This window comes from Rutidosis leptorrhynchoides, chromosome 9 (assembly GCF_046630445.1).
Source record: "Rutidosis leptorrhynchoides isolate AG116_Rl617_1_P2 chromosome 9, CSIRO_AGI_Rlap_v1, whole genome shotgun sequence".
Classification (NCBI taxonomy): domain Eukaryota; kingdom Viridiplantae; phylum Streptophyta; class Magnoliopsida; order Asterales; family Asteraceae; genus Rutidosis; species Rutidosis leptorrhynchoides.
The window spans coordinates 205,327,975-205,400,063 of record NC_092341.1 but is presented as its reverse complement, the minus strand read 5'-3'; the positions used below and the strand labels follow the sequence as shown (position 1 = coordinate 205,400,063).

The following is a 72,089-nucleotide window of genomic DNA, read 5'->3' as shown; positions in this document are numbered from 1 at the left end:
CCTATTTGCTGCGATTTATACTCCAATTTCTATTTCGGAGCTTTGTCCATTCGTTTCTTCTTCTTGCGATTGGGCATCTCTTGTAATGGTCCAGAACTTGCAGATATAAGTTTTAGAATGAAGATTGTTAATATCCTAAGAAAGAAACAGTAATAGCATAATTTGACTTGTCAAATTACCAGAATTCAAGGAAAGATAGGACTATCAAGAAAAATATGTTCTTGATATGTTTATAGATTTAGACAGAACGTAAGAGTCGTGTAACATAGCACATGATGACGTTATGATCTGTGAATCATCACATTCCATTTAGAAACTCAGCATGACTTACTGTAATATAATCACGTTGATCAAGTGTCATTATATTATACTAAATCATGCATCAGTTCCTAACATTACTTCAATAACATTCATATTTTAAGCTCAAAAATTTACAGAATATAGAAACTAACAGTTTATATATGATGTAACACTGATAGCACGAAGAGATTAATGATTTCAGATAAGAATAGTTATGAAAAAATCTTCAGAAATATGGAGGATATTTATAATGAAAGATATTATGATATCTTAGAATTTCTAATATCGAAGGATGGTGAAGAAATTTGTCCGCAAGAGTTGGAGTCAGAAGTAAGGTATTCGCTAAAGATTTCATCAGAAACAGAATCATCAGGATTCTTAATGTAGAAGTTTAGTCCTTGTGATTTGTTCATAGACTCCTTCGTGGTTAGCTCAATCCGTTTTCCAGTTCCAACATTTCTGAGCTTGCCAACATACTATTCTTTATCGTCAAACTTTTGACTGTTAAGGTCGTTTACGTTTTTGTTGTTTCATTCAACTTTTTCAGCATTTCGAGTATTGATTCATAGACTGGGTGCTTTTCAAAATGGAAAATTATAATTCTAAGAGGTAAATGTTATATATATCGGTAGATTAGAACCCCTGCGAGATTCAAAATACGGATTGCTGATTTCTAGCAATTAGTATGGCAATTCTCGTTACGAGGTGCGGATGGGTATATGATAAGACTTCAATAGATAAATATAGTGATTTATCGGAGAGATTTAAGCTAAGGAGCAACGAGGTTGCTGGTACGTCTACTGATAATATGATGGGATATAAAAGGTTCCCCGGTAACAACAAAAGAGCACGCATATATATCAAGATTATAATAAGGTTAATCCGAATGAAAATCGAAGTCGACTTGTTGGAGCTGTGACAAAATTGGCTAATCTGGAGAGGGATTGCAAAGTTATTTTCGGTAATAACAACGCCAAAAGAGCTAGCACAAATACGTGTTAAACGTTTACTCTGAAGGTATTTCGTATGCCCGAGAGACATATTAAATTAATGTGGCTAATGTGTTATGATCCAAGTCGGGTTATACCCAATAACAAGCTTACCGACACCTTAATCGTATTTTGATCTTAGCGAATGGATCGTCGATTAAATACGCAACACTTGAACTTTAAGAAAAATGGTTTTCTTAAATATTACTTGATGTATGTGTATATATATAAATTATGGAATAATTTATATAATATGAATTTAATTATTTATAGGTTAAATAATTAATAAAGTTATGTCACATTTTATAAAATTGGTTTTATAAAATAAACATAATATGGAATTCATAAAATGAGTTTTATGAGTAAGTATGCATAATTTATAAAATACAAGTTTATAAATATGTTTTATAAAATCCTATTTTATAAAAAAAAACATGTTTATAAAATGAGAATGTTTATAAAATATGCCTAGCTTTATAAAACCATTTATTATTATGTGAGTGGCATGGGGAGTGAAGTGGGCATGCTTTGACTAGCCTTTTGAATGGTTGATTCCATATTCAAGGTGGTTAAGTACCAATGCACTCTTGGAGACCATGAAACACATGCATAACACATCAAAACAATACCAAAAAAAATTGCATTTTGCTCTCCCTTTTTTCTGCATTCTGGCCGTGGGGTTTAGGCAAGCAAAAGGGGTTCAAATTTTCTTTGCAAGTTGATTCAAGTGTTACAATAAAATCCTAACCAAAGTACAAGGTGTTGGTTACAAGTTTGGGGTATAATCTCTTGAAGTTTCATCCATTTGAAGCTCCATTCAACATCATCATCATCTTCATCACTTTCAACTAGCTTGGAATAGGTATAACATCTTATTCTTGCTTGTAGTTTGTAAGCTTATTTCACAACTTGATCCTAATTGGGATTTAACTTTAATTGGTTAAAGATTAACATGTTCTAAAATGGTAATTACATGCTTCCGCTTTTAATTGATTCTTAAATGGTTTTAAGTATAATGGAACTTGTTAAATCCCAACAATGGTATCTAGAGCCGAAGTTGTTGAAATATGCTTCGAGATGGTTATTAAACTCACTATATATTTTGCATTTTATGTACATGCATGAAAGTAAAATGCAAAAATTATAAATTTTGGGTGGGTTTATGGTTAGGCCGAATTCTCGGACACCCAAAATGGGTTTTGGGTTGTTCCATTTTGGTCATATTTGTTGTATGTTAAAGTTCACAATCAAGCCTTGACCTTGTGTTTGAATGGTTGCATGTTTGGTTGAATTAATCTATTCATTTGGTATGTAATATTAATTCATTCATGTGGTTGTAATATTCATGTAATTTGGTTTGTAATAATTGTTCTTTTGGTTATGTAATTTATCTTATATTTGGTATGTAAAATAGATTAGGTTGTATTTTCATTTTCTAGACAAAATGTATTAGGATATAATTTTGTAAAATGATGAAGATTATGAAGACTTGAAGAACACAAGAAGAAGCATTTGGATGCAAGATTAAGTGGGAGGTTAAAACCTCCTACTTTGTGTTATTACCCTTTACCGGTGGCATTTGTTTTTGGCTAAACAAATGTCTACCAAAAATGGCTTGATTGTGAACATATGATTTTGCATGCATGGTTGTTTTGTATGATTATGTGGATTGTATGTTTGTATGCTACAAGTTAATCACACAAGTTAACAACACACTAAAATGGCAATTTAAATTGGTTAAAATTGACATTATTAACGACATGCAAAACGTCAATTTAAATGGTTAAATTAAAAACGGCTAAAAGGACATTAATAATCGGTTATTAAGAACATGATAAGGATCATACATATAAAATGGTTTATATCAAAGTAATAAAATTGGCTTTATTACATAACATGAAAATGGATTTCAAATAAACCATACACTAAATGCATGTTGGTGTATGGTGCAAAGTTTTCTCAAACTAGAATTAACGAAAACTCAAAATCCCTTATTAACAAGGCAAACAAGTTAAACGCCATCCTTTTGTGGAAACACTTAGACGTATTAGGAAACTCTTGATGGGATAAAGGTCACCTAACCGTCATGAGCGAACTAATATGAATAAGGTACACTTCGCATACATGTGGGATAAAGGTCACCTAACCACTTGTATGTTAAGTCTACATGTTTACACAAGTAGGACGACTTGATTTGGGAATCATGAACTTAGGGTCACCGAAGCATGATGAACAAATAGGCGTTTATGGGATAAATATGCCATGCAAAAGGATTGCATGATCCCATAACTTAGAAGTTGCAAAAGGATTGCAATTGTCATATAATGACTACCTAGCTAAATCAAATAACGGGATAAAGGTCACCTAACCGAAATTTAATTTACCGTTGGATTCTAATATTTAATAAGTCAATTAAAATTTAAAAGGGTATTGAATGTTAAATTAAAATCGATACTTAAACGAACTTTGTTAATTTTGTAGATGGCCGCCAATAACAACAACAACATTCCAAACGCACCACTTAACCTGAACCACCTATCATTAAGGTCTCTCTTAGAGAAAGACAAACTCAACCATACAAACTTTATGGATTGGTTCCGCAATCTTCGGATTGTCCTCAAACAAGAGGATAAAATGTATGTGCTTGAGGACCCCATTCCCGATCAACCGGATGAGAATGATGTGGAGGCAATGGCCTCTTACGATAAGTATTGCCACGACTCCCTTCAAGTCTCATGCTTAATGCTTGGGACTATGATACCCGAACTCCAAAAGGATTTCGAGCACCATAGTGCATACGACATGATAACACAATTGAAGGAGATGTTCCTCCAACAAGCGCGTGTCGAGCGCTTCGAAACGGTTCGGGCGCTACATGCTTGTCGTATGGATGATACCCAATCGGTTTCATCTTATGTACTCAAGATGAAAAGCCTTATCGATCGTGCTAACCGACTTAACCTAAACATATCCAATGAGTTAGCCACCGATCTTATCCTTAACTCCCTATCAAAAAGGTTTGATCAATTTGTAATTAATTACAATATGAATGGGATGGATAAGAGCATAGGTGAGCTTCACGGTATGCTTAGAACGGCGGAAACTAGCATGGGTAAAAGGGCTTTACCCGTGTTAGCAATCGATCAAGGTGGGTCCAAAAGTAAGACCTCTAAGCCAAAGGTGGCTAAGAGAAAAGGACCCGCCTATCAGGGCAAAGGGAAAGGGAAGATGGTTACCCCAACCATCAACAAGGCTAAGAAGCAAAAGGTAGCCGAGAAGGCAAACCCCAAGGAAGACCCATGTTTCGGTTGCGGTGAGATGGGTCATTGGAAACGAAACTGTCCGGTTTATCTTAAGGAGTTGAAGGACAAGAGGGATGCAGGGCAAACCTCAGGTAATATATATATGGTATATATAGAGCTTAGTATTACTTCTTCTAATACATGGGTATTAGACACTGGATGTGGAACTCACATTTGCAATTCATTGCAGGGGTTCAAAAGAAGAAGCAAGCAAACGGGAACATCAAGTCTCTACATGGGTAATGGAGCCAAAGTGCAAGTGAAGGCTCAAGGAGACTTTGTGTTAAAGCTTCCAAGTGGTTTGGAACTTATTTTGAAAGATGTTTTGTATGCACCCGATTTATGTCGAAACATTATTTCCATTTCCCGTTTGAAACAATGTGGTTTTAATCTTAATTTTGTTAATGATGATATCCATATTTATTTAGATAATGTATTCTATTTCAAGGCTTCACCTTCAAATGGAATTTATGAATTGGTTCATGATGACACATCATCTAGTAGCTCAATGTACCATACAAGCACCAAGAAACTCAAAAGGGATTTGAGTGATTCCTACTTATGGCATTGTCGCCTTGGTCACATAAACAAGAACCGAATACATACACTTCAAAAGAATGGACTTTTGAAATCAAATGAAATGGATTCGTTTGAAGTATGTGAATCTTGTTTACAAGGCAAGATGACTAAAGCACCTTTCAAAGGGACCTATGAAAGAGCTAAAGATTTATTGGGATTAATACATTCGGATGTATGTGGACCCTTTAAACCCATGACTAGGAATGGTGAAAGATACTTTGTTACTTTCATTGATGACTTTAGTCGTTTCAGATATGTCTACTTATTAAGACACAAGGACGAAACGTTTGAAGCATTCAAAGAATATCAAAACGAAGTACAAAATCAACTCAATAGGACAATTAAGGTACTTCGTACCGATAGAGGAGGTGAATACCTAAGCGATGCCTTCCAAGATCATCTTAGGAGTTGTGGGATTATCTCACAACTTACTCCACCCGGAACACCCCAACTTAATGGAGTTTCCGAAAGGAGGAACCGAACCCTAATAGATATGGTTCGATCTATGATGGCAAGAAGCTCGTTGCCTCTATCATTTTGGGGTTATTGTCTAAGCTCCGCGGCTCGTATTTTAAATATGGCCCCAACCAAGAAAGTGGAACGAACTCCTCACGAGATGTGGTTTGGTAAACCTCCATCTCTATCATACTTAAAGGTATGGGGATGTGAAGCTTATCCTAAGCGTTACGTCCCTAATAAGTTGAATGCTCGATCCACGAAGTGTATCTTCATAGGATATCCCAAGGATGATATGGGATACTATTTCTATGATCCATCCGAGCAGAATGTATTTGTTGCTCGGAAGGCGGAATTCCTTGAAACTAAGTTCCTAATGGAAGGAAATAGTGAAAGGAAGATAGATCTTGAAGAGGTTCAAGATCAAGTAGATGATACACAATTGGTTGACACTAGCACTCAACATGAAAATGTTGATAGTGATCAAATAGATGATCAAAATACACAAGACATTCGTAGATCTGGTAGGATTAGCAATCCTCCTGAGAGATATGGGTTTCTCATAGATGGTTGCTATACGGTTGCTTTGGATGAACCAACAAACTACCAAGATGCTTTATCAAGGATTGATAAAGATAAATGGCAGGAAGCCATGAACGCCGAGATGCAATCCATGTATGAAAACCAAGTGTGGGAACTTGTTGAGCAACCTCCTAGCTCTAAGCTAGTTGATTGCAAATGGCTTTTCAAAATGAAAACCGACATACATGGAAACTTGGATACATACAAAGCTAGACTTGTAGCAAAAGGTTTCACTCAAACTCAAGGGATTGATTATGATGAAACTTTTTCGCCAGTGGCAATGCTAAAGTCTATTAGGATATTATTTGCCATTGCTGCTCACTATGACTATGAAATATGGCAAATGGATGTCAAAACCGCTTTCCTAAATGGATATCTTGAGGAAGATGTTTATATGGTACAGCCCGAAGGTTTTGTTGATCCGAAAAATCCTAAAAAGGTATGCAAGTTAAAGAAATCAATCTACGGATTGAAACAAGCATCTAGAATGTGGAATCATCGTTTTAATGAAGAGGCAAAGAAATTTGGCTTCATTAAAAATGGTGATGAAGCTTGTGTATACAAGAAGGCTAGTGGGAGCTCTAGAATGTTCCTTGTGCTATATGTGGATGATATATTATTATTTGGGAATGATATAACCACAATGCAAGAGGTCAAAACTTGGCTAAAGAGTTGCTTCTCCATTAAGGATCTTGGAGAAGCACAATACATTTTGGGGATAGGGATCTATAGGAATAGATCCAAGAGATTGATAGGTTTAAGTCAAAGTACATACATTGATAAAATCTTGAAAAGGTTCAAGATGGAAAACTCCAAGAGAGGTTTGGTACCTATTCAAAAAGGAACCGTTCTCAGTTCATCTCAGTGTCCTACCACGAAAGATGAACAAGAAAGAATGAAGAAAGTCCCATACGCATCTGCTATTGGGTCTATCATGTATGCAATGATATGTACTAGACCGGATGTGTCATGTACTCTAAGCTTGACAAGTAGATACCAGAACAACCCAGGAAACAGTCATTGGATTGCTGTTAAAAGTATATTGAAATACCTTAGGAGAACTAAGGATATGTTTCTAATATATGGGTCTGGTGAGGAGGAACTCGCTGTAAAAGGTTACGTGGATGCGAGTTTCCAAACTGATCGAGATGATTCTCGATCACAATCCGGTTATGTCTTCACGTTAAATGGAGGTGCGGTCTCTTGGAAGAGTTCGAAACAGGAGGTTGTTGCGTTATCCACTACAGAGTCGGAGTACATTGCCGCCTCACTAGCAGCTCAGGAAGCTGCATGGATGAAGAAATTCATCGATGACTTAGGAGTGGTCCCTTCCATTCAGGATCCTCTTGAGATCTTTTGTGACAACGAGGGTGCGATTGCTCAAATCAAGGAACCTCGTGCCCATCAAAAGACTCGTCACATTGAGCGGAGATTCAACTACATAAGGGATGAAGTTGAAAAAGGAAAGATATGTATTCGCAAAGTTCATACAGATCATAATGTTGCGGATCCACTCACAAAGCTTTTACATGGGCCAAAACATGAGGGACATGTTTGTGCATTAGGGCTTCGATATTCTAGTGATTGGATATGATCTATTTTATGTATTGTACCGGAACGAAATTATTCAAACTCATTAATATAACTATGGTGTTAATTTATTTGAGTTATGTTCCTATTTTGCATATTTCATCCATGAATAAGCAATTATTCTAAATTTCCGTAGTCGATCACATTTGTGGGAACAAGTGTGAGGTTTAGACTATTATGAACTCGGATTGGTATACATTCGTAGGTTGAATGTGGGGCAAGGTTGCAACCAAGGTTCATAGATATTTGTGGGAAACAAATATTGGAAGACCCGCTCTCAAGAATTACTGTATAGAGCCTTTGTGGTTGATCACATGTAATCTTGAGTAAAGGCGAATATCATTGTATCCTCTGACCTGAGATACATATTGGGTTCGGATATTCACCAAGTATTATGCCTTGATTCTTCCCTTCGCTATTCTGAAACATGGTAGTACATAAGGAAGAACTCAGGTATATTACAAAGTGTATATCTAGGGCGTATGTAGTCAAGATGGAATTTGTCCCTCTTATTCGTTGAGAGTCAGATGTCTAAGGCCTGAAAAGTTAAATCTATAAGAGAGTGATCACTCTGTATCTCCTGGATTTGACATGACATCTAGGATGAAAGGATATAATGAAAGATTCACCTACATATATCAGTTCGAGTAGGGAGCTCGAAAGGGATGATGTTATTGAATGGCACAAAGTCATAACATATTAGGGGTGATGGACGGTGTGTTAGGCTGTATCCATTATTTGCATTAATTTCTTATGTTTCTCGTGCAACTGGGAGATTGAAGGTATTTCGTATGCCCGAGAGACATATTAAATTAATGTGGCTAATGTGTTATGATCCAAGTCGGGTCATACCCAATAACAAGCTTACCGACACCTTAATCGTATTTTGATCTTAGCGAATGGATCGTTGATTAAATACGCAACACTTGAACTTTAAGAAAAATGGTTTTCTTAAATATTACTTGATGTGTGTATATATATATAAATTATGGAATAATTTATATAATATGAATTTAATTATTTATAGGTTAAATAATTAATAAAGTTATGTCACATTTTATAAAATTGGTTTTATAAAATAAACATAATATGGAATTCATAAAATGAGTTTTATGAGTAAGTATGCATAATTTATAAAATACAAGTTTATAAATATGTTTTATAAAATCCTATTTTATAAAAAAAACATGTTTATAAAATGAGAATGTTTATAAAATATGCCTAGCTTTATAAAACCATTTATTATTATGTGAGTGGCATGGGGAGTGAAGTGGGCATGCTTTGACTAGCCTTTTGAATGGTTGATTCCATATTCAAGGTGGTTAAGTACCAATGCACTCTTGGAGACCATGAAACACATGCATAACACATCAAAACAATACCAAAAAAAACTGCATTTTGCTCTCCCTTTTTTCTGCATTCTGGCCGTGGGGTTTAGGCAAGCAAAAGGGGTTCAAATTTTCTTTGCAAGTTGATTCAAGTGTTACAATAAAATCCTAACCAAAGTACAAGGTGTTGGTTACAAGTTTGGGGTATAATCTCTTGAGGTTTCATCCATTTGAAGCTCCATTCAACATCATCATCTTCATCACTTTCAACTAGCTTGGAATAGGTATAACATCTTATTCTTGCTTGTAGTTTGTAAGCTTATTTCACAACTTGATCTTAATTGGGATTTAACTTTAATTGGTTAAAGATTAACATGTTCTAAAATGGTAATTACATGCTTCCGCTTTTAATTGATTCTTAAATGGTTTTAAGTATAATGGAACTTGTTAAATCCCAACATACTCAGGTTCCGAGTGTTTTCAGGTGTATAAATATATGTATCAAATTTTTTTTTTTCGTAGATGAAGTGCTATTGGTTCATCCTATCGATCGAGGTGTTTTCAAGAATCATGAAATGTTTGAACGCAGATTGTAATTGTCAAGATAAAAACGAGGTTTAAGATGAAATCAAGTGGCAAACTTAAAGAATTGTTTAGTTTCATATGTTATAATCAATATTTTAATTCATTTTAATTTGTCCAATGTTGGCAGTCCACAGTTGATAGTCCACAGTTAACAGTCCAATAATTCATATATAATTTAATTTATAATATTCGAATTAATTAATACGTATCGTGACCCGTGTACATGTCTCAGACTCGATCACAACTCAAAGTATATATATTATTATAGTATCAACCTCAACCCTGTATAGCGAACTCGATCATTACAGCATATAGAGTGTCTATGGTTATTCCAAATAATATATATATATATATATGCGTCGATATGATATGTTAAAACCTTGTATACGTGTCCCGATATTTAAAGTGCGTAAAAATAAATAACAGAAATTAAATGACGATAAATAAAGTGCGTAAAGTAAATAATAGAATTTAAATGACGATAAATAAAATTGGAAGAATATAAATTGCGATAAATAAACTGCGATAAATAAATTTGTAATAAGGAATTAACAGTTAGCTATGAACAGTTAGCTAGGATTTTATTAGCGTGGATTCTTAACAGAATTTCTCATAGTTAATTTATTTGTTTCTAACAAATATTATTTTGCCAAATGTTTTCTTCATTATGCCACTTGTTGGATTCTGATAAATCAAAATCCCAATATGAAATTGGATGAATATGGTTATTCTGTGGTGAATGGATTTGTATATCGGTGGATGTAAGTAGGATAGTAAACGACTGTTGAATCAGCTTCGAAGAATGTACAGTGTGACTTATTAATGTGAAATCTGAATATTCCTCGGGTGTTACCTACCCGTTAAAATATTTTCACAATTAACACTTTTTACGAAAGAATTTTTAATTACAATCTTTATGAAAACATATATACATATATATTTTCTTCAGATGAAATCATGGATTCATTGAGTTAATATGATATTAAACTCATTTGGTTTACCGTTAGAACTAGAATACATAATCTCTAAAACATTTAGAGATTACTTAATCACCATGAGGAACGAAGATAATTGATGTAGAACAATACGTAGAACGATGATTATACTCGAGGTACAGTATGAGATTTTGAGGCATGTATTATTGATGGTACTGGTATTGATGTTGGTGGTACTGTTGGTGCTGGTGATGTTGCTGAAGCTGGTACATTTTGCACCATATTTTCCGAATTGATTACTCGAGCGCGAAGTTCGTTGACTTCTTGTATTACTCCGGAATGATTGTCGGTCGGAACGAGCGGATGAATAAGGTTTAGAATTGTGGATAGAATATAATCGTGTCGAGCTATTCTGGAAATGAGGCTGAAAATGGCGTTTCGGATAGGTTCGCCGGTAAATGCTTCAAGTTCTTCGCCAAGAGGGCAATGTGGTGAATGAAAAGGATCACTTTATTCTTATCTCTGATGATTGAGTAGACTATGAACCCATCAGATGAATTGGGGATGGCTGATTAATTGATTCATTCTGGTGACACCGCTTTCGGAGCTTAGGTGAATATCCATGTCGAAATAACTGTCGGAATAACTATCGGAATAGCTATCAAAATCTGAGGGACTCGAACTAGTTGAGGGATTCATCTCGTACGATTAGATGAAGGATTTTCGATAAGAAATAGATTATAGGATGTAGATTAGTACCCTGCAATACATAATTTACATATGCATATATAATACTAAAATCCCATAAGTTACGGAGGAATTCTATGGAAGTTGTCAGGCAAAGTCTACAGTAACAGATACGCTAAGATATGAATTTTTTTTGTCTATACACTATCGATGCACTATATGCAATAAAACGTGTCTAGACTAAGAATAAGGAGCAGGTATTTCCTAAGGATGATAAGCATATGATTTTCGACAAAAATGATAAGCAAAACTTTTGACATGCAGACACGGTCGAAGTCCAGACTCACTAATGCATCCTAACGACTATCAGTTAGACACACTAATGCAAGACCTGGTTCGCTAAGACCACCGCTCTGATACCAACTGTAGTAACCCGTCCAAAATCCATCCAGACGAAGTCCATATCGATTATAAATGATTCACATCAGTTGATTACATCGCGAAGTACTTGACCTCTATATGATACATTTTACAAACATTGCATTCGTTTTTGAAAGGACAATCTTTCAATACATTGAAAGTTGACGGCATGCATATCATTTTATAATATATCTAACTATAATTGACTTAATAATAATCTTGATGAATTCAATGACTCGAATGCAACGTCTTTTAAAATATGTCATGAATGACTCCAAGTAATATCTTTAAAATGAGCAATTTCACAGCGGAAGACTTCTTTCATACCTGAGAATAAACATGCTTTAAAGTGTCAACCAAAAGGTTGGTGAGTTCATTAGTTTATCATAAATAATCATTTCCATCATTTTAATAGTCCACAAGGTTTTCATTTCCAGTTCTCATAAATAAGCATCCCATGCATGGAGACAAATATCATTCATATGGATTGAACAAATGGTAACCGACGTTAACTTAATGCATAGAATATCCCCAAACAGAACCGCTTGTCTGTATAATAATAATCTCAAAGTACTAAAGCATTCGTACCCCAAATGAGACTTGTCAAGGTCCATAGATCTATCTTTAGGATTCGCGTCAATCAGGGGCCATTTCCCTAAATCATTAAGCCCAACGAAATAGCTTTGTGGTTTCCAAACGTCAGTAGGAAATAAAAAAAAATGTGGCTGTCACTATCAACCTTCCATCTTCATCATCTACAATCTTAAACCTTATCATCGATTTATATCCTAATCAATTATCCTAATCCTTAATTAACCATTATCATCATCTTTTTAATCATCAACACATGTTTGTTCTTATAGCATCATCATTGAAATAGCAATAACATAGCAGCGGTAGTTTTTAAAAGAGGTTCGAGGATTTTGGTTTTTGGGTTTTAAAATCGAACAGAGATAAGTGGAATAGCAGCTGCAACTACAACAGAAACCTGTATTATCTGTATAGTTATCTTCGTCTACAATCACCATCAACTTCATTCATCGTTATTTTATGTATCATTGTTCATCATCTGGGTTTTAAACTGAAAGCAGTAGCAATGACAAATAATTGTGAGCAGGTGGTTAAATGGTGATAACGGAATAATAATATAGATCACGTAGCAGCAGGAGCTGCTGTAAGGGCTGCGGAAAAAAAATGGTAGTTCACGATGGTTTTGAAGGTTTACGAAGATGAGAGAGAGAGGAGAGAGAGAGTGGTGATTCAAGGCGGTTGGTGACGGTTGTGCAGGGTAGTCGGAGAAGGTGAAGGGTGTTCGGTGGCGGTTGATTGAAACAGAAAAATGAACGCAATAGCAGTGAATAAGCTTCGAGTGGTGGTTTGCTCGATTAACATGGGTGACGGGTTTTAAAGTGGTGGAGAGTGGTGTTTCTATGGTGGTGATACGGCTCGTGGTTAATCATGGATGGTAACCAGTGTGATTGAGCATGACAAAGGTGATGTTTTGAGTGAAGAAGAAAGTGTGATGAAGGTAGCTCCCGATAATAGCATATATATTCATACATATATGCATATACTAACAAGATAAATAATATATAATACTAATTACAAATAATAAATAATAATATAATATATAAAAATCTTCTAATTCACATGAGGTGCAATGAATGAAAACAGGAAAACAGTCTCTGCTTTGGAATATATACAGACACTTTGTCCCAGATGATTATATCGTGTCCATTGCTAAACAGTTAGCGTATAAAAGTGTTCCTAAAAATTCCAAATTTTTAGATTAAATATAATTAATTATTTCACTCATTAACTGTTTGAAACCTGATCAAAAAGGTTCGATAATTATTTATTTTCTGTTCCAATTAATGTGTACGGAGTACTAATATTTAAACTTAAAAATGTAAAAATATTTTTAACAAATCTAAAATCTTCGTAATCAATCTATAGTCCAACTTTTATTTCAACCCTTCATGAATATGTACAATATTTATATTAAAATTAACAAAACATCAACCGATTGTTACAGACGTTTACTAATTAAGCTCGAAATTATTCATTTTCCATTTACTCTCTCTCTATAGATAATCAGTTTTAAATAACCAGCCATATCACATAAATATATATTATATATTTTTAAACAAATATATTTAATATTATTTTATATATTTACAAGTAGTATATATATATATATATATATATATATATATATATATATATATATATATATATATATTTGCAAATATTTGTTCGTGAATCGTCGGGAATGGTCGAAGGTCAAATAAATATAGTTCAAAATTTTAAGACTCGACATTACAGACTTTGCTTATCGTGTCGAAAGTAATTAAAGATCAAGTTTAAATTTGGTCAGAAATTCCTGGGTCGTCACATAAACTACCCAAATTCTTGGCCGAACTTCCAAAAGCTAAACCCCAGCGAGCCACTACTAATCAAAACAAATACCTTTGCCCTTGTCCACGCCGGAGCCTAAAAGGTAAACAACGAGAGGGTAAGCTAAAGCTTAGTGAATGCAATAATTATACATATACACATATAATATACCTACTTGCAATCACCTACACAAATACCTCATACACGCTAGCAATTTAAATAGCATACCATCGCAAGTATAACGCTAAAATCTTCGAGGCCACAAGCTAGCACAACAATAGCATATATAACTCGGATAATATAACATGCTACACTACAGCACGTAACCATGGTTAACCAATAGTACAACAGAATGGTACTCGAATTTCCCATCGGTGTTCATAACAACAGTTAGTGTACAACGAAATATATCACTAACCCCCGAGTGGTTTGGACAACACATATCCATTCATAGTAATCGTTAGTGTACAACGACATATATCACTAACTCTTGGGTGGTGTGGAAAACACATATCCGTTCATAACAATCGTTAGTGTACAACGCATATAACACTAACTCTTGGGTGGTTTAGACAACGTATATCCGGCCCTACCCCCGCCCCCACAAATAAATACATTATATACATACATGTATAATTATTCCACTCACCTTTTCGTCTTGGTGAGATTTCCAACAATCCTTGTAACCTTCAATGCGAGTCACCTAATACAATTTAATGCCCAATTAATTCATATAATAAGTTGGATCGAACACCAACTAACCTCACTAGTGCATTTATGACCCAAAAGGGTATTTATGACCCATTTGCACTAGAATCACTCAATCAAGGTCCAAACCTTCAACTAACCACTAAAAACTAGTGATTAAGGTTCTAAGACTCCCATCAATACATATCTAGGGTGTTTTCATACCCAATTTATCCCGCTAGGTCAAACTTACCCATTTGACCCATTTCAAGTCAACCATGAACTCTAAAAACACTTTTCACTAACAACACAAGTGAGCTAATGATTAACTAACCATTCAAGACTCAATAACACCAGTTATTACTTTGAAACCCTAGGTTAGTCATTCTTGAGTCCTCATGGCTCAATCTTACCCAAAAACCCCAAAATCACCAACAATGGGTTTTATGTTCATCTTTAACCCAAAACCCTAACCCTTAAACGAATTAAACTAAAGAAATCAACATTAGAACTTACCACCATAATCAAAACGTAGCTAGTGATGAGATGAACAACTTTATAACTCGAGCTAAGACCCGAAACTAGCTTCTTCTTCCTTTGCTTGAGCTTTCTCACACTAGGAATCTCTCTCTCTATAAAATTGAAGTGGAGGGGATGAGGTTGTTGGAAGTGGAGTAAATAATACCCCAAGATCTGATCTAGTGGCCTTAAACTTGTCCCACATGTAAAAATACCAAAATGCCCCTTTAAAATATTAAAACCCAACAGCTGGCCCGTCAGATCATTTGGACGGCGTCCAATAACCTGGACGGCGTCCAGTCCTTCATGTTGGACGGCGTCTCATGAGGTTGGACGGTGTCCCAACTAACTGGAAAACAGGATCTTACAACTCTCCCCCACTTGAACCGGATTACGTCCTCGCAATCCACGCTGCATGACACGCAGGAAGATATACCAAGACAAATTTTTCGGGTTCCCATGTGAACTCGGAACCTTTACTACGACGCCAATGGACCTTAAAAGTCCTCATCTCTTTTTTACGCAACACTTTGACTTTTTCATCAAGTATAGCAATCGGCTCTTCGACGTATTCTAACTTGTTGTTTAGCTCGATCTCATCTAACGGCACCCAAGATGAATCATCCGCAAGACACTTACGTAGATGGGAAAAATGAAATGTATTATGGATCCCCGCAAGCTCTTCGGGTAATTCCAAACAATACGCGACTTCACCAACACGAGCTAAAATCTTAAATGGCCCAATAAACCGAGGAGCTAACTTCCCCCCTTTTCGAAATCAAATAATATCCTTCCATGGTGAAACCTTAAGTATCACCATGTCACCTTCATGGAACATAATCAGTCACCTACGTTTATCGGCTTATGACTTTTGCCTATCTTGAGCCACTTTCAAATGAGTCTGAATCATCTCGATCTTATAATTTGTCTCTAAAACCAAATCGGTACTCCCGATTTCCCTTTGTCCCACTTCACCCCAACAAATAAGAGTACGACACCTACACCCATAAAGCATCTCATAAGGTGGCATTCCAATACTAGCATGATAACTATTGTTGTACGAGAATTCCACCAAAGGCAAGTGTTCATCCCAACTTCCAATGAAATCGATAATACACGTCCGTAACATATCCTCCAATATTTGATTCGTTCGTTTGGTTTGACCGTTCGTTTGAGGATGGTACGCCGTACTCATATTCACCCTCGTACCCATATCTTCGTGAAACTTTTTCCAAAATCGAGAAGTAAAACGCGTATCCCAATCCGAAACGATAGACGCGGGAATGCCATGTCTCGATATCACCTCTTTAATGAACATTTTCGTAAGTGCCTCCGATGTAATTGCTTCTTTAATAGGAAGAAACAAAGCACTTTTCGTCAATCTATCCACGATCACCCAAATAGTATCACATTGGGTTCTTGCCATTTTTGACAACTTGGTAATAAAATCCATGGTAATATGCTCCCAGTTCCACTTCGGGATTTCTAAAGGTTGCAATTTACCATAAGGTTTTTGATGTTCGGCTTTTACTTGCAAACATGTAACACATTGTTCAACATATTTAACCATATCACGTTTCATTCCCGGCCACCAATACTCTTTCTTCAAATCAAGGTACATTTTCGTTGCACCCGGATGAATGGAATACTTTGACTTGTGCGCTTCATCAAGAAGCACCTTTCGGTAATCCCCCTTCTTTGGTACCCACACCCTATTTTGAAAGGATAACAACCCGTGAGGGCCTAATTGAATAGACTCCGTTTTCCCCATAATTCATTCTTCATGTTTGTTATTAACAAAAGCTTCAATTTGAATCTCACCGAGCTTAACAAGAAAATCGTTAGTAATTAGTAACAATCCTAATCGTATCGCCGGATGTTGACTCTTTCGACTTAACGCATCCGCGACCACATTCGCCTTGCTCGGATGATAAAGTATCTCGCAATCATAGTCTTTTACCACATCCATCCATCTACGTTGACGATAATTCAAATCTCGTTGATCAAAAAGGTGTTTCAAACTCTTGTGATCCGAATAAATCATACACTTAATGGCGCCAAATTTTCAACACATGTACCACCGCCGCTAACTCAAGATCATGTGTCGGGTAATTCTTTTCATGTTCCTTCAATTGCCTAGAGGCGTAAGCGATAACTTTACCCCGTTGCATTAGAACGCACCCGATTCCATTTAATGAGCCATCACAATAAACCGTCATATCTTCTACACCTTCCGGCAACACTAAGACTGGAGCTTGATACAGTTTCTCTTTTAACAATTGAAAAGCAATTTCTTGCTCGTTCTCCCAATTGAATCTCGTATTCTTCCTTGTCAACTTTGTCAATGGAGAGGCAATTTTAGAAAGGTCTTGGATAAACCGACGATAATAACCGGCCAATCCGAGAAAACTTCGGATTTTCGTAGGTGTAGTCGGTTGTTCCCAACTCTTTACCATTTCTATCTTCCCCGGATCTACTTGAATCCCTTCCTTGTTCACAATATGGCCAAGAAATTGCACTTCCCTTAGCCAAAATTCACATTTTAAGAATTTAGCATACAACTTCTCCTTCCGTAACATCTTCAACACTTCGCGCAAATGGTGTTCATGTTCCTTCATGCTCTTAGAATAGACAAGAATATCGTCAATGAACACAATCACCGACTTGTCCAACACAGGTTGGCACACTCGGTTCATAAGATCCATGAATGCCGCCGATGCATTCGTAAGACCGAAAGGCATCACTACAAATTCAAAATGCCCGTAACGAGTTCAAAAAGCCGTCTTCTCAATATCTTCCTCACGGACCCGCATTTGGTGATAGCCGGACCGTAAGTCAATTTTAGAGAAATACATCGCACCTTGAGTTGGTCAAATAAATCGTCAATCCGAGGCAATGGATAACGATTCTTGATCGTCACTTTGTTCAACTCCCGATAATCGATGCACATCCGCATACTACCATCCTTCTTCTTCACGAATAAAACCGGAGCGCCCCAAGGCGAAGCACTCGGTCGGATAAAACCCTTTTCAAGCAACTCTTGGGTTTGATTCAACAACTCTTGCATTTCCGTTGGTGCTAAACGATAAGGAGTTTTAGCAATGGGAGTAGCCCCTGGAACCAACTCAATGCGAAATTCAACTTGTCTTTCCGCCGGAACACCCGACAACTCATCCGGAAAAATATCTTCAAATTCATTAACCACCGGAATTTTACGAATGGATGGTAGCTCTTCATGAGTATCAACCACATGGGCAAGAAAAGCCATGCCACTACTACTAAGGAAACGACGTGCCCGTGCATAAGTGCATAATAGCACAAGTCTTCTCCGTTTCTCGCCATGAATGATTAACTCTCCCCCACTTAGGGTTTTCACACGAATAAACTTTTTATGGCATGCAATATCGTCTCTATAACGATCGAGCCAATCCATACCCACAACAATATCGAACTCACCCAAAGTCGTCGGAATAAGATCGATTTTAAACGTTTAAGTACCAAACACAACATTACAATCTTTACAAACATCAACCCCTAGCACCATCTTACCATCCGCTATTTCGACTTCTACAGGATGACTTAACTTAGCTAGCGGTTTATTAAGCTTAGACACAAATCGTGGAGACAAAAACGATAAATTATTATCACTATCAAATAGTATCCTTGCCGGATTAGAAAGAACCATGAAAGTACCTGAGACAACTTCGTTGGATTGTTTGTGAAATGTCCCGTTCATATTGATTATAAACGTTCCACATTAATTGGTTTCGTTGTGAGATTTTGACCTATATATGAGACGTTTTTCAAAGACTGCATTCATTTTTAAAACAACCATAACCTTTATTTTATCAATAAAGGTTTCAAAAGCATTACGTAGATTATCAAATAATGATAATCTGAAATATACTGTTTACACACGATCATTACATAATGGTTTACAATAGAAATATTTTACATCGACATATGTTTCTTGAATGTAGTTTTTACACAATATCATACAAACATGGACTCCAAATCTTGTCCTTATTTTAGTATGCAACAGCGGAAGCTCTTAGTATTCATCTGAGAATAAACATGCTTTAAACATCAACAAAAATGTTGGTGAGTTATAGGTTTAACCTATATATATCAAATCGTAACAATAGACCACAAGATTTCATATTTCAATACACATCCCATACATAGAGATAAAAATCATTCATATGGTGAACACCTGGTAACCGACATTAACAAGATGCATATAAAAGAATATCCCCATCATTCCGGGACACCCTTCGGATATGATATAAATTTCGAAGTACTAAAGCATCCGGTACTTTACATGGGGTTTGTTAGGCCCAATAGATCTATCTTTAGGATTCGCGTCAATTAGGGTGTCTGTTCCCTAATTCTTAGATTACCAGACTTAATAAAAAGGGGCATATTCGATTTCGATAATTCAACCATAGAATGAAGTTTCACGTACTTGTGTCTATTTTGTAAATCATTTATAAAACCTACATGTATTCTCATCCCAAAAATATTAGATTTTAAAAGTGGGACTATAACTCACTTTCACAGATATTTCCTTCCTCGGAAATAAGACTTTGCCACGGATCGATTCACGAACCTATAGAAATATGTACATATATATCAAAGTATGATCAAAATATAATTACAACCATTTTTATTATGTTTTAAAGATTTAAGTGTATTAAGTCAGCTATCCTCGTTAGTAACCTACAACTAGTTGTCCACTGTTAGATGTACAGAAATAAATCGATATATATTATCTTGAATCAATCTACGACCCAGTGTATACACGTCTCAGGCTAGATCACAACTCAAGGTATATATATTTTTGGAATCAACCTCAACCCTGTATAGCTAACTCCAACATTACTGCATATAGAGTGTCTATGGTTGTTCCAAATAATATATATACATGGGTCGATATGATATGTCAAAACATTTGCATACGTTTCTATGGTATCCCAAGATTACATAATATATTAGAATACATGTATAATACAATATAAGTTAGTTAGGATATGATTTGTATAGATTTGTTAAACATTTCCCGTAGCTAAAAAGATCAAAAATATCCAATCTTGTTTTACCCATAACTTCTTCATTTTAAATCCGTTTTGAGTGAATCAAATTGCTATGGTTTCATATTGAACTCTAATTTAAGAATCCAAACAGATAAAGTATAGGTTTATAGTCGGAAATTTAAGTTACATGTCAATTACTAAAGAGGTAGTCATTTCCGTCGAAAGAACGACATCTTGATGACCATTTTGAAAAACATACTTTCACTTTGAGTTTAACTAAGATTTTTGGATATAGTTTCATGTTCATATGAAAAATCATTTTTCCAGAAGAACAACTTTTAAATCAAAGTTTATCATAGTTTTTAATTATCCAAACCAAAACAGCCCCCGGTTTCACTACAACGGCGTATATCCGATTTTATGGTGTTCATCGTGTTTTCAGGTTTTAAATCATTAAGTTAGCATACCATATAGATATAGAACATGTGTTTAGTTGATTTTAATAGTCAAGTTAGAAGGATTAACTTTTGTTTGCGAACAAGTTTAGAATTAACTAAACTATGTTCTAGTGATTACAAGTTTAAACCTTCGAATAAGATAGCTTTATATGTATGAATCGAATGATGTTATGAACATCATTACTACCTCAATTTTTCTGGATAAAACTACTGGAAATGAGAAAAATGGATCTAGCTTTAAAGGATCCTTGGATGACTTGAAAGTTCTTGAAGCAGAATCATGACACGAAAACAGTTCAAGTAAGATTTTCACTCGAAATAAGATTGTTATAGTTGTAGAAATTGAATCAAAGTTTGAATATGAATATTACCCTGAATTTGAAAGATAACCTGATATAAATAACAAAGGTTCCTTGATCTTAGATGATTACTTGAAATGGATTAGAAAGCTTGGAAGTAGACTTGCAAACTTGGAAGTATTCTTGATTTTTATGAAACTATACTTATGGAATTTATGAAGAACACTTAGAACTTGAAGATGGAACTTGAGAGAGATCAATTAGATGAAGAAAATTGAAGAATTAAAGTGTTTGTAGGTGTTTTTGGTCGTTGGTATATGGATTAGATATAAAGGATATGTAATTTTATTTTCATGTAAATAAGTCATGAATGATTACTAATATTATTGTAATTTTATGAGATATTTCATGCTAGTTGCCAAATGATGGTTCCCACATGTGATAAGTGACTCATATGGGCTGCTAAGAGCTGATCATTGGAGTGTATATACCAATATTACATACATCTAAAAGCTGTGTATTGTACGAGTACGAATACGGGTGCATACGAGTAGAATTGTTCTGAACGAGGATGTAATTGTAAGCATTTTTGTTAAGTAGAAGTACTTTGATATGTGTCTTCAAGTCTTTCAAAAGTGTAAGAATACATATCAAAACACAACATGTATATCCATTCTAATGGAGTCGTTAAGTCTTCGTTAGTCGTTACATGTAAGTGTTGTTTTGAAACCTTTAAGTTAACGATCTCAATTAATGTTGTTAACCCAATGTTTATTATATCAAATGAGATGTTAAATTATTATATTATCATGATATTATGATGTATGAATATCTCTTAATATGATATATACATATAAATATCGTTACAATGATAATCGTTACATATAAGTCTCGTTTCGTAATTCTTGAGTTAGTAGTCTTGTTTTTACATATGTAGTTCATTGTTAACACACTTAATGATATATTCAAAATATCATTTTATCATGTTAAATTTAGTGTATCAATATCTTAATATGATACATATGTATTTAGTAGATGTTATCATAACGATAATCGTTATATATATCATTTCGAGTTTCTTAACTTAGTAATCTCATTTCTTATATATATCATACATTGTTAATATACTTAGTGAGATACTTACTCATCATAATCTCATGTCAACTATATATATATGTCTATATATACCAGAACTTGTAGTTTTTACAAATTTGTAACGTTCGTGAATCGCCGGTCAACTTGGGTGATCAAATGTCTATATGAAACTTATTTCATTTAATAAAATCTTAACAAGTTTCATTGCTTAACACATTGGAAACATTTAGTCATGTAAATATCAATCTCAATTAATATATATAAACATGGAAAAGTTCGGGTCACTACAGTACCTACCCGTTAAATAAATTTCGTCCCGAAATTTTAAACTGTTGAAGGTGTTGACGAATCTTCTGGAAATAGATGCGGGTATTTCTTCTTCATCTGATCTTCACGCTCCCAGGTGAGCTCGGGTCCTCTATGAGCATTCCATCGAACCTTAACAATCAGAATCTTGTTTTGCTTAAGTCTCTTAACCTCACGATCCATTATTTCGACGGGTTCTTCAATGAATTGAAGTTTTTCATTGATTTGGATTTCGTCCAATGGAATTGTGAGATCTTCTTTAGCAAAACATTTCTTCAAATTCGAGACGTGGAAAGTGTTATGTACAGCCGCGAGTTGTTGAGGTAGCTCCAGTTGGTAAGCTACTGGTCCGACACGATCTATAATCTTGAATGGTCCAATGTACCTTGGATTTAGTTTCCCCCGTTTACCAAATCGAACAACGCCTTTCCAAGGTGAAACCTTAAGCATGACAATTTCTCCAATTTCAAACTCTATATCTTTTCTTTTACTGTCCGCGTAGCTTTTTTGTCGACTCTGGGCGGTTTTCAATCGTTATTGAATTTGGATGATTTTCTCGGTAGTTTCTTGTATTATCTCCGAACCCGTAATTTGTTTATCCCCCACTTCATTCCAACAAATCGGAGACCTGCACTTTCTACCATAAAGTGCCTCAAACGGCGCCATCTCAATACTAGAATGATAACTGTTGTTGTAGGAAAATTCTGCTAACGGTAGGTGTCGATCCCAACTATTTTTGAAATCAATAACACATGCTCGTAGCATGTCTTCAAGCATTTGTATTGTCCTTTCGCTCTGCCCATCAGTTTGTGGATGATAGGCAGTACTCATGTCTAGACGAGTCCCCAATGCTTGTTGCAACGTCTGCCAGAACCTTGAAACAAATCTACCATCCCTATCAGAGATAATATAGACGGGTATTCTATGTCTGGAGACAACCTCCTTCAAATACAATCGCGCCAACTTCTCCATTTTGTCATCTCCTCTCATTGGCAGGAAATGTGCTGACTTGGTGAGACGATCAACTATTACCCAAATAGTATCATAACCACTTGCAGTCCTTGGCAATTTAGTAATGAAATCCATGGTAATGTTTTCCCATTTCCATTCCGGGATTTCAGGTTGTTGTAGTAGACCTGATGGTTTCTGATGTTCAGCTTTGACCTTAGAACACGTCAAATATTCTCCTACATATTTAGCAATATCGGCTTTCATACCCGGCCACCAAAAGTGTTTCTTGAGATCTTTATACATCTTCCCCGTTCCGGGATGTATTGAATATCTGGTTTTATGTGCTTCTTTAAGTACCATTTCTCTCACATCTCCAAACCTTGGTACCCAAATTCTATCAGCCCTATATCGGGTTCCGTCTTCCCGAATATTAAGATGTTTCTCTGATCCTTTGGGTATCTCATTCTTCAACTTTCCTTCTTTTACAACCCCCTGTTGCACCTCCTTTATTTGAGTAGTAAGGTTAGTACGAATAATTATATTCATAGCTTTTACCCGTATAGGTTCTCTGTCCTTTCTACTCAAAGCGTCGGCTACCACATTCGCTTTCCCCGGGTGGTATCGAATCTCAAAATCATAGTCATTCAACAGTTCAATCCATCTGCGTTGTCTCATATTCAGTTGCTTCTGATTAAATATATGTTGGAGACTTTTGTGGTCGGTATATATAATACTTTTGACCCCATATAAATAATGCCTCCAAGTCTTTAATGCAAAAACAACAGCACCCAATTCCAAATCGTGAGTCGTATAATTTTGCTCGTGAATCTTCAATTGTCTAGACGCATAAGCAATCACCTTTGTTCGTTGCATTAATACACAACCGAGAGCTTGTTTTGATGCGTCACAATAAATCACAAAATCATCATTCCCTTCAGGCCATGACAATATAGGTGCCGTAGTTAGGTTTTTCTTCAATAACTGAAACGCCTTCTCTTGTTCATCCTTCCATTCAAATTTCTTCCTTTTATGTGTTAATGCAGTCAATGGTTTTGCTATTTTGGAAAAATCTTGGATGAATCTTCTGTAGTAACCAGCCAATCCTAAACATTGACGTATATGCTTCGGAGTTTTTGGGGTTTCCCACTTTTCAACGGTTTCGATCTTTGCCGGGTCTACCTGGATACCTTCTTTGTTCACTATGTGACCGAGGAATTGAACTTCTTCCAACCAAAATGCACACTTTCAAAACTTAGCGTACAGTTTTTCTTTCCTCAATACTTCTAGCACTTTTCTCAAATGTTCTTCGTGCTCTTGATCATTCTTTGAGTAAATAAGTATGTCATCAATGAAAACAATGAAAAACTTGTCAAGATATGGCCCATACACTCGGTTCATAAGGTCCATGAACACAGCTGGTGTGTTAGTCAATCCAAACGGCATAACCATAAACTCGTAATGACCATAACGCATCCTAAAAGCAGTTTTTGGAATATCATCCTCCTTTACTCGCATTTGATGATATCCAGAACGTAAATCGATTTTCAAATAAACCGACGAGCCTTGTAGTTGATCAAATAAGTCGTCAATTCTTGGCAGTGGATAACGGTTTTTGATGGTAAGTTTATTCAACTCTCTGTAGTCAATACACAACCTAAATGTACCATCCTTCTTCTTGACAAACAAAACAGGAGCTCCCCATGGTGATGTGCTTGGTCGAATGAAACCACGTTCTAATAATTCTTGCAGTTGGCTTTGCAGTTCTTTCATCTCGCTGGGTGCGAGTCTGTAAGGAGCACGAGCTATTGGTGCAGCTCCTGGTACAAGATCTATTTGAAATTCAACAGATCGATGTGGGGGTAGTACCGGTAATTCTTTCGGAAATACATCGGGAAATTCTTTTGCAACGGGAACATCATTGATGCTCTTTTCTTCAGTTTGTACTTTCTCGACATGTGCTAGAATAGCATAGCAACCTTTTCTTATTAGTTTTTGTGCCTTCAAATTACTAATAAGATGTAGCTTCGTGTTGCCCTTTTCTCCGTACACCATTAAGGGTTCTCCTTCTTCTCGTACAATGCGAATTGCATTTTTGTAACATACGATCTCTGCTTTCATCTCCTTCAGCCAGTCCATGCCAACTATTACATCAAAACTCCCTAACTCTACTGGTATCAAATCAATCTTAAATATTTCGCTACCCAGTTTAATTTCTCGATTCCGGCATATATAATCTGCTGAAATTAATTTACCGTTTGCTAATTCGAGTAAAAATTTACTATCCAATGGCGTCAATGAACAGCTTAATTTAGCACAAAAATCTCTACTCATATAGCTTCTATCCGCACCCGAATCAAATAAAACGTAAGCAGATTTATTGTCAATAAGAAACGTAACCGTAACAAGCTCCGGGTCTTCCTGTGCCTCTGCCGCATTAATATTGAAAACTCTTCCGCGGCCTTGTCCGTTCGTGTTCTCCTGGTTCGGGCAATTTCTAATAATGTGGCCCGGTTTTCCACATTTATAACAAACTACATTGGCATAACTTGCTCCGACACTACCTGCTCCGCCATTACTCGTTCCGACACCATTTGTTCTTTTCGTTCTATTAACCCCTGGTCCGTAGACCTCACACTTTGCCGCGCTATGACCATTTCTTTTACACTTATTGCAAAATTTGGTGCAGAACCCCGAGTGATACTTTTCACACCTTTGGCATAGCTGCTTCTGATTGTTTTTGTTGTTGCGGTTGTTATTGTTGTTGGGATGATTGTTGTAGTTGTTGTTGTTGTTGTGCCGTTTGTTGTAGTTGCAATTGATGTTGCGATTGTTGGGATAGTTGTTGTTGTTTTGGTGACTCTTATCACCGTTTTCCTCCCACTTTCTTTTAACTAACTTCACGTTGGCCTCTTCGGCCGCCTGTTCTTTAATTCTTCCCTCAATCTGGTTTACTAGTTTGTGAGCCATTCTACATGCCTTTTATATGGAGGCAGGCTCGAGTGAACTTATATCTTCTTGGATTCTCTCCGGTAACCCTTTCACAAACGCGTCGATCTTCTCTTCCTCATCTTCGAACGCTCTCGGACACAATAGGCACAATTCTGTGAATCGTCTTTCGTACGAAGTAATATCGAATCCCTGTGTTCGTAACCCTCTAAGTTCTGACTTGAGCTTATTGACCTCGGTTCTGGGACGGTACTTCTCGTTCATCAAGTGCTTAAATGCTGACCACGGTAGCGCGTAAGGAGCATCTTGTCCCACTTGCTCTAGATAGGTATTCCACCATGTTAACGCAATACCTGTGAAGGTATGCGTAGCGTACTTCACTTTGTCTCCTTCAGCACACTTACTTATGGCAAACACCGATTCAACTTTCTCGGTCCACCGTTTTAATCTGATTGGTCCTTCGGTCCCATCAAATTCTGAAGGTTTGCAGGCAGTGAATTCCTTGTAGGAGCATCCTAAATGATTTCTTGCGCCGTTAGCTGTATTGCTAGATTCAGAGTTATTGTTGGTATGTAGCGCGGCATGTACTGCGGCTGTGTTTGAAGCAAGAAAGGCACGAAATTCCTCTTCGCTCATATTCAAGGTGTGTCGAGTAGTCGGTGCCATTTCCTTCAAAATAGTCAAATGAAACAATTTAATCATACAGAATATTAAGAGTAGTCAATAGTATCTCGTAGCATAATATGAACTCATTTATAAAAGCTTTTTCTTCATATTAGCATTTTATAATTTTAAATTCGGGTACTACCTACCCGTTAAGTTCATACTTAGTAGCTAATATACAATTCAACTACTACAATTCTATATGAAAAACTGATTATAATAATATATCACATACAAATATTCTTCAAACTTACAACTTCGCTATATTACATATAACATGAAATATAGTACACTATGATACATGACAGTTTTGAAGATAAATCTAGTTAATACGCAAGTTGTTCAGCAAAGGAAATAAAGACACGTAATTCATAAGTCCAGAAACAAGTCATGCATTCTGGTTTTACTAAGACGACTTCCCATCCTTGGTCTTGTGGAAAATAACCGTTATGACCATTAGCTAGGCAGCATGTTGTAATGTTGTCAAAAGGACGAGGGTTTCGTAATGTCCAACAGCCCCGTAATAATCTAAAAACATTGTTTCTCACCCCAACTACTGAATCTGTCACTTGTGGGAAAGTTTTATTTAAAAGCTGCAATCCGATGTTCTTTTTCTCACTTTGGTAAGAAGCGAACATCACTAACCCGTAAGCATAACATGCTTCTTTATGTTGCATGCTAGAAGCTCTTTCTAATTCACGAAATCCTATGTTGGGATATGTTGAGTCAAAATAGGTTCTTAACCCGTAGCGTAAAATTGCATTTGGGTTCCCCGCATTTAACGCTTTAAAGAAAACACGGCGTAACTTAAAGTCTCCCCAATGTGATATACCCCACCTATCAAAGGAAAACCTTTTATAAACTAAGGCATTTCTGGAAAGTCTTTCAAATGTTTGACAAGTTAATTTCGCCATAACTAAATGTGCTGATGAATTCTGACCGACTCTAGACAAGATTTCCTCAATCATATCCTCTAGTAGGTCTTCTAAAATATTCGGTTGTCTACCCTTAACGTCCATTTTGTTTTTATACTATAAAATAGACAAGGATTAGATTCGTAATAACAAACAATACAAGCAATTTTTACATAGAACATAAAAGTACAAGCACACTACAATACATTTATTACACAACATGCTCACACCCCTCTAATCTGAATCACTGGTTTCTTCTTCTTCGGACTTGGTTCTTTTTCCTAATTTTCTAGGGATATATGATGTTCCTCTAATACGAGCCGCCGTTTTCCACATTGTTTTAGAAAAATCTGGTGGTTTAGAGGTTCCCGGGTTATTGTCACGATATTGAAAATACGGGTGTTAACGGTACATATAAAGTTCATCGGGGTCGGAATCAGATTTCTCTATTTTAATGCCTTTTCCCTTATTATTTTCTTTTGCCTCATTAAATTGGGTCGGGATAATTTCTATAACATCATCGGAATCCTCGTCAGGATCCGATTCATCGGAAAATTGGTAATTTTCCCAATATTTTGCTTCCTTAGCGGAAACACCATTGACCATTATTAACTTTGGTCCATTGGTTGAGGATTTTCTTTTATTTGACCGGTTTTCTGTGGTTCCTACTATTCCCCCCTCCGGAACCTCTTCTTCTTCCAGTTCCTCTTCTTCTGGTTCCTCTTCTTCCGGTTCCTCTTCTTCCGGTTCCGCTTCCTCTTCTTCCGGTTCTTCGGGAACTTGTGAATCTTGCCAATATATATTTGACTCTTCGTTATTATTAGGTGAGTCAATGGGATTTGTGCTAGAGGTAGACATCTATCACACAATATCAAACATGTTAAGAGATTAATATACCACATAATATTTACATGTTAATAATATATAGTTTCCAACAAAAATGTTAAGCAATCATTTTTAAAGAAAACACGATCGAAGTCCGGACTCACTAATGCATCCTAACAAACTCGATAAGACACACTAATGCAAATTTTTCTGGTTCTCTAAGACCAACGCTCGGATACCAACTGAAATGTCCCGTTCATATTGATTATAAACGTTCCATATTAATTGGTTTCATTGCAAGGTTTTGACCTCTATATGAGACGTTTTTCAAAGACTGCATTCATTTTTAAAACAACCATAACCTTTATTTTATCAATAAAGGTTTCAAAAGCATTACGTAGATTATCAAATAATGATAATCTAAAATATTTTGTTTACACACGATCATTACATAATGGTTTACAATAGAAATATTTTGCATCGACATATGTTTCTTGAATGCAGTTTTTACACAATATCATACAAACATGGACTCTAAATCTTGTCCTTATTTTAGTATGCAACAGCGGAAGCTCTTAGTATTCACCTGAGAATAAACATGCTTTAAACGTCAACAAAAATGTTGGTGAGTTATGGTTTAACCTATATATATCAAATCGTAACAATAGACCACAAGATTTCATATTTCAATACACATCCCATACATAGAGATAAAAATCATTCATATGGTGAACACCTGGTAACCGACATTAACAAGATGCATATAAAAGAATATCCCCATCATTCTGGGACACCCTTCGGATATGATATAAATTTCGAAGTACTAAAGCATCCGGTACTTTGGATGGGGTTTGTTAGGCCCAATAGATCTATCTTTAGGATTCACGTCAATTAGGGTGTTTGTTCGCTAATTCTTAGATTACCAGATTTAATAAAAAGGGGCATATTCAATTTCGATAATTCAACCATAGAATGTAGTTTCACGTACTTGTGTCTATTTTGTAAATCATTTATAAAACCTGCATGTATTCTCATCCCAAAAATATTAGATTTTAAAAGTGGGACTATAACTCACTTTCACAGATATTTCCTTCCTCGGAAATAAGACTTGGTCACGGATCGATTCATGAACCTATACAAATATGTACATATATATCAAAGTATGATCAAAATATAATTACAACCATTTTTATTATGTTTTAAAGATTTGAGTGTATTAAGTCAGCTGTCCTCGTTAGTAACCTACAACTAGTTGTCCACAGTTAGATGTACAGAAATAAATCAATATATATTATCTTGAATCAATCCACGACCCAGTGTATACACGTCTCAGGCTAGATCACAACTCAAAGTATATATATTTTTGGAATCAACCTCAACCCTGTATAGCTAACTCCAACATTACTGCATATAGAGTGTCTATGGTTATTCCAAATAATATATATACATGGGTCGATATGATATGTCAAAACATTTGCATACGTGTCTATGGTATCCCAAGATTACATAATATATTAGAATACATGTATAATACAATATAAGTTAGTTAGGATATGATTTGTACATATTTGTTAAACATTTCCCGTAACTAAAAAGATCAAAAATATCCAATCTTGTTTTACCCATAACTTCTTCATTTTAAATCCGTTTTGAGTGAATCAAATTGCTATGGTTTCATATTGAACTCTAATTTAAGAATCCAAACAGAGAAAGTATAGGTTTATAGTCGGAAATTTAAGTTACATGTCAATTACTAAAGAGGTAGTCATTTCCGTCGAAAGAACGACATCTTGATGACCATTTTGAAAAACATACTTTCACTTTGAGTTTAACCAAGATTTTTGGATATAGTTTCATGTTCATATGAAAAGTCATTTTCCCAGAAGAACAACTTTTAAATCAAAGTTTATCATAGTTTTTAATTATCCAAACCAAAACAGCCCCCGGTTTCACTACAACGGCGTATATCCGATTTTATGGTGTTCATCGTGTTTCCAGGTTTTAAATCATTAAGTTAGCATATCATATAGATATAGAACATGTGTTTAGTTGATTTTAAAAGTCAAGTTAGAAGGATTAAATTTTGTTTGCAAACAAGTTTAGAATTAACTAAACTATGTTCTAGTGATTACAAGTTTAAACCTTCAAATAAGATAGCTTTATATGTATGAATCGAATGATGTTATGAACAACATTACTACCTCAAGTTTTCTGGATAAAACTACTAGAAATGAGAAAAATGGATCTAGCTTTATAGGATCCTTGGATGACTTGAAAGTTCTTGAAGCAGAATCATGACACGAAAACAGTTCAAGTATGATTTTCACTCGAAATAAGATTGTTATAGTTGTAGAAATTGAATCAAAGTTTGAATATGAATATTACCTTGACTTAGAAAGATAACCTACTATAAATAACAAAGGTTCCTTGATCTTAGATGATTACTTGGAATGGATTAGAAAGCTTGGAAGTAGACTTGCAAACTTGGAAGTATTCTTGATTTTTATGAAACTATACTTATGGAATTTATGAAGAACCCTTAGAACTTGAAGATGGAACTTGAGAGAGATCAATTAAATGAAGAAAATTGAAGAATGAAAGTGTTTGTAGGTGTTTTTGGTCGTTGGTATATGGATTAGATATAAAGGATATGTAATTTTATTTTCATATAAATAAGTCATGAATGATTACTAATATTTTTGTAATTTTATGAGATATTTCATGCTAGTTGCCAAATGATGGTTCCCAAATGTGTTAGGTGACTCACATGGGCTTCTAAGAGCTGATCATTGGAGTGTATATACCAATAGTACATACATCTAAAAGCTGTGTATTGTACAAGTACGAATACGGGTGCATACGAGTAGAATTGTTGATGAAACTGAACGAGGATGTAATTGTAAGCATTTTTGTTAAGTAGAAGTACTTTGATATGTGTCTTTAAGTCTTTAAAAATTGTAAAAATACATATCAAAACACAACATGTATATACATTCTAATGGAGTCGTTAAGTCTTCGTTAGTCGTTACATGTAAGTGTTGTTTTGAAACCTTTAAGTTAACGATCTCAATTAATGTTGTTAACCCAATGTTTATTATATCAAATAAGATGTTAAATTATTATATTATCATGATATTATGATGTATGAATATCTCTTAATATGATATATACATTAAAATATCGTTACAACGATAATCGTTACATATAAGTCTCGTTTCGTAATTCTTGAGTTAGTAGTCTTGTTTTTACATATGTAGTTCATTGTTAACACACTTAATGATATATTTAAATATCATTTTATCATGTTAAATATAGTGTTTCAATATCTTAATATGATACATATGTATTTAGTAGACGTTATCATAACGATAATCGTTATATATATCATTTCGAGTTTCTTAACTTAGTAATCTCATTTCTTATATATATCACACATTGTTAATATACTTAGTGAGATACTTACTCATCATAATCTCATGTCAACCATATATATATGTCTATATATACCACAACATGTAGTTTTTACAAATTTGTAACGTTCGTGAATCGCCGGTCAACTTGGGTGATCAAATGTCTATATGAAACTTATTTCATTTAATCAAGTCTTAACAAGTTTGATTGCTTAACACGTTGGAAACATTTAGTCATGTAAATATCAATCTCAATTAATATATATAAACATGGAAAAGTTCGGGTCACTACAGTTTGGTTTCATCGTAGGTCATCAAATAGTTTCTTCCCCTAGCCGTACCAGCTGCCCTTTCTAGCCTCTTAACTTGATCATTCTAGAGATCGGGGCACTTCGTCTTTCGGTGCCCTTCCTTTTGACAATTAAAACATGTGACTACATTAACACGCGGTTTTGGGCAATCACGAGAGATGTGACCTTTTTGCGCACAATTGTTGCATGTGGCCACGTGCCCACCGGAGATACCTTTCTTCGCACTACCGACACTTTCGGATGCACCTCTACTCTTCTTGTTCGAATAACTAGAAGCTTCAAATTTTCTTTTACTCGACCCATAAATAACCAGACTCGGAGCTTGCGCTTCAAACCCCTTCGCCACCGCCAAAAGCTTATCAAAAGTTTCAACATGACCATTACTAATTTTACCCTTCAAATCATCTCTAAGGGTTGCGTGAAAATCCTCCATCAACAATTGATCATTCCCCACATACTCGGGGCAAAAACACGTCTTGGCGAGAAAGTTGGTTTTGAGAGTGTTTAGGTCCAAAGACCCTTGACTCATGTTCCTTAGCTCGTTGCACAATTTAGATAGATCCGCTTTCGTACGATACTCAAGGAAAAACTCCTTCTTGAATTCCTCCCAAGGCAACCCTACAAAATCCGTGTCACCCACCATGTCAATCTTACCATCAAGCCAATCTTTAGCATGGCCCCTCAACAAACTAGTGGCAAGCCTTATCTTCGTTTTCGGTGGGCATTCGCTAGTATGAAAGCAACCCTCAACATTGGAGATCCAAGCCGTAATTTTCATGGGGTCGAAATCCCCGTGAAAGTGAGGAGGCTTAGTCGCCATAAAGTTCTTCTAGCTAAACACCATTTCTCCCCTATATTGAGGTCTAGGAAACCCCCTTTCAACTTCTTCTTTCACAGCATCGGCCATTTGTTCTCGGATCAAATCGACTATATGCTCCGAAACCGACTCTTCAAGTATTTGCTTAACCTTTAGAGAGAAAACCGAGATGTAGTTCTCTCGAGCGGCCTCTATCTTAGTGGTCATTTCTTCCTCCTCCACATGTGAGGGACCACCGGCGTTATTTGTGTCCGTCCCATTTCTCGTCTTCATTCTAAAAATTGAAACGGATTAGACACCATGTCAAAACAATAAGGATATATATATACACATGACCGCACGCACACCACACCTAGCTCAATACTTGTCGCACGTCCTTGCTTGACTTGACTTGCAACCGTAATAGTGGTCGCGACTCACTATTACGCTCGCATGCCGTGCCATGCTCAAACGTATCACAACCATTTTGCTCGATGTTCAAAATAATAACGCATGATTAGTAACATCATAACATGGCATAGTTAGTCCACCTATGCACCAAGGCACTAATCAAAACCCATATCGACCCGTAGTCCTACAAGTCCTGCATATAAAGTAACAACACAAAAGTCTAAGTCTAGGCACCTATCTCAAGTCACCTAAATCCCTTAGACCATGCTCTGATACCACTTGTAACGACCCAACCTTCGTTATATCAAAAACACGACTAATTTTTTTCCCCTGACACAGTGTATCTGGACGGCATCCAGTTGTGAAGTGCAGGACGGTGTCCAAGAACCTTGGACGGCGTCTAAATGAACTATAAGTTTCTAACCCGTGGTCCAACTTACTAGCGCGGAAAACCCGCTTCCCGACATTTTTAAACGAAACGACTTTCAAAACAAATCATAATAAGTAAAACTAAGGTATTTTCACAATAAAAATAAGTTTTACAACACTGGGCCCACAAATATAAGTTTCTACCATTCAAGTTTAAATTCCAAACGACACTAGAGCATGGTGTTTGGGGTTAAACTACCCAAATTCTTGGCCGAACTTCCAAAAGCTAAACCCCCGCGAGCCACTACTAATCCAAACGAATACCTTTGCCCTTGTCCACGCTGGAGCCTAAAAGGTAAACAGCGAGAGGGTAAGCTAAAGCTTAGTGAATGCAATAATTATACATATACACATATAATATACCTACTTGCAATCACCTACACAAATACCTCATACACGCTAGCAATTTAAATATCATACCATCGCAAGTATAGCGCTAAAATCTTCGATGCCACAAGCTAGCACAACAATAGCATATACAACTCGGATAATATAACATGCTACACTACAACACGTAACCATGGTTAACCAATAGTACAAGGGAATGGTACTCGAATTTCCCATCGGTGTTCATAATAATTGTTAGTGTACAACGAAATATATCACTAACCCCCGAGTGGTTTGGACAACACATATCCATTCATAGTAACCGTTAGTTTACAACGACATATATCACTAACTCTTGGGTGGTGTGGACAACACATATCCGTTCAAAACAATCGTTAGTGTATGACGCATATAACACTAACTCTTGGGTGGTTTAGACAACGCATATCCGGCCCTACCCCCGCCCCCACAAATAAATACATTATATACATACATGTATAATTATTCCACTCACCTTTTCGTCTTGGTGAGATTTCTAACAATACTTTTAACCTTCAATTCGAGTCACCTAATACAATTTAATGGCCAATTAATTCACATAATAAGTTGGATCGAACACCAACTAACCTCACTAGTGCATTTATGACCCAAAAGGGTATTTATGACCCATTTGCACTAGAATTACTAAATCAAGGTCCAAACCTTCAACTAACCACTAAAAACTAGTGATTAAGGTTATAAGATTCCCATCAATACATATCTAGGGTGTTTTCATACCCAATTTATCCCGCTAGTTCAAACTTACCCATTTGACCCATTTCAAGTCAACCATGAACTCCAAAAATACTTTTCACTAACAACACAAGTGAGCTAGTGATTAACTAACCATTCAAGACTCAATAACACCAATTATTACCTTGAAACCCTAGGTTAGTCATTCTTGAGTCCTCATGGCTCAATCTTACCTAAAAACCCCAAAATCACCAACAATGGGTTTTATGTTCATCTCTAACCCAAAACCCTAACCCTTAAACGAATTAAACTAAAGAAATCAACATTAGAACTTACCACCACAATCAAAATGTAGCTAGTGATGAGATGAACAACTTTATAACTCGAGCTAAGACCCGAAACTAGCTTCTTCTTCCTTTGCATGAGCTTTCTCACACTAGGAATCTCTCTCTCTAAAATTGAAGTGGAGGGGATGAGGTTGTTGGAAGTGGAGTAAATGGCACCCCAAGATCTGATCTAGTGGCCTTAAACTCATCTCACATGTAAAAATACCAAAATGCCCCTTTAAAATATTAAAACCCAACAGCTGGCCCGTCAGATCATTTGGATGGCGTCCAATAACCTGGACGGTGTCCAGTCCTTCAATGTTGAACGGTGTCCCATGAGTTTGGACGGCGTCCCAACTAACTGGAAAACCGGATCTTACATCTCACAGAATATTTTTGTCGTCTTTAATTCTGTTCATTAGTTTGTCCTTAATTTAATTCTGTTCATTAAGTTTCTTCAATCTGTATATTGATAGCAGGACTAGTGCCATCGTAACACTCGGTGCATTCAACAAACCATTTTCCATTCTGTCACTCCCAATTCATCGCCAATTTACATCACACATGTAATGTCACTAACTTTTTCCCCAATTTGGTTGGTTGGTTACATATGGTTACTCCCAATTCATCCTAGTCCATAAGGACGGATATAATAACATATGGTTACATTGCGAGGTATTTAACCTCTATATGATACATTTTACAAACATTTCATTCATTTTTTAAAAGACAACCTTTCATTGCATCGAAAGTTGACAGGTATGCATACCATTTCATAATATCCAAACTATAAATGACCTAATCTGTCATTTATTTAATAATAATCTTTATTGAACTCAACGACTTGAATGCAACGTCTTTTGAAATATGCCATGAATGACTCCAAGTAATATCTTTAAAATGAGCTAATGCACAGCGGAAGATTTCTTTAATACCTGAGAATAAGTATGCTTTCAAGTGTCAACCAAAAAGTTGGTGAGTTCATTAGTTTATCGTACTCAATCATTTCCATAATTTTAATAGACCACAAGATTTTCATTTCCATTTCTCATAAATATACATCTCATATCAGGCATTTCGCAAACTACATAGAGATAAAAATCATTCATATGGTGAACACCTGGTAACCGACCTTAACAAGATGCATATAGAATATCCCAATCATTCCGGGACTCTCATCGGATATGATAAATCGAAGTACTAAAGCATCCATAACTCGGATGGGGCTTGTTGGGCCCGATAGATCGATCTTTAGGATTCGTGTCAATTGGTGACAATTATAATAAACACCAATTCTTAGGCTACCAAGCTAAAAATGGGCATATTCGATTCGATAATCCAACAATAGAATGTAGTTTCGATTACTTGTGTCTATTTCGTAAAATATTTATAAAAGCAGTGCATGTATTCTCAGTCCCAAAAATAAATATTGCAAAAGCATTTAAAAAGGGAGCAAATGAAACTCACAATACTGTATTTCGTAGTAATTATGCATATGACGGCACTGAACAAGTGCAAAGTTGGCATCGGATTCATGAACCTATATTAAGTATATATACATTTATATGTTGGTCAATATTTGTCTAACAATTTAGGTCAAGTCGTATTGTATCACAATCCTAATGCTCGAGATTATCATGTAAAAGTCAACAAAAGTCATCTAATCCAAAAATGACTTCCAAAATCTATTTATGTTTATTATATACTTAAATATAGTCGTTTTATATATTTAATTAGATTTATCAGATTTTATTAGAGTAAATAATAAAAGTCTTTGATTAATAAAAATTTATATATATTAAAAATATACTTTTTATATATCTTAAGTAATAAAATTTATAATGTTCACTTAGTATCTTAAAAATATATTGGTATGTATTATTATATTACGTGGGGTAAAAATATCTTTGTATCACATATTTATTTGATAAAATAATATTGATAATAATAATAGTAGTAAATAAAAGTTTTATTATTTAATCGTAATAATTATTATTACTCTACAAATAATAATAACGATATTTATATTTACTAATAATGATATCAATTATGATAAAGTGATAATTCTAATCATGATAATTTTAATAATAACGATACTTTTAAATATTAACTGTAATAATAATAATATTTTTATATAAAAATAATAATTCTATTTAAAAATAATAATTTTAATAATAATATTAAAATGATAATAACAATGATATTTTATACTAACAATGATATTTCTATTAAAAATGATAATTTTAATAAAATGATGGTTTTAATATAAATGATACTTTTAATAATAATAATAATAATAATAATAATAATAATAATAATAATAATAATGATAAAAATAATGAAAACGATATTTCTCTTAAATCAATATCTTATGATATTTTAATTTCATCATGATACTCATACTCATTATTTCCTAATCGATTTGTTTAATAGCTTTTAGTCCTCTTTTATAAAGCATTCATAATAATGATTATAATAGCAATCATAATAATTAGATGATACTAATATTAGTTTTAATGATAATGATACTAATAAGTATTATAATAATATTAATGATAATACTAATACTAATAATTATAATAATAATATTAATAATGATAATATTAATAATAACCTTAATGATAATAACGATAGTAATAATAATAACAATAACAATTTTAATAATAATACTTATATCAATAATGATAATAATAATAATAATAATAATATTAATAATAATAAAAATAATAATAATAATAATAATTAGATAATAATTAGATAATAATAATAACGACGATAATAACGACGATAGCAATAATAATAATTTTAACAACAATAATACTAAAATTAATAATAATTCAGTTTATCATATCTTTTAATCCGTTCGTCGAAATCACACGATTTCTAAATGAAAAGTTATTGATTTTTCACCAGCTTTCCAACGACATGCATATCATGTACCTTATCTCAGTAGCATATGTATTAAATTCATGATTTATCATAAACTATTTAACGACGAAATTAAACATATAAGCATGCATAATCATATATACTCGAGCACTAGTCAGGGATACACTATTAATATATATAAAAGATAAGATATGAATGCTCACGTATCAATATTGAGATTCAATATTGCAGGAAAGTACGTAGATGCAACGGAAATAATAAACACTAGATTGACCTTACGAGCATACCCCTGAATAATACCCACCACCTCCATAGCTATAACCCATTATTTCCTTAGCTCTATTCCACTCGTAAAACTCATTTTGGAATAACTCACTCATGACCTCGTTGTAGTATTTTATGTATAATACTAATAATAATAATAATAATACGATTAATAATAATATTAATCTTTATTAATAATAATAACAATAATATATATATATATATACATATATATATATATATATATAATAATAATAATATTAATCTTTATTAATAATAATAACAATAATATATATATATATATATATATATATATATATATATATATATATATATATATATATATATATATGTCGAGAGTTTTGAGAAACGAATGATGAAATGAATTGCAACCCGATCATGTTCGAGCTTCCTGACCTGGACCCAGTAGCTCCGCGATTGCGGAGCATTTATATTCACAAGGACCGCGATTGCGGAACTCCCCTTTCCAGCTCACACTTGATTTAAACGTGGGCGGCCGACGGTTATTATATATTAATATATAATATATTTAATTTATATAATTAATTAAATATTATATTATATTTACGTGCATAATTAATTTGTAAATTTAGTTCCTATGATTTGTACGTTGTCACTCGACTTATGTCCCGGTTCCGATTTTTCAAACGCATTTTCGTACGCTTAGAAAATTTGTACTTTACATTTCGTGACTCATACCCTTGTCAAAATATAGACTTTAGTTATCAATGAAGTATACCACTCGAAGTGTAACTTAAACATATAAGTGTTATGGTCATTTGCTTCCTTATTTTATCGTCTCGTTATTTATTAATATATATATATATATATATATATATATATATATATATATATATATATATATATATATATATATATATATTATATATATATATTTATATATATATATATATATATATATATATATATATATATATATATATATATATATATATATATATATGATAATCAAAACATTTTTATGACTAAGTTAATATTATATTTTATTACCTTGTAAAATATATATAAATTTTCATTTAGAAATATGAATTTATATATACTAGAAATATTTATATAATATTTAGTTTTTCAAAACTGATTATATTTCAGAGTTTATATAATTTAAAATCGTTTTCATAATATAACATTATTTGATATGAATCATTTATGTACTAGCGTTTATTCTAACTTCTCAAATATTCTAATTAACTTACTTAACTATCAATCGAACAAATGAATGCTAATATTGTTTACTAACTAATTTGAACTATAATATATATAAACACGTTTTAAATACACGTTGCAAGTTATTCATATATTTAATTGAATCACGGACCGTTATCCTTTATAATTTGTCAAAAGGTTTCTAGAAAGATTCTAAATTTTAAGATAATGTTAAAACCTTTATCCATATTAAAATGGCTCAGTAATAATTTGTCAAAAGTGGTTCCAGATATTTATAAAGTTATATTCCTTTTTAAAGAAGACGTGACACTCAAATCATTTTATATAATTTCTAAAATTTATAACAATAAAAGATAATGATACTAACTTAAATAATCTACTTCATGATATGTTGTAAAATGTACAAATCTTTCAAAATATATCGTTGTACGTTTTATATCTTTGAAACAATAATTATATGTACTTGTGATAAATCTTTAATTAGGTTTTATATACATAATCAAATTACATTATAAAACATTTTAGTAATATAATTCTTTTAGACTGAAAATGTTTTCGTATGTTTGAATTTAAATCAAATAATTATCATAAAGTTTATTATTCTAAAATTAATTATATTCAGATCATAAAATCTATTACTAGAACTTATGTTTTTTTTAAACCCTTATAAATTTGTATTAACTTGTTTAATAATAATCAAGTGTTACTATATCTATTACTTGTATTCAAAACCGCTTATATATATGTTCAATATATGTTTTCTATATATATATATATATATATATATATATATATATATATATATATATATATATATATATATATATATATATATATATATATATATATATACATGTTTCACATAAAACGTTTTATTACGTAGATGTTTATCTAAAACGAATAAGTATAATGTTATACGTTTAATACTTTGTTAACGTTTCCAAGTCTTATAAAAGATTTCATAACTTATTTTCATATCAATCAAGCCGTTTAATGTTTTATTAATATTTCTCAATTTAATATTCACACATATACATACAAATCTATTTACACATAATTGTTCGTGAATCGATGAGAACAGTCGAAAGGTAAATAAATACATGAACACAGTTCAAAGTTTTTGTGATTTCAACATTACAGACTTTGCTTATCGTGTCGGAAACATATAAAGATCAAGTTTAAATTTGGTCGAAAATTTTCGGGTTGTCACAGTACCTACCCGTTAAAGAAATTTCGTCCCGAAATTTGATTAGGATGGTTATGGCTGACAATAAGTATGTTTTCATGACTCATACGAGTTGAAAATTAGAGTTTTATCATCATTGAGTAATATGGATAAAATAATTCGTTATGTGAAGAGTACGAGGGAAGCTATCGCAAAAGAGTGAAATGAGAAAATAAAGTTTCGTCATATCTTTTGACGTAGATAGGGTTAATTTTCGGAGTTCAAGGGATTTAGAGAAAATCTTCGTAATAAGATTTGGTTCTTCGGTAATTAAGGATATTAGAATCCTCTTTGGTTAAATGCGATGATCTGTCTCGATTGCTCTGTCTGATATTTCCCTATAAATCCACCCTCTTCGTTTACTTATTTCCACACTCTCATCTTCTATACTTTCTTTCCCAATTCATACTTTAAAACATTCACCAATATGCTCCATCCTATTCTGATTCTTGATATACTCCTAACTTTAATATCTGTTATTCTTCTTTTTCATCTTCCACCGGAAGAATCTATTTACTTCTACTATACTCTTGGTTTTATAGTGTTTTTAGTTCTCCCGTGTCTTTATATTGCTATATGCATCGATATACAGGGTTTGTAATTTTTGAGTTGTTGTTTATATCTTCCCTTATGTTTTGAAGTCCCTGCTTCTATCTTTCTATAATTATTGACATCTACGTTTAATGATACTATTTGCTGCGATTTATACTCCCATTTATATTTCGAAGCATTGTGCTTTTGTTTTCTCCTCTCACCTATGTGTTAAGCAGGTAATGGTCCAGAATTCGTAGGTATGAGATTCGGAATGAACATAGCTTGATCTGACTTGTCAAATTACTAGAAGTCACGAGAAAAGGTAGAACTATCAGGGAGATATATTCTTGATATGTTTGGAGATTAGGTAGAATATAAGAGTCGTGTAAAATGGCACATGATGATGTTATGGTCTGTGAATCCTCACGTCTCATTAGAAACTCAGCATGACTTACTGTAATATAATCACGTTGATCAAGTGTCATTATATTATACTAACTCATGCTTCAGTTCCCAACACTACTTCAAAAACATTCATATTTTAAACTCGAAGGTTTCAGAATTTAGAAATTAAATAGTTTCTTTTATGATGTAACACAGATAGCGTGAAGAGGTAAATGATTCGGATAACAATAGTTATTAAGATATCTTCAGAAACATCGAAGATATTTATAATGAAAGATATGATGATATCTTAGAATATCTAAGATCAGAGGATGATGAAGAATATTGTCCGCAAGAGTTTAGAGTAAGGAGCAAGGTATTCGCTAAAGACTTCATCAGACACTATATCATTTGGATTCTTTGAAGGCAAGCTTAGTCCTTGTGATTTGTCTACAGCTTCCTTCATGGATTGCTCACTCCGTTTTCCAGTTCTAAATTTTCTCATTTTCTGAGCCACTATTCTTTATCATCAAAATTTCGATTGCTAAGGTCGTTTATAGTTTTTGCTGCTTCATCAGCATTTTTTCCAAAATTCGGAGAACTAGTTCGCAGTTTAGGGTGTTTTTCAGAAACTTCACATTCGAAGTACGTAAGTTTATGAGATAGATGTTATATGTACACATATAACTGTTGGCGTAGACATGCTGCGAGATTTCAAAATACTGATTGCTGATTCCCGGTAATTGGCATGACAATTCTTGTTACAAGATGCGGACGAGTAAATGATGGGGTTTCGATAAATATAATAATTTTTCGGAAAGTCAAAGATCAATACAGTTGCTGGTAAGTTTACTGCTAATGTGGTGGGACATAAACGGTTCCCCGGTAACGACAACGAAAGGCAAACTTACATATCAAAGTTATAATAAGGCTTATTCGAATGAAAAGTTGAAGTTAAATTGCTGGAGCTGTGACAAAACTGTCTACTTTGAAAAGGGATTGAAAAGTTGTTTTTGGTAATAAATGCCAAAGGATTTGACACAGATACGAGTTAAACTTTTACATAGTTTCCGAGAGTTTTTTTTTTGCATGACTATATGCATAAGTCCTTCTTTTCGTAGATAATGTGTGGTTGGATCATCCCCTCGATTGTTTCTTAATTGAGGGGTTTTCAAGAATTATGAAGGGTTTGATTGCAGATTGTAGTTGTCAATATACATATGATGTTCTAGAATTTTGAATGATACGAAAATTATTTTCTGGGTTTAATGAATAGAAGTAATGTTCTAGCACATTTTTAAAGTCAAAGTATAGATTTGGAAGATGTAGGAATCTAAGAGTGATGTCTTCTGTTAAATCTTGACTTGGATTTAGATTTGTCAAAATCAGAATATGTAATCAAATTTGGATGAGAATGGTTGTTTTGATTTCTATGAAAGAATGTATATTGTTGTGTAAGTAGTGAGTATAGTTGATGATTGCTGAATCAGATTCGAAGAATGTAACATATTAATTGTGAATTTATATATCTCTCGAGTATTACCTGCCCGTTAAAAGTTTCACAAGTAATATTTTGTACAAGAGAATTTTATTACAGTCTTTATGAAAATATATTTATGTATATTTCCTTCAGATGTAATATAGATTTAATGAGTTAATATTAAATTAAACTCATTTGTTTTTCGACTGGAATTAGAAAAGAATAATCTCTAAAAAAATAGAGATTACATAATCTTCGCAGAATATTTCACCAATGTAATCAATACTTTATTATTTATTCTTATTGGCATTCCTTGGGGATGGACGTTGATGCTTGTGAATTCTTGCGAACTTCGTAAGATATGAATGATGTTTCTAGAAAGTTTCGAGTACATCGAAGATGAAAGTGTAAAATCAAATATGTAATTGATTAATACACTTGATTTATTATGAATTGGAATTCATTGAGTTTGGAACAGAGATTATAGTTAACAATGGTTAAGTCATTAACGAAGGATGTACATCATTTCATATTAGTAATATGAATTAACCGAGTAGTATCTACCCTTATTCAATTTATTCATAATAGCTTAATATGAAAAGATATACTATGATTTCTAAAATTTATATATATAAGATATACATATAAATTCTTCAGTGGAAATGAGTTAATACTTCATAACTCGTTGATATGACATACTTGTTGTTGATTAGTGATGTTGTTCTTAGTGATTATAGATCTGGTGGAGCTTGTGATGTTGTAGGTGCTGCTAATGCTGGCGATGCTGATGGCACTGACGGTGCTGGTGATGCTGACAGTACTGTTGATGCTGTTGGTAAAACAAGTCTAGCTTGTAAATCGTGTACCATTCCGATCAGGGTTTCATTTCATCATTTCTATTCGCCCACTTATCTGGTTTATGATTAAGGTTGGAATAGATAATCTCTAAGACTTTAGAGATTACATAATCGCCGCAGAATGTTTCTCCAATGAAGTTATGAAGCATTACTTCATCGGTTATTGTTGCTGGTACTTCTTAGTAACTACGGTATATACGACGTTGATGCTCGAGGTACAGATTGTGATGTCGAGGTGTGGGATGCGGATGTTGTTGTTGATGGTGGTAATGGTACTGTTGGTGTTGGTGATGGTGGTACTGTTGATGCCGGTGATACTGCTGGTGCTTATGGTATTGAAGCTTGCGATGTGGATGTTGTTGGTGGTACTTGTGTTGTTGATGGTGCTTGTAATCTTTGCACTATATTCTACAAAGCCAATACTCGAGCGCGAAGCTCGTTGACTTCTTCTATTACACCAGGATGATCGGTGGTTCGAACAAGCGAGTGAATAAGATCTAGAATTTGAGATAATATATAATCGTGACGAGACACTCTGGAAATGAGAGAGAAAATGGTGTCTCGAAAAGGTTCACCAGTAAGTGCTTCAGGTTCTTCGCCAAGAGGGCAATGTGGTGGATGAAAGGGATCGCCTTCTTCTTGTCTCCAATGATTAAGTAGGCTACGAACCCATCTCCAATTCATTCAGAATAGATGATGGCTAATTGGTTGATCCATTCCGGTCACACTGCTTTCGGAGTTTGAGTGAAACTCCATATCGGAATCTGAGGAACTTGAACTAGTGGCGAGTTCCATTCGTACAATTGAATAAAGGATTTTTCGATATGAAATGATTTTCGGCTATCGAATGGTATTCTAATTACATAGAATATCTATATCTATATATATATATATATATATATATATATATATATATATATATATATATATATATATATATATATATATATATATATATATATATATATATATATATATATATATATATATAGAACAAAAGATTTCGTAGATTACGGAGGAATTTACGGAATATGTCATGCAAAGTTTACATTAACAGATACGCTTAGATATGAATTAGCAGATACGCTAAGATATGAATTTTTTCTATACACTATTTATGCAATCAATGAAGTAAGATGTGTCTAGACTAAGAATGATAAGCATGTAATTTCCGACAATAAATGATAAGCAAAACTTTTGATATGCAGACACGGTCGAAGTCCAGACTCATTAATGCATCTTAATATCTATCAGTTAGACACACTAATGCAAGACCTGGTTCGCTAAGACCACCGCTCTGATAACACATGAGACGACCCGTCCTAGTCCATAAGGACGAATATAATAACATATGGTTACATTGCGATGTATTTGACCTCTATATGATACATTTTACAAACATTTCATTCGTTTTTTAAAAGACAACCTTTCATTGCATCAAAAGTTGACAGGTATGCATACCATTTCATAACATCCAAACTATAAATGACCTAATCTGTCATTTATTTAATAATAATCTTTATTGAACTCAACGACTTGAATGCAACGTCTTTTGAAATATGCCATGAATGACTCCAAGTAATATCTTTAAAATGAGCTAATGCACAGCAGAAGATTTCTTTTATACCTGAGAATAAACATGCTTTCAAGTGTCAATCAAAAAGTTGGTGAGTTCATTAGTTTATCATACTCAATCATTTTCATAATTTTAATAGACCACAAGATTTTTATTTCCATTTCTCATAAATATACATCTCATATCAGGTATTTCGCAAACTGCATAGAGATAAAAATATTCATATGGTGAACACCTGGTAACCGACCTTAATAATATGCATATAGAATATCCCAATCATTCCGGGACTCTCATCGGATATGATAAATCGAAGTACTGAAGCATCCGTAACTCGGATGGGGCTTGTTGGGCTAGATAGATCTATCTTTAGGATTCGCGTTAATTTGTGGCAATTATAATAAACACCAATTCTTAGGCTACCAAGCTAAAAAGGGTCATATTCGATTCGATAATCCAACCATAGAATGTAGTTTCAATTACTTGTGTCTATTTCGTAAAACATTTATAAAAGCAGTGCATGTATTCTCAATTCCAAAAATATATATTTCAAAAGCATTTAAAAAGGGAGCAAATGAAACTCACAATACTGTATTTCGTAGTAATTATGCATATGACGGCACTGAACAAGTGCAAGGTTGGCCTCGGATTCACGAACCTATATTAAGTATATATATTTATATGTTGGTCAATATCTGTCTAACAATTTAGGTCAAGTCGTATTGTATCACAATCCTAATGCTCGAGATTATCATGCAAAAGTCATCTAATCTAAAAATGACTTCCAAAATCTATTTATGTTTATTATATACTTAAATATAGTCATTTTATATATTTAATTATATTTATCAGATTTTATTAGAGTAAATAATAAAAGTCATTTATTAATAAAAAATTGTATTAAAATTTATATATGATAAAAATATACTTTTATATATCTTAAGTAATAAAATTTATAAAGTTCACTTAATATCTTTAAAAATATAGTGGTATGTATTATTATATTACGTGGGGTAAAAATATCTTTGTATCACATATTTATTTGATAAAATAATATTGATAATATTGATAATAATAATAATAGTAAATAAAAGTTGTATTATTTAATCCTAATAATTATTATTACTCTACTAATAATGATAACGATATTTATATTTACTAATAATGATATCAATTATGATAAAGTGGTAATTCTAATCATGATAATTTTAATAATAACGATACTTTTAAATATTAACTGTAATAATAATAATAATTTTATATAAAAATAATAATTCTATTTAAAAATGATAATTTTAATAATAATATTAAAATGATAATAACAATGATATTTTATACTAAAAATGATATTTCTATTAAAAATGATAATTTTAATAAAATGATGGTTTTAATATAAATGATACTTTTAATAATAATAATAATGATTAAAATAATGAAAACGATATTTCTCTTAAATCAGTATCTTACGATATTTTAATTTCATCATGATACTCATACTCATTATTTCCTAATTGATTTGTTTAATAGCTTTTATTCCTCTTTTATATCGCATTCATAATAATGATTATAATAGCAATCATAATAATTAGATGATACTAATATTAGTTTTAATGATAATGATACTAATAAGTATTATAATAATATTAATGATAATACTAATAATTATAATAATAATAATAATAATGATAATATTAATAATAACCTTAATGATAATAACGATAGTAATAATAATAACAATAACAATTTTTAATAATAATACTTATAATAATAATAATAATAATAATAATAATAATAATAATAATAATAATAATAATAATAATAATAATAATAATAATACTAATAATAATAATAATAATAATAATAATAATAATAATAATAATAATAATAATAATAATAATAATAATAATAATTAGATGATAATAATAATAACAACGATAATAACGACGATAGTAATAATAATCATTTTAACAATAATAATACTAAAATTAATAATAATTCAGTTGACAATATCTTTTAATCCGTTCATCGAAATCACACGATTTCTAAATGAAAAGTTATTGATTTTTCGCCAGCTTTCCAACGATATGCATATCATATACCTTATCTCAGTAGCATTTGTATTAAATTCATGATTTATCATAAACTACTTAACGACGAAATTAAATATACAAGCATGCATAATCATATATACTCGAGCACTAGATTGACCTCACGAGCATACCCCCGAATAATACTTATCACTTCCATAGCTATAACCCATAATTTCCTTAGCTCTATCCCGCTCGTAAAACTCATTTTGGAATAACTCGCTCATGACCTCGTCGTAGTATTTTATGTATAATTCTATACTAATAATAATAATAATACGATTAATAATAATATTAATCTTTATTAATAATATATATAATAACGGGTTGCAATAATAATACGATTATATATATATATATATATATATATGTCGAGATTTTTGAGAGACGAATGATGAAATGAATTGCAACCCGATCACATTCGAGCTTTATAGACCTAAGCTGGACCCACACAAGGACCGCGATTGCAGAACTCCCCTTTCCAGCTCACACTTGATTTAAACGTGGGCGGCTGACGGTTTTTATACATTAATATATAATATATTTAATTTATATAATTAATTAAAAATTATATTATATTTACGTGCATAGTTAATTTGTAAATTTAGTTCCTATAATTCGTACGTTGTCACTCGACTTATGTCCCGGTTCCGATTTTTTGAACGCATTTTCGTACGCTTAGAAAACTTGTACTTTACGTTTCCTGACTCGTACCCTTGTCAAAATATAGACTTAAGTTATCAATGAAGTATACCACTCAAAGTGTAACTTAAACATATAAGTGTTATGGTCATTTGCTTCTTTATTTTATCGTCTCGTTATTTATTAATATATGTATGTATGTATGTATCTATATATATATATATATATATATATATATATATATATATATATATATATATATATATATATATATATATATATATATATATATATATATATATATATATATATATATAATCAAAACATTTTTATGACTAAGTTAATATTATATTTTATCACCTTGTAAAATATATATACATTTTCATTTAGAAATATGAATTTATATATACTAGAAATATTTATATAATATTTAGTTTTTCAAAACTGATTATATTTCAGAGTTTATATAATTTAAAATCGTTTTCATAATATAACATTATTTGATATGAATCTTTTATGTACTAGCGTTTATTCTGACTTCTTAAATATTCTAATTAACTTACTTAACTATCAATTGAACAAATGAATGCTACTATTGTTTACTAACTAATTTGAACTATAATATATATAAACACGTTTTAAATACACGTTGTAAGTTATTCATATATTTAATTGAATCACGGACCGTTATCCTTTATAAGTCGTCAAAAGGTTTCTAGAAAGATTCTAAATTTTAAGATAATGTTAAAACCTTTATCCATATTAAAATGGCTCAGTAATAATTTGTCAAAAGTGGTTCCAGATATTTATAAAGTTATATTCCTTTTTAAAGAAGACTTGACACTCATATCATTTTATATAATTTCAAAAATTTATAACAATAAAATATAATGATACTAACTTTAATAATCTACTTCATGACATGTTGTAAAATGTACAAATCTTTCAAAATATATCGTTGTACGTTTTATATCTTTGAAACAATAATTATATGTACTTGTGATAAATCTTTAATTAGGTTTTATATACATACTCAAATTACATTATAAAACGTTTTAGTAATATAATTCTTTTAGACTGAAAATGTTTTCGTATGTTTGAATTTAAATCAAATAATTATTATAAAGTTTATTATTCTAAAATTAATTATATTCAGATCATAAAATCTATTACTAGAACTTATGTTTATTTTAAACCCTTATAAATTTTTATTAACTTGTTTAATAATAATCAAGTGTTACTATATCTATTACTTGTATTCAAAACCGCTTATATATATGTTCAATATATTTTGTCTATATATATATATATATATATATATATATATATATATATATATATATATATATATATATATACATGTTTCACATAACACGTTTTATTACGTAGATGTTTATCTAAAACGAATAAGTATAACGTTATACGTTTAATACTTTGTTAACGTTTCCAAGTCATATAAAAGATTTCATAACTTATTTTCATATCAATCAAGCCGTTTAATGTTTTATTAATATTTCTCAATTTAATATTCACACATATACATACAAATCTATTTACACATAATTGTTCGTGAATCGATGAGAATAGTCGAAAGGTAAATGAATACATGAACACAGTTCAAAGTTTTTGAGATTTCAACATTACAGACTTTGCTTATCGTGTCGGAAACATATAAAGATCAAGTTTAAATTTGGTCAAAAATTTCCCGGTTGTCACATCGTGTACAATGTTAAAAACTTGAGACCAACCATTATCGATTTAAACTTTATGTCTCATCTTGATTTTTAATACAAACTTTGAGGACCAACCGTGATATTTTTTCTATTTTATTTAAAAAATTAGGGGCATTTTTATCAGATTTGGAATTGGAATTTTGTATTCCATTTATACGTTTAAAATAATCAGGGATGTTTTTTTGTAATTTATTAAAACGTTTAAGGGTACTATAGGAATTGTGGGGGTTATTTGGGGATTTAGGGTAAGGCTTGGGTCCAGTAGATATATTTAGACGTTTCTTCTCCATGTTTATACCCTTTACCACCGCATCTTTACCCTTAAAACACCTCAGTTTTTGTAAAATTAAAGTAGGTTTCATCGTCACTTTAGATGAATAATTAGGGTTTAAACCTATATCTTTACTCTATTCCTGGGTTTTATTACCCTTTTCGATCATTTCTTGAAGACAATGGAATCGATTAGTGATTTCCCATGATTCTTCATCGCCGACCGATTTCATGTTTGAATTTCTTGCTCCGGCCGTTTTGAAGCGATCAGGGATTTCCCTTTTTGCTCCGGCCGGTTGATAGCGATTATATTCGACCTTAGGGTTTGAGAGTTTTACCATCACCTATTCGGTCGTTTTTTTAGATGAATGAGAGTTTAGATTACCTCTTGTCGCTTTTTGAGATGACTTGCAGCTTTTCTGATCAGTTCTTGAGGTGCTGGTATGCTCAATTTTGACCGCTGCTGCCTTACCTGTTGCCGCCATCATCACCTAGCTCTTTTTATGGTTGTTCTTGTCCCACCATTCGGGATAACCGATAAGTTTAGAACACTGAATATGTCTTGACATACCACAGTATATACACTTCGGTTGTTCTGGTGGTTTGCAGGGATGGTTTCTGGTTTTATAATGTAAAACGGTGGTTGACATAGAGCATCTATGTAAGTTGTTGAGCTATCGTCATTATTTGACATGGCAGCTTTGTTCAAGAAGCTGATTTTTTGCTTCGGTGTTTCCGAGCTACCGTCACTTGGTGACATGGCAGCTTGGTTTAAAGTAAATGATTGAAGTTTAAATACAAGTGTATTGATTTCATATCTACACCGTTAGCTCTGGTACCATGTTAATCAAGAAAAATAGAAGCTGAATGTGTATAACTTATTGATCAGTGATTAAATTTTTCACTTGAATTAATTTTTACAATGGCTGAGAGTTTCATTTTATACACATATATTCTAACAACTATTTCTTAATATGGGATGGCTCCAAGACAACTTTGGAACCCCCATGTACAAATGAGAAAATCTGCTGGTTGTTACTGTAGTTGAACCGTTGGATTGGCTGTTTGTGACATGCTTAAAAAGGAAGTGATGAAGTCAACAACTTCTGATCCTAAAGTCAAATTACCAAAAAAGGTAATTTGACTTTTATTGACCAAGTTGATGTTTTTTCTTTATTCCAGGTTTCTAACAATATCCAAGCCCGCGCTTGCGAGGTATGGGAAAGGTAAGATGTAGACAATCCTTCCTCTACTCTAGAATAGAATAGAAGTCGTTTCTTTAACCACGAGTCGAGAAAAGGAATTCTCCACCCACAGGAAAGGAAATTCATCCCCCTCTCTACTCCAGGGTAGAGTGATTGCTTCCGTGAGAACCACCGACCAGAAAGAAAAAAATAAAATAAAAAGAAATCAAATAAAATAAAAAGAAATCAAAAAATAAAAGAGAGACGCCATGAAAATGGTAGAATCAAATTTTCATGGGTTTTAAAGCCTACCTGAAAATCAATTTAGGCTCTAAGCGGCAGTCAAGACGCCACTAAATCGGCGCTTGTCGTTGCCTCAATAAATAGAGCCAAAAGACCTTGTGGACAGCAACTCGAGGGGCATGCCAGGTGGAAGTTGTTGCGCAAGCGAAGAGTCAACCACCCGTAGCAAACCAAAAACCACTCATGCACCTTTATGGTAGACACCCCCGAAACCACCCAGCTATTATTAATTCTTAGTATTATTTTTCATAATTAGAACATAATTGGTAATGTAGTGACTTTAATGTTGTTTGTTTGTTTTAGAAAAAATATCATGGTTGGTCCCTAACGTTTGTATAAAAAATCAAGCTGAGAACTAAACTTTAAATTAATCATGGTTGGTCCCAAGTTTTTAACAATGTACACGTTTGGTCCCAAATATAACAGCCTGTTAGTCTGCCCAGTTAAAGTCACTCACGTGCATAGCACACTATTTGAAACGACAAAAATACCCATAGTGTGCTATGCACGTGAGTGACTTTTACTGGGCAGACTAACGGGCTGTTATATTTGAGAGCAAATGTGTACATTGTTAAAAACTTGGAACCAACCATGATTAATTTGAAGTTTAGGTCTCACCTTGATTTTTGGTACAAACGTAAGGGACCAACGATGATATTTTTTCTTTGTTTTATGCAAATGACTTTTGGGTCTATTTGATATTTTTGGATAATAATGACCCATTTGGTTCATATGCGCCTATGAATATCCATATATGTTATTTATACTTGTGGTATCATTTTAGCGAGTCCTGATTATTTACGGATCATTTACAAATTTTATTTAACATGGGTATCTTTATACTACTACTTGCCTTTGTTTGTTTCTCTATTATTATTCAGTTTGAAAAAAAATATTTAAAGTAGTAATACATGTAACATTATTTAACCATTATCTCGAGGCTAAGATTAGTTAGTTAAAACACATCTTTAGTTGTATGCACGATCAAAGTAATTATACATCTCTGTAGTTTACTTTGGTCATATGGTTAGCGTGTTAATTGAATAAGTCAGCTGTTGAGTTGTGATAGTAGGGGATCTTGAAAAATATAAAGTAATCAAAGTCAAAACGATGAAAAGTTATCTTATAACTATTTGCACATTAAACCCGTTTCAGTCAAAAGGTGTCAAAATGGATTTTTATGAATATGATCAAGTCCGTTGATTTGAGTTAAGTAAATTTGCAAGTTTATGTTCATGCAAACGACTATTGTGTCTATTTATGTGAGAATGGATTGAAACTGACTCATTTGGTCCTTACGTGACTATCAATACCCATATACGTTTTAGGTACAAACGAATGCCAACACCACTTAAAAAAAATGCTAAAGTATACTTATGTTATCATAGTACTGACCCCAAGTTGTTGTGACCCCAAGTTGTTTAGTTTATGTTGGATTTATTAATATACTTTGGAATCCATTGTGATAAAAGTGTCAAAGGTGACACTACATATTACTAAATGAGTAGAGTATATATTTTGCATAAGCCCAAGTTTCAAATAGTAGCTTCTAATAGTCGCAAAAAAGTTTGACTTGAAAGAAGTGGGAGGGTGTACTTTGCAATGGTACAAGTCGAACATATTATATCGAATTGTTATGTTTAAAGAACAGTTTAATAATGGTTGTTTAGGTAGAAAACATCATGTGTAATTTTGATGCTTTTTTTTTCAAGTAAAAACTTGTGGTTAGATTTTAGCACAATTTGTATAACCTGGGGTAAAATTCATGATACATTTTCGTTTAAAATTAGTTTACGTTGTTAATGTTATAAAATATACATGTTTGGTCAACAACTTAAAGATATATGAGATATAAATGGTTGATTTGGGTATTTTTTTATTTTTTTTATTTTTTTCACTTTGAGTCATTTTTGAACCCTTCAAGTAATGGGGTGACATGATACACGAACTATTTGAAAGATAGGGTGTAATGGCCTGAATTGAAATGATCCATAAACCAAAAATACTTACAATTTTGTTCATATCGTTGAAGGGTGTAATGTGCGTAACGATATGATTTATTCTACACATAATTAATTTATATCTACAATCTACAATTTTGTTCTATTGAAATGATCCATAAACCAAAATATCTGCAATTTTGTTCATATCGTTGAAGGGTGTAATGTGCTTAACGATATGATTCAGTCTACACATAATTAATTTATATTTACAATTTTGTTTACCTTGAGTTCCTTCGCAGGAGATACAAGGTCGACTTCTTTTATCTCATATAAATTTGCAACATTTTATGTTTACGTTCTATCTTCTTAAGGTCCTGCTGGGTCTAACGAAGATGAATACTTTACCGTACAGTTCATCATCCGGTTGCGATATTACACTTTAACATGTCAAGTAATTTTTGTGTTGTGTGGTTTTTGTCAATCGGTTGATGTTATAATGCTTTAAACTAACTATCTTACAAGTATGTAAAAATTAAACTTATGTTGGTATACTTATCGTTTTATGTTTAGCTTTAATATTATTCCGTTTATCCTTTTTAATGTTGGTATGATCTAATGCACCGTTTAAAAAAGATGAATGTGTGATTCATGTTTATTGTTTCTAGAAGAGATAATAGTCTTTGTGATGGTTATCAATTTGTAAAACTTATACTCCCTCCGTCTCATTCCAATAGTCCACAGACAAAAAACACGCAGTTTTAGGAATCCCACTAACTTCATTTCTCCACCAATGAAATATCTTCTCTCTCCAGATCCACCAATGAAATATCTTCTTTTCTTTCTATTTATGGAAGTGGACTATCAGAATGGGACAGCCCAAAATAGAATAATGACCTATTGGAATGAGACGGAGGTAGTATTTCTTTACAAATTCAACTCTAAACTAATATCTAATATCTATTAGTACTGCAAACTAAATGACATTAATAGATTATTATTATATTTTCTTTTGCTTTTTATCAAGCAAACATATTACATATATAAAGCTACGTTACTAGAACCATTACAGTTTCGATAACGCTCATACAAAAGTGTTCGTGAAATTGCGGGCCTTAAGCTACTTGTAAATGAAATCCAAATGAAAATTGGCTGCTGTCTGTATTTGATTTTTGTATAAACACTTGTTTAAAACATTAAAAACTCAAAAAATGGACGCTAATTGTTAACTGATAATGATAATGATCATAGTCCACTGTACCCCATAAACTCATCTATTATTAAACCTAAATTCACAATTCACATACAATTATTACTTGAACTGATTTTACAAAAATGGCTTTGCTTTCAAAATATTCCATTCGCTCATCTCAACTTTCTAAGCTCAGTTCTTCAATTTCATCATCCTTATCTAAAAGTTCACAGAATTTTGTTTCTTTTAAATCCCGGTCACCATTCAGCGCCGGCGTTTCGTCCTATTCATCTTCTACACCGGTAACATCACCGGCGCTCACGACCGATGCCGATTCTTTCATGGATGCCATTCAGCGCCGTCTCATGTTCGAAGATGAGTAGGTTCCTGTTACTTTTCTTCAATTTCAGCTTCAGTTTTTAACTAAATTAAAAATTAAATTAATGTGGAGTTAACAAAATTGAAAAGTAGAGACTAATCAATTAGTCGAATTTCATCACAGTGATGAAAATTTTACCAGTTTCGCGGAATTTTCATACTAATGGATGTTATAATTGTGTGCAGATGCATTTTGGTTGATGCTAATGATGGTGTTGTTGGTCATGACACAAAATACAACTGTAAGTAAAGCTTTATTTTTCTGGTTGTGTGAATCATAAAGAAAAATAGTTCAACTTGAGTGAAACACAGATTTCATTTTAGTTTTTCTTTGTTTCTGTTGAACTAGCAAGTCCTGAAATCAAGTTATATAGCCTCAGTCTTTAGATATTAAAACATCACACTGACGATAATTCTTTTTATACTTTATTAGCTACTGTCCTTCAAAAATATTAGTTATCATACAAAATATTATTCTAAATCCTAATAATGGCTTGACATGAATATCAGGTCAGTACTATGCTCCTAATAATCACTTTATGCGATATCAATGTTTACTATTATAAAACTCAGATGTACATGATACCAAAGTAGCAATCAAAATTGGAAGTGTCACTTTCATGATATAACAAAAGATTATTCATCTAAACATTTGTCATGTTGAACATTCAGTATAATTTGTTTGTTAACAATTTATTTATATATGTAGGCCACTTGATGGAGAAAATTGAGTCCGAAAATTTGCTACACAGGGCTTTCAGTGTATTCTTGTTTAATTCAAAAAATGAGTTACTTCTTCAGGTATGTATACCACGTGGCTCTGTTTTTATGTATCCATTCACAATTCTTTTTATGATAATTATAAATAATAATTAGTTTCATATGTTTGCAGCAAAGATCTGCAACAAAGGTGACATTCCCATTAGTATGGACAAACACCTGCTGCAGCCATCCGCTGTATCGAGAATCTGAGCTTATTGAGGAAAAATCACTCGGTATTTCACATATAATCCTACAAGTATATTGTGATTACCATCTGTATCTGCAATTTATTCATACTTTTCATTTTATTTTCAAAAGGGGTCAGAAATGCTGCACAGAGGAAGCTTTTAGATGAACTGGGGATTCATGCAAATGAACTTCCAGTCGATGAATTTATCCCGTTAGGTCGTATTTTATACAAAGCACCATCTGATGGCAAATGGGGCGAACATGAACGTAAGAACTTTGCTTCCACTCTTTTTGCATTGATTCATGTTATCAACCAGTTTGGTTTCAAAATGTACATTTAACACACCATATATCAATTCGTAAGGAATAAATAAAGTCCATGGCATATCAATTTCAAATGAAGACTGAAAGCATGTTAATAATATTGCAGTTGATTATCTACTTTTCATGGTACGAGATGTTAGCATGAATCCGAACCCAGATGAAGTTGCAGATGTTAAGTATGTGAATCGAGAGCAATTAAGAGAGCTCGTGATGAAAGCAGATGCAGGTGAGGACGGTCTTAAATTGTCACCATGGTTCAGGATAGTTGTAGATAATTTCTTATACAAGTGGTGGGACCATGTCGAAAACGGAAGTCTCAGTGAAGCTGTTGATATGAAAACAATCCATAAGTTGTAATTTTTCTCTGTTATTCAATTTCCATCAACAGAGCCATTTCGGTAGGTATTAATTTTATCTACTGTATTTATTTAATATTTAATTTAACTGTGAGTGAGATTAGTTCCTGATTAGTATGTGTACCTGAATTTCGGTATGTGTTGATGATTTAGTTTGGTGTTCAAATAAAGCAACCAAAATAAAATCTAGTGTTGAGGTGACAAATTATGTTAAATTTATGTGTAAATCACGAAAAAACTTGTTTGTTATACATCAATTGTCATTGATCAAGTTTCATTCATCAGATGATAAACGTTTTGTACATCTGTCTATCAACAGTTTCGATGTTTTATGGTTTCAAATTGTCCTGATGGTTCTGTTCCTTTATCAATCCATCTGCACTTGTTATTATTGGTAGGTAACTAAAAGATATGGTATCCAATTGGTCACTAATTTGCCTAGCGATATCGAGGTAACTTCTATGTTGAGTGTTCGAGTTCGGCTTTAAAAAAAAAAAAAAAAACTAAAAGATATGGTATTCAGACAATATATTAGTAATTTATTTATAAGAATTAAGACAATTCCGTCTCAGGTTTTGGCATAGATTGCTGGTTGCTCCATCTGTGCATTACTACCATAGATTGCTGGTTGCTCCATAGATTGCTGGACTCAATATTAGTGCGGACACCAAAAAACAGATTGTGCAGTTACTTGTGGAGTAAATGGATGTTTTTGCTTGGTGCGAAAATGATATAACTGGTGTTCCGCGTCATATCGCAGAACACAAACTCAATGTCAATCCTGCCTTAAAGCCTGTAGTCCAAAAGCGTAGGGGTATGGCCCCAGATCGCACTAAATGGCTATGTGAGGAGGTAACAAAGCTGGTGGTAGCAGGTATTTTGCGCGAAGTTCAATATCAATCATGGATTACTACTCTTGCCAACCTTCAGTTGATGGATTTGTCAATTATAAAAAAGCATAAATAATAATCATAATCTTTTCTATTAATAAAAACTCTCATACAGAAAGATGATTACAAAGAGAAATACTATATGTACATATATGATTGTGACTTTATTTAGAAATGAAATTTTAACCCACTAACTTCCATTGTAACAAAATCTAAAACACCAACAAAGAATTCTTGATATCATAACCCATCTTTTCTAAATTAGGGTTTATAGCAAACTGAATCATGGGTGGTGGCCCACAAGCCAATGCCAATGTATCATCAGAAACTTCAGGAATATGTGCCCTCATTATATCCTCAGTAATAAACCCTTCACTATATTTCCACCCTTCTCTTATTGACTTAGCAACAACATACCATACTTTCACTCTATCTTGATATTTTTCAGCCCATGCATCAAGTTCATCCCTCAACAAAATATCATCTTCTGTGCGATTTGCATACACGACGTACATCATCGTATCATCCTCGGGGTCCTTCAAGATCGCTTGCATCACTTGATAGATTGGTGTAATCCCGGTCCCACCAGCGAACATGGCTAACTTTGTGGCAAACTTTTGTTTACCATGAACCGAAAATGTCCCTTTTCCCATGTACTCAATGTGACCTAATGGACCTTTGATGTCAAGTGAAGAACCTATCGGCATTGATTCCAAGTATTGTGACATGAGCCCTCCATTTGGGAACTTAGGTTCGACGTTTTTGAAGTAGATTTTCACTAGCAACTCAAAGTATCCGACTTCATCGATAGTACTTGTGGGCGTGTATGCTCTCATGCATAGCTTGTCATCGATAATTGCACACAAAAATATGTGCTTTCCGACCGGGAGTCCGAGAACTTGATCTTGCGATGGGAGCGCAAAACGAAATAGCCTCACATCATGCGAAACCGAGGTTTTAGCGATGAGTTTACATGGGATCTTTTCGCGAGGGATTAAAGCTATGTTCCTTGTTGGTACAATTTCTTTAATGGTGGCTAAATGTGATGTCATGTAATTGGTTGCACCATGGACCGAGTTATTCGGTGATGATGCAGCCGAATCTGAACTATAGCCCATGGTTATGAGTTCACCAATTCGGTATTCTTCTAGAAGCTTCTTGGCTTTATCAGAATGAATTGCATCGAATTCCTCGGTGCAGTCAGTGCCAGCATTGATGAGTATGCTGTCACTGCCACCAGGGTGGTCTTTTAGGAACGATGTACAGTCGTAAATGTGACCATGGACCACGATCCAGGCTGAATCGGCTGAGTTGTGTTTCTTGACTTCAGACATTGAAAATGTTAAAGAAGTTGTGTTCATGAAAGGCGACGAAACACTCTTTTTAAGAGTTGGATTGGCTAACTCTGATGAAATCTCGAGGTGTTTTTCTCGAGCCATCCATCCGCCGGATTGGTTTCCTGGTTGAGTCGGGTGCTCAAACACGATACCAATCTCGCCTTTATGTGGTTTGCACATATTAGTCTTCACCCGGAACCAACAGTTGTTCATCATACCCTGTATTTCATATACATAGAATCAGCTTCACTTGATTATATAAACATGAACTATTATTAAACATTGGTTCACATAATTGATTTAATGTATTTAACTTTATGCTCAAAAGACATAATTTCTTCCGACAATAAAAACTCACATCGTATCATAAAATTATTGAATCATACTCCCTCCGTCTCAATTTAAAAGTCCTCAGACAAAAAACACACTGTTTAAAAAAAAAGTGACTAACACATGTACTTTATTGTCTACTTTTCAGTTTTACCTCTTAATTTTTACTTACAATTTTGTTTTATTTAAATAAAGTAAAGATATAAAAGTATTTTAATCAATTATTCTTATCTATTTATGGAACTATATTAATTTGGAACAGACAAAAAAGAATATCAGGACTATCTAATTGAGACGGGGTTGTAATAGCCGATATATGCACGTGGGCTATTAGTCTAAAAATAATTCCGTTAATAAATTCAATATATGTGTTGAAAAACTTTGGAATATGGCCCTCACAACCCACGGTACCATCTTTTCAAAATAATACGGAGCAAGTGAAAACAGCTAATAGGGGAAAAAAGGGGGTCAATTGTTCACTTAACTGTACACAATAAATACAAAAATTATTGGATAAATGTTTAAAAAGTTGCGTACTCAAAACTTCAAAAGCTAGTCAAAAGGGAAATATTTGAAGAGGAATTTTGTCCAATAAGAAGAAGAAAAGGTTATCCCAGTTTGACAACTTTACCAATCAAAACCATGCATAATGTCACCAAACTACTTAAAAAATTCGTTACCACCAATTTATTTTACTTGGTAAAAATAATATATAAATATAAATATAAATAATTTATAAAAAAGCGCAACTACATACCATGAGATTCCAAATGAGTTTGTCAGGTTGGGTGTTAAGTGTCTCATCCCAGGCTCGAACTGCAATCTCTTTGGCTCCAAGAAGATCCAAAACCTCAACTTCTAGTGACCAAAAACACCAACACCAATATTTCCCATATTTATTTGGTTTCTCTTTACGATCCAAACTGCACACACTCCAACTCTCACCTCCATCCATTGTTACCTCCACACGTGTCACTTTCTTCCCACCTCCTGTTACCATTTAATTTAATAATTAAAATACTAAATTAAATGTTATTTAATTCATTGATACACTACTTTTCTGGTTTCCAAAATCACATTTACGGAGTAGTATTTACCTTCAATCACCGGAAACTTAAGATATTTAGTTTAATAATTACTATTAATATTAATTATACTCTAATTATAATATGAACTTTATATAGTTGCTAATTATACCACTTCCTATCGGAGCATTACCCGTAGCTACCCGTTAGTTACCCGCAAGATGCCATAGACACGGATTAATTATAGGTATTAGTTATAGGAGTCTTACCATGAATTTAACGAATGGTTATTGGAATAAAAGGGACCCACTCACCCCACATGCTAGTAGTTTTTTGTAAAAAATACCCCTTTTAACAAATGTACAAATCTTTAATGCATATTTTACAACTTTTTTTGTGTTGATTAAATAAATATAAAAAGAAATTAATTAATAATGTGGCAGGTAAGAGGAAGATGTTTTAACCATGATAGGCAATGCTTAGTTATAGGATTTTATAAGTTAGTTATAGGATTTGAGTGCTGATGTGGCGCTGATTTGTCACGTTAAGAGGATAATAGTTTAGTAACGATAGGGAGGGAGTGGTGTTAGTACTCCTACCATGTTATGCACCCTCGAATCTAGAGAGCTCTAATTTATTTTAGGCACCACTTGAAAAAGTAATATTAAAAACCGTACGACACAAGTTTAGGTTTAAAAATAGAGTTATTGGTCCCCAACCATCATTACCCCTCGTTACTTGTATTTATTTTATCCACTTATATGTGCTTATTCGATTAATTAATTACAAATATTCCCTTTAATCACTTGATTAAGTAGTCTTTGCAAGTTGTCATTCATGTGGCTTGAAATCCAAAAACAATAATCTATTACTTCCTCTTTTTATCGCTTTCTCGACATTTTCTCAACACTTTCTCAACATATATCCTATTGAAGTGTCCTATTGAGTAGAGAGTAGGCAAAACTAAATACCAAGGGGTAGAGGAAATTAAAAATTATTATTATTATTATTATTATTATTATTATTATTATTATTATTATTATTATTATTATTATTATTATTATTATTATTATTATTATTATTATTATTATTATTATGTTTAATCAAAATCAAAATACTTGCAAAGCTCAAACATAAGTTATTAATTTTAAATTAGAGGCCAGATATATAGTACTAAATACTTAGGAGACGAGAGAACATGATTCTATTTTTTCCCGTATTTATTTGATAAACAAAGAAGTGTTTGTTTAACATTTGAGTACGAAGGAACTCAAAAAACGATAACTTCTGTACATGTATTTATATGGAGAATAAAAATTACTCCAATAAAAAAAAAATAAAAAAATGAAGTATAATATAATTACCGGAATAAGCATAGCCTCTTAAGGTATAGGGCCTCTGAGTGGTCCATGCATTTATCGGCAATATCTCTTCGTGACAAGGAGTTGTAATCACCGAGTTTATGTTCAACTCGTTAATTATGTACTCTGGCTTATACCACCAACCTGCACATATTAGCATATATATTTCATTTCAATCATGTTTAATTACTTTACTATAAATAACAAAATAACAATATATATCATAGGATTAATCCTATACCGTAAACAAAATTTATATATATCAAATCCATTATAGTTCATACTTTTATGTTACTACCTCGTATGACACAACAAATAACTGAAAAACAAATAAATCATAAATGTCTGTTACTCTATCCATGTAGTTGATATGTATGTATTTATGACCATCTACCTTTGTCACATATAATACTGAAAAGATCCTCAGAAACTGATGTCATTTCATAAATATATTAAAATAAAAAATATTAAGTAATACGGAGAAAAATCATTATTATTAATTAAATTGTAAGGCATACATACCTTCGGAGTTAGCTAATTCGGCATCCGCCACATGCGATGGTAACACTCGATTATCTTTAAAATGGTAATAATTTTCAGATTCAGGTGTTGTTACAATAATACGCTTTAACCATTTCACCATTCTACCACCGATAAATCCGGGAATAATCATCCTAACTGGAAAACCGTGATCCGGTAACAACTTCTCTCCGTTTTGCATGTACGCCAATATGATATCACGGGCCGGATCCATCGCCATTTCCACGCTAATGCTTGTTCCGTATTTCGAACCCCCTCCACCCGGGAGATTTTCGGCTCCTTCGAAGCACACATTCAACGCTCCCTTCTTTCGGCTGAAGATTCCACATTTTTTCAAGATTTGTACAAGTGGGACCCCTTTCCAGACCGATGTTGATATCCCGGCCGCACCCCAATTGAACCCAATCGTCTGTTTCGTCAGATTCTGTTCCTTCCGTCTATTTCCCGCGCATACTAATGACACTGGGAACTCTCTGGAAGGGAACTCTGTGACGAGTTGGGTCATAGTGAAACGGCTCGGTCGTTTCACCAGACCACATATTTCCACGGTCCAATCCTCCCACGTAGCATTGGGAACTGGACCGTGGTTCCTCACATAATGAAGAGGTGCTGGGGTTATGAACCCATGATGCATGAGCTTGTTCAAAGGTGGTTCAGAGTTAAAGGGGTGTTTTCCCGTTAACCGAACCATGGATGGGTTTCGCTCGATCCATTGATCCGCCGTGCCCACATCTCGTGGATCGAAAATGGATGATTCCAACTCTGAGTTGGATTTTTTAATGGCCTCACGATATTCGTCCTCTTCTTCGTCGTCCTCCTCTTCACTTGAGTATTCGTACATACGCGTGCTAACCCTTTTAGGGATAGTGAATTCTCGAGTAGCCGATGAATAACTGAAACCACGGTTTGGTGAATCCGAACGCTTGTGGTTAGGACTAAAAGAACGGACAACACCGGCGGCCGAAAGACCAGGTTCATAGCGGAACTGGCGGTTTTCGACTGAGGCCGCCATATGTTTAGTTTACAAAACTGTTGGATATAATAATCTCAGCTTCTTGGTTTGTATTCGTTGTGCTGAGAAAAGTGAGACACAAGATTTGCCTTATACAACACACAAGACTTGTATATATAACAAATCAACAAAACCATGTACTACTATACAACTAACAAATTGTATAAATAGTGACGTAAAAAAGTCTATTTATTTACTCGTCCACATAAATTATGAAAGCCAAAGTCATTATATAAAGACAAAACAGAGACGTGTGGATGTTGGGAGCTTTAACAGAATTGAACAAGCTCTCTGAAGAAAAAAGGAAGTAAAATATGAGCGGTGTTTGGGATGCAACCACTTGATAAAAATGAAAATACTTGGGGGCCTAAGATTGAAGGAGACCACATACATATGGCTATTTTGTAATAGTACTAAGATTGTTTACATCTTTTATTTATGTGTGGGATACCTTTTTAAAATCCAATATACATTTCCTGTTAGATATATTTAGGGTTAGAGATATGTTTAATGGGTCATGGGTAGGATCAAGAGGGAAGTAATCATTCGGGGTGAAGCGGGGGGAAGCAAAAACTTTTTTTTTTCTTTTCGTTTTTTGAAAAAAACTTTGTTCACGAACATTATAGATGAGATGAAAATATGAACATTTAGTAGAGACACTTTGTGATAAATGTTTTTATTTTGACGGGAAAACGCTCGAAGAAGTAATATATAACAATTATCGTGTTTTTCGAGCATATGTTGAGGTTTTAGCTATTGGGGTTTAGATATTAGGGTTTAGAAATTTAGGGTTTAGGGTTTAGATTTAGGGTTTAGATTGAGTTTTTAACACGAACGGTTTAGGGTTTAGGGTTTAGGGTTTGGTGTTTTGGGGTTTATGGAATAAACCCAAAACACCAAACCCTAAACCCTAAACCTAAACCCTAAACTCTAAATCGGGCTAAATTTTGCTTCACAAAATATGAAAAAAAGACGTTCATATTCTTCACGAACAATATTATCTTGAATGTTATTTTTGTCGATCGTTTTCCCGCTTAAATAATGACATTCATCACGAAGTGTCTCTTCTAAATGTTCATATTTTCGTGTGATCTTGATGCCGGAAAAAAAAATTCCAAAAAACACGAATTTTTTTTTTTTTTTTGCTTCCCCCCGCTTCCCCCCGATTGGTTACTTCCCCATTGATCCTGCCCCAATGGGTCATCAAGAGGGAGGCAATTTTTTAAGAAAAATTATGGAGAAATAATTTTTTTTTGAATTTTTTTTCAGACATCAAATTTAGGTGAAAATATGAATATTTAAAAAAGACAATTTGTGACGAATATTATTATTTAGGCAGAAAAACGATTGAATAAATAATTGATAACATTCATCATGAATAATGTTTTAATTAGAGTTTATTTGCATCGTTTTGTTTTCATCTTGTGTGAAGTGTTTTTTTTCGAAATTTAGCTCGATTTAGAGTTTAGGGTTTAGTGTTTTGAATTTAGTCCCTAAACCCAAAACTATAAACCCTAAAAAATATTCCCTCTTGATTAAAACACTATGTTTAATAAACAAATTAAACGGCCCGGGTATCGTTTTCTCTTATCATAAGACTTTGGAAGGGCGAGTCTTATCAGGTTATTACATGACTATATTAGACCTTTTCAATGGACATATGTTTATATAGATGTACGTGGTTTAATTAGTTGTCATATCACTCTCCTTAGACCATTCCTTATGCGTGAGAATGAGCCAGGTTCGTTGCACCACAACGACCACAACGGTCACTGTGCGGCCGTTGTGGTTCCCAACGTGGTGCCGTTGTGGGCAGGTACAATGACAGAAATGACAGTTGTGAAGACCAAATGGAGGGCTGTGATTGGCTAATTTAACTAGGCTACTGTTGCAATTTTGAATTTAATAATTTTTTTTTACAAAATAATTAAATCTTTTTTTTTCTCTCTATCTCTCTCTCTCTCTCTATATATATATATATATATATATATATATATATATATATATATATATATATATATATATATATATATATATATATATATATATATATATATATATATATATATATAGGGGCACGATCCGTGGCTAAGCTTAAAACGAGTACAAACCGGATAAGCAAATGTGGACCACAAAATATTATAAAACTTCATTTTGGCTAAAAATGCATGGAAGGGTAAAATAGTTATTTTAATAATTATGATTAATAAATGATTATACAAAAGTTAACATATTATGAACCACCTTCACCACCACCAATCACCACCACTACCACCACCCACCACCACCACCAACCACCACCACCACCACCAATAACCACCACCACCAAGCACAACCACCAACAACCACCACCACCTACCACCACCACCACCTACCACCACCACCCACCACCATCCACCACCACTACCACCACTCACCACAACCACCCACCACCGACCACCACCACCACCAACCATCACCACTAAACACCAACCACCAACACCATCACCCACTACCCACCACCAACCAACCAACCACCACCAACCACCAACACCACCAACCACCCCAACCCCCACCACCACCCCCAACCACCACCACCAACCACCACCACCACCAACCACCACCAACCACCACCATCAACCACACCACCACCAACCAGCCACCACCAACCACATTCAGAAATATGAAGGATATTTATAATGAAAGATACGGTGATATCTTGGAATTTCTAATATCGAAGGATGGTGAAGAAAATTTGTCCTCAAGAGTTTGGAGTCAGAAGCAAGGTATTCGTTAAAGATTTCATCAGAAACAGAATCATCAGGATTCTTAATGTACAAGTTTAGTCCTTGTGATTTGTTCAGAGACTCCTTCGTAGTTTGCTCAATAAGTTTTTCAGTTTCAAACTTTTTCCGAGCTTTGCCAACATACAATTCTTTATCATCAACTTTTGGCTGTTGAGGTCGTTTACAGTTTTTGTTGCTTCATTCAACTTTTCAAAATTCAGAGCATTAATTGGCAGACTGGGTGCTTTTCAGAATTTCAGAATGGAAGATCATAATTCTAAGAGATAATGGTTATATGTATATATATAACTGTTGATGTAGACATGCTGCGAGATTTCAAAATACTGATTACTAATTCTCGGTAATTGGTATGGCAATTCCTGTTACAAGATGTGGATGAGTATATGATAGGGTTTTAATGAACAAATATAATGGTTCTTCGGAGAGACTTAAGCCAATGAGTAATGAATTTACTGGTAAGTTTATTGCTAATGTGGTGTAATATAAACGGTTCTCCGGTAACGATGATGAAAAGGGTATCATATATATCAAGGTTATAGTAAGGTTAATCCGAGTGAAAGGTCGAAATTGATTTGATAGAGCTGTGACAAAATTGGCTAATTTGGAAAGGAATTGCTAAGTTATTTTCGGTAATAACAACGCTAAAGGAGATAATACATATACATTTAGTCAGGTTCCAAGTGTTTTCAGGTGCATAACTATATGCATCAATCTTTTCTTCCGTAGATGAAGTGCGGTTGGTTCATCCTCTCGATTGAAGTGTTTTCAAGAATCATGAAATGTTTGAACGCAGATTGGAATCGTAAAGATACAAATGAGGTTTAAGATGAAATCAAGTGGCAAACTTGAAGAAAATTTTAGTTTCATATGTTATAATCAATATTTTAATTCATTTTTAATTGTCCAATATTATTAGTCTACAGTCGATAGACCACAGTTAACAGTCCAATAATTCATATATAGTTTAATATATAATATTCGATTTAATTAATACGTATCGTGACCCGTGTACATGTCTCAGACTCGATCACTGAAATGTCCCGTTCTTATTGATTAAAAACGTTCCATATTAATTGATTTCGTTGCGAGGTTTTGACCTCTATATGAGACGTTTTTCAAAGACTGCATTCATTTTAAAACAAACCATAACCTTTATTTCATCAATAAAGGTTTAAAAATCTTTACGTAGATTATCAAATAATGATAATCTAAAATATCCTGTTTACACACGACCATTACATAATGGTTTACAATACAAATATGTTACAACAAAATAAGTTTCTTGAATGCAGTTTTTACATAATATCATACAAGCATGGACTCCAAATCTCGTCCTTATTTAAGTATGCGACAGCGGAAGCTCTTAATAATCACCTGAGAATAAACATGCTTAAAACGTCAACAAAAATGTTGGTGAGTTATAGGTTTAACCTATATATATCAAATCGTAACAATAGACCACAAGATTTCATATTTCAATACACATCCCATACATAGAGATAAAAATCATTCATATGGTGAACACCTGGTAACCGACATTAACAAGATGCATATATATAAGAATATCCCCATCATTCCGGGACACCCTTCGGATATGATATAAATTTTGAAGTACTAAAGCATCCTGTACTTTGGATGGGGTTTGTTAGGCCCAATAGATCTATCTTTAGGATTCGCGTCAATTAGGGTGTCTGTTCCCTAATTCTTAGATTACCAGACTTAATAAAAAGGGGCATATTCGATTTCGATAATTCAACCATAGAATGTAGTTTCACGTACTTGTGTCTATTTTGTAAATCATTTATAAAACCTGCATGTATTCTCATCTCAAAAATATTAGATTTTAAAAGTGGGACTATAACTCACTTTCACAGATTTTTACTTCGTCGGGAAGTAAGACTTGGCCACTGGTTGATTCACGAACCTATAACAATATATACATATATATCAAAGTATGTTCAAAATATATTTACAACACTTTTAATATATTTTAATGTTTTAAGTTTATTAAGTCAGCTGTCCTCGTTAGTAACCTACAACTAGTTGTCCACAGTTAGATGTACAGAAATAAATCGATAAATATTATCTTGAATCAATCCACGACCCAGTGTATACGTATCTCAGTATTGATCACAACTCAAACTATATATATTTTGGAATCAACCTCAACCCTGTATAGCTAACTCCAACATTCACATATAGAGTGTCTATGGTTGTTCCGAAATATATATAGATGTGTCGACATGATAGGTCGAAACATTGTATACGTGTCTATGGTATCTCAAGATTACATAATATACAATACAAGTTGATTAAGTTATGGTTGGAATAGATTTGTTACCAATTTTCACGTAGCTAAAATGAGAAAAATTATCCAATCTTGTTTTACCCATAACTTCTTCATTTTAAATCCGTTTTGAGTGAATCAAATTGCTATGGTTTCATATTGAACTCTATTTTATGAATCTAAACAGAAAAAGTATAGGTTTATAGTCGGAAAAATAAGTTACAAGTCGTTTTTGTAAAGGTAGTCATTTCAGTCGAAAGAACGACGTCTAGATGACCATTTTAGAAAACATACTTCCACTTTGAGTTTAACCATAATTTTTGGATATAGTTTCATGTTCATAATAAAAATCATTTTCTCAGAATAACAACTTTTAAATCAAAGTTTATCATAGTTTTTAATTAACTAACCCAAAACAGCCCGCGATGTTACTACGACGGCGTAAATCCGGTTTTACGGTGTTTTTCGTGTTTCCAGTTTTAAATCATTAAGTTAGCATATCATATAGATATAGAACATGTGTTTAGTTGATTTTAAAAGTCAAGTTAGAAGGATTAACTTTTGTTTGCGAACAAGTTTAGAATTAACTAAACTATGTTCTAGTGATTACAAGTTTAAACCTTCGAATAAGATAGCTTTATATGTATGAATCGAATGATGTTATGAACATCATTACTACCTTAATTTCCTTGGATAAACCTAATGGAAAAGAGAAAAATGGATCTAGCTTCAATGGATCCTTGGATGGCTCGAAGTTCTTGAAGCAGAATCATGACACGAAAACAAGTTCAAGTAAGATCATCACTTGAAATAAGATTGTTATAGTTATAGAAATTGAACCAAAGTTTAAATATGATTATTACCTTGTATTAGAATGATAACCTACTGTAAGAAACAAAGATTTATTGAGGTTGGATGATCACCTTACAAGATTGGAAGTGAGCTAGCAAACTTGAAAGTATTCTTGATTTTATGAAACTAGAACTTTTGGAATTTATGAAGAACACTTAGAACTTGAAGATAGAACTTGAGAGAGATCAATTAGATGAAGAAAATTGAAGAATGAAAGTGTTTGTAGGTGTTTTTGGTCGTTGGTGTATGGATTAGATATAAAGGATATGTAATTTTGTTTTCATGTAAATAAGTCATGAATGATTACTCATATTTTTGTAATTTTTTGAGATATTTCATGCTAGTTGCCAAATGATAGTTCCCACATGTGTTAGGTGACTCACATGGGCTGCTAAGAGCTGATCATTAGAGTGTATATACCAATAGTACATACATCTAAAAGCTGTGTATTGTACGAGTACGAATACGGGTGCATACGAGTAGAATTGTTGATGAAACTGAACGAGGATGTAATTGTAAGCATTTTTGTTAAGTAGAAGTATTTTGATAAGTGTATTGAAGTCTTTCAAAAGTGCATAAATACATATTAAAACACTACATGTATATACATTTTAACTGAGTCGTTAAGTCATCGTTAGTCGTTACATGTAAATGTTGTTTTGAAACCTTTAGGTTAACGATCTTGTTAAATGTTGTTAACCCAATGTTTATAATATCAAAAGAGATTTTAAATTATTATATTATCATGATATTATGATGTACGAATATCTCTTAATATGATATATATACATTAAATGTCGTTACAACGATAATCGTTACATATATGTCTCGTTTCAAAATCATTAAGTTAGTAGTCTTATTTTTACATATGTAGTTCATTGTTAATATACTTAATGATATGTTTAATTATCATAATATAATGTTAACTATATATATAACCATATATATGTCATCATATAGTTTTTACAAGTTTTAACGTTCGTGAATCACCGGTCAACTTGGGTGGTCAATTGTCTATATGAAACCTATTTCAATTAATCAAGTCTTAACAAGTTTGATTGCTTAACATGTTGGAAACATTTAATCATGTAAATATCAATCTCAATTAATATATATAAACATGGAAAAGTTCGGGTCACTACAGTACCTACCCGTTAAATAAATTTCGTCCCGAAATTTTAAGCTGTTGAAGGTGTTGACGAATCTTCTGGAAATAGATGCGGGTATTTCTTCTTCATCTGATCTTCACGCTCCCAGGTGAACTCGGGTCCTCTACGAGCATTCCATCGAACCTTAACAATTGGTATCTTGTTTTGCTTAAGTCTTTTAACCTCACGATCCATTATTTCGACGGGTTCTTCGATGAATTGGAGTTTTTCGTTGATTTGGATTTCATCTAACGGAATAGTGAGATCTTCTTTAGCAAAACATTTCTTCAAATTCGAGACGTGGAAAGTGTTATGTACAGCCGCGAGTTGTTGAGGTAACTCAAGTCGGTAAGCTACTGGTCCGACACGATCAATAATTTTGAATGGTCCAATATACCTTGGATTTAATTTCCCTCGTTTACCAAATCGAACAACGCCTTTCCAAGGTGCAACTTTAAGCATGACCATCTCTCTAATTTCAAATTCTATATCTTTTCTTTTAATGTCAGCGTAGCTCTTTTGTCGACTTTGGGCGGTTTTCAACCGTTGTTGAATTTGGATGATCTTCTCGGTAGTTTCTTGTATAATCTCCGGACTCGTAATCTGTCTATCCCCCACTTCACTCCAACAAATCGGAGACCTGCACTTTCTACCATAAAGTGCTTCAAACGGCGCCATCTCAATGCTTGAATGGTAGCTGTTGTTGTAGGAAAATTCTGCTAATGGTAGATGTCGATCCCAACTGTTTCCGAAATCAATAACACATGCTCGTAGCATGTCTTCAAGCGTTTGTATCGTCCTTTCACTCTGCCCATCAGTTTGTGGATGATAGGCAGTACTCATGTCTAGACGAGTTCCTAATGCTTGCTGTAATGTCTGCCAGAATCTTGAAATAAATCTGTCATCCCTATCAGAGATAATAGAGATTGGTATTCCATGTCTGGAGACGACTTCCTTCAAATACAGTCGTGCTAACTTCTCCATCTTGTCATCTTCTCTTATTGGCAGGAAGTGTGCTGATTTGGTGAGACGATCAACTATTACCCAAATAGTATCAAAACCACTTGCAGTCCTTGGCAATTTAGTGATGAAATCCATGGTAATGTTTTCCCATTTCCATTCTGGGATTTCGGGTTGTTGAAGTAGACCTGATGGTTTCTG

The 72,089-nt window shown here is 33.4% G+C and overlaps 2 protein-coding genes across 2 annotated transcripts; one reads left to right on the top strand and one right to left on the bottom strand.

Moving 5' to 3' along the window:
* Window positions 1-55,391: 55,391 nt before the first annotated feature.
* Window positions 55,392-57,613, top strand: LOC139866182 (isopentenyl-diphosphate Delta-isomerase I-like). Its single transcript, XM_071854336.1, has 6 exons — window positions 55,392-55,730; window positions 55,916-55,971; window positions 56,439-56,530; window positions 56,622-56,724; window positions 56,810-56,947; window positions 57,111-57,613. Exons 1-6 carry the CDS (start codon window positions 55,495-55,497, stop codon window positions 57,359-57,361), a joined length of 876 nt encoding a protein of 291 aa, XP_071710437.1. The 5' UTR covers window positions 55,392-55,494; the 3' UTR covers window positions 57,362-57,613.
* A 708-nt stretch (window positions 57,614-58,321) lies between these two features.
* Window positions 58,322-63,952, bottom strand: LOC139867535 (nitrate reductase [NADH]). The gene is made up of 4 exons (XM_071855899.1): window positions 62,826-63,952; window positions 62,307-62,447; window positions 60,675-60,907; window positions 58,322-59,806 (listed from the first exon to the last, which is right to left on the bottom strand). Exons 1-4 carry the CDS (start codon window positions 63,853-63,855, stop codon window positions 58,463-58,465), a joined length of 2,748 nt encoding a protein of 915 aa, XP_071712000.1. The 5' UTR covers window positions 63,856-63,952; the 3' UTR covers window positions 58,322-58,462.
* Window positions 63,953-72,089: the final 8,137 nt, after the last annotated feature.

Excerpts from the sequence above, each read along its gene's own strand:
- LOC139866182 (XM_071854336.1), top strand. The coding sequence starts at position 55,495 with ATGGCTTTGCTTTCAAAATATTCCATTCGCTCATCTCAACTTTCTAAG. Across the intron at positions 55,972-56,438 it reads TCATGACACAAAATACAACT|GCCACTTGATGGAGAAAATT; the intron begins GTAAGTAAAGCT and ends TTATATATGTAG. Across the intron at positions 56,725-56,809 it reads TATTGAGGAAAAATCACTCG|GGGTCAGAAATGCTGCACAG; the intron begins GTATTTCACATA and ends TATTTTCAAAAG.
- LOC139867535 (XM_071855899.1), bottom strand. The coding sequence starts at position 63,855 with ATGGCGGCCTCAGTCGAAAACCGCCAGTTCCGCTATGAACCTGGTCTT. Across the intron at positions 62,448-62,825 it reads CGAATTAGCTAACTCCGAAG|GTTGGTGGTATAAGCCAGAG; the intron begins GTATGTATGCCT and ends TAATATGTGCAG. Across the intron at positions 59,807-60,674 it reads AACTCATTTGGAATCTCATG|GGTATGATGAACAACTGTTG; the intron begins GTATGTAGTTGC and ends TATGAAATACAG.